This window comes from Triticum aestivum, chromosome 3D (genome assembly GCF_018294505.1).
Source record: "Triticum aestivum cultivar Chinese Spring chromosome 3D, IWGSC CS RefSeq v2.1, whole genome shotgun sequence".
In the NCBI taxonomy this organism is placed as follows: Eukaryota; Viridiplantae; Streptophyta; class Magnoliopsida; order Poales; family Poaceae; genus Triticum; species Triticum aestivum.
The window spans coordinates 451,296,142-451,368,230 of NC_057802.1; the positions used below are offsets into that span (position 1 = coordinate 451,296,142).

Below are 72,089 nucleotides of genomic sequence, written 5' to 3' on the forward strand. Positions count from 1 at the left end.
GTGAGGAGCGGAGTCCACTCCTCTTGAGAATAACTCGCCTAACATAGAAGATACAGACAGCCCTAGTTGATACATGAGCTATTCGAGCATACAAAACAGAATTTCATTTGAAGGTTTAGAGTTTGGCACATACAAATTTACATGGAACGGCAGGTAGATACCGCATATAGGAAGGTATGGTGGACTCATATGGAATAACTTTGGGGTTTAAGGGATTGGATGCACAAGCAGTATTCCCGCTTAGTACAAGTGAAGGCTAGCAAATGACTGGGAAGCGACCAACTAGAGAGCAAAAACTGTCATGAACATGCATTAAAGTTAATGAACATTGAGTGCAAGCATGAGTAGGATATAATCCACCATGAACATAAATATCGTGAAGGCTATGTTGATTTGTTTCAACTACATGTGTGAACATGTGCCAAGTCAAGTCACTTAAATCATTCAAAGGAGGATACCACCCCATCATACCACATCACAACCATTTTAATAGCATGTTGGCACGCAAGGTAAACCATTATAAACTCCTAGCTAATTAAGCATGGCATAAGTAACTATAATCTCTAATTGTCATTGCAAACATGTTTATTCATAATAGGCAAAATCAGGAACGATGAACTAATCATATTTACAAAAACAAGAGAGGTCGAGTTCATACCAGCTTCTCTCATCTCAATCAGTCCATCATATATCGTCATAATTGCCTTTCACTTGCATGACCGAACGATGTGAATAATAATAATAGTGCACGTGCATTGGACTAAGCTGGAATCTGTGAAAATTCAATAAACAGGAGAAGACAAGGCAATATGGGCTCTTGGTTAAATCAACAATAATGCATATAAGAGCCGCTTCAACATTTTCATTATGGTCTTCTCCTATCGACCCCCAAAGAAAAGAAAAGAAAATAAAACTATTTACATGGGAAAGCTCCCAACAAGCAAAATAAGAACAGGAAATATTTTTGGGTTTTCTTTTTAATTATTACCACTACAGCAAGAAAATAAACTAGCTAAAAGCTACTACTAATTTTTTTGGTTTTCTTAAGGTTTTTCAAACTCACAAGAAGAAATCATAAAAAGGAAAATAAACTAGCATGGATAGTACAATAAAAGAGTATGAGCACCGACATCTAGCAATGAGTGTGTAAACATAAATGTAATGTCGGTGAGAAATACGTACTCCCCCAAGCTTAGGCTTTTGGCCTAAGTTGGTCTATTGCCACGGCTGGCCTGGCAGATATCCAAAGTCATAGTTGGGGTCGTACTAAGATGCAGCAGTTATTGCATCGTGGGCTGCAGCTTGGAGGCGAGCTATCTCAGCCCTCCTCTCGTACTCGTTCGCCTCCTCCCTGGTTATGAAATATCTTCCCTTCGCCTGAAAGTCAAAGAAAGTAGGAGCAGGGAGAGCGACGTGATAGGTGCATCGTGTGTCAAAGATTAGTCGGTACTGGAGGAACTGATCGTTCCTCTCAACAAAACGTTGACGAACCATAGCCTCATAATCTAAATAAACAGGAGGCAACTCAATATCATACTCACGTATGGGTATATTAAGAAAATTAGCTAAACGGATTGCATAAATTCCACCAAAGAAATCTCCATTAAATCTATTATTGTGCAACCTACGTGCAACAATGGCTCCCAAATTATAATGTTTATCTCCTAATACAGCACTCCTGAGAACACTGAGGTCAGGGACACACATGTGACATGCTTCATCCTTACCATTTATACACCTACCTATGAAGAAAGAAAAATAATGTATAGCAGGGAAATGAATGCTCCCTATGGTAGCTTGTGCTATGTATCTAGATTCCCCCACAGTTATACTAGCAAGGAAATCTCTAAATTCAGACTTGCGAGGTTCACTAGGACTACCCCATTGTGGAAGTTTGCAAGCAGTATTAAAATCCTCTAAGTACATAGTATAAGAATTTTCATAAAGATCAAACAGGACAGTTTGAGAATTGCGTGACGATGAAAATTCAAACCTCCTCACAAAGGAATTGGTGAGATAGTGGTACTGACGGCATTTCTCTGCCTCGAAGCTCACAAGATCAGCGTTACGCACATATGCATTAAATTATTCCTTGATTCCTGCTCGATCCATGAAGTCCTCTGAAGGCCATTCACAAGCCCGCACTTGAGCGTCCCTTGGTGGTTCATCGTCGGCATCGCACATTGCGAGCCTGGGTCCTTGCTTCCTTGAAGGGCCACCTTGGTACATTTTCCTAAACATGTTTCTTCCTCTGAAAAATTTCTGAAAATTTTAGTAACTTCAAATAAAAGTGAACCAAGCTCAACAAAATTGATAGCAACTACTCCCACAAGTGCCTAGAGACTATATCATGCATTAGAACTACTTGGAACCATATAAATTTGACATGCAAGCTCAAGAACATGGTCACCTAGGCAGCACAAATTTGCAATGAATAAAGCAGTAGAACAAAAACTAATTGGACCATTGGAGGAGTCACATACCAAGGAACAATCCCCCAAAGCAGTTTTGTGAGAGGTGCTTTGAGCAAGGAGATCGAAAATCGCAGCAAAATGAGCTACAACTCGTGCTTGAGCGGGTTGATGATTTTTTTTTGGGAGGAAGAAGGAGTGTATGGGTGCATGAATAAGTGGAGGGGAGCCACCATGGGCCCACGAGGCAGGGGGCGCGCCCAGGGGGGTGGGCGCGCCCTGGACCCTCGTGGCTAGGTGCTTGCTCCCCCTGATGTGTTCTCAGTGCCAGATATTCTCAAATATTCCAGAAAAAATCATATTTCAATTTCGGGGCATTTGGAGAACTTTTATTTTCGGGGTATTTTTTATTGCACAGATAATTCAGAAAATAGACAGAAAATACTATTTTTGCTTTATTTCAACTAAATAACAGAAAGTAAAAGGAGGGTACAGAAGGTTGTGCCTTCTTACTTCATCCATCTCATGCTCATCAAAAGGAATCCACTAACAAGGTTGATCAGGTCTTGTTAACAAACTCATTCCAAATCGCATGAAACCGGAGAAATTTCGTATAACACTATGTTACCTCAACGGGGATATGCACATCCCCAATAATAAGAATATCATATTTGTTCTTGACAGTAGGTAGAGGAAATTCAAAACCTCCAAAAATAATCGATGGAATTTTTCCAATAGAATTGATACTGCGGACTTGAGGTTGTTTCCTCGGAAAGTGTACCGTATGCTCATTACCATTAACATGAAAAGTGACATTGCCTTTGTTGCAATCAATAACAGCCCCTACAGTATTCAAAAAAGGTCTTCCAAGAATAATATACATACTATCGTCCTCGGGAATATCAAGAATAACAAAGTCCGTTAAAATAGTAACGTTTGCAACCACAACAGGCACATCCTCACAAATACCGACAGGTATAGCTGTTGATTTATCAGCCATTTGCAAAGATATTTCAGTAGGTGTCAACTTATTCAAATCAAGTCTACGATATAAAGAGAGAGGCATAACACTAACACCGGCTCCAAGATTACATAAAGCAGTTCTAACATAATTTATTTTAATGGAGCATGGTATAGTAGGTACTCCTGGATCTCCAAGTTTCTTTGGTATTCCACCCTTAAAAGTATAATTAGCAAGCATGGTGGAAATTTCAGCTTCCGGTATCTTTCTCTTATTAGTTACAATTTCTTTCATGTACTTAGCATAAGGATTCATTTTGAGCATATCAGTTAAACGCATACGCAAAAAGATAGGTCTAATCATTTCAGCAAAGCGCTCAAAATCCTCATCATCCTTTTTTAGATGGTTTGGGAGGAAAAGGCATGGGTTTCTGAACCCATGGTTCTCTTTCTTTACCGTGCTTCCTAGCAACAAAGTCTCTCTTATCATAACGTTGATTCTTTGATTCTGGGTTATCAAGATCAACATCAGGTTCAATTTCTACATCGTTGTTATTACTAGGTTGAGTGTCAACATGAACATCTTCATTAACATTATCACTAGGTTCATGTTCATTACCAGATTGTGTTTCGGCATCAGAAATAGAAATATCATTGGGATTCTCAGGTGTGTCAACAACGGGTTCACTAGAAGCATGCAAAGTCCTATCATTTTCCTTTTTCTTCTTTTTAGAAGGACTAGGTGTATCTAAATTATTTCTCTGAGAATCCTGCTCAATTCTCTTAGGGTGGCCCTCAGGATACAAAGGTTCCTAAGTCACTTTACCCCCTCTAGTTGCAACTCTAACAGCATAGTCATTATTCTTACTATTCAATACATTGAGCAAATCATTCTGAGCTTTAAGTACTTGTTCTACTTGAGTGGTAACCATGGAAGCATGTTTACTAATGAGTTTAAGTTCACCATTAACTCTAGACATATAATCACTCAAGTGTTCCATCATATAAGCATTATGTTTTAATTCCCTACCAAAATAAGCATTGAAGTTTTCTTGCTTAACCATAAAATTATCAAACTCATCTAAGCATTGTCTAGCAAACTTAGTAGGAGGGATTTTAGCTTTATCATATCTATAGAGAGAATTTACCTTTACTACCTGTGTCAGGTTATCAAGATCATGTGTTTCTTCAACAGGCGGTAAATTAAGACTATCTATTTGTTCAATAGGAGGTAAATTCTTAACATCTTCAGCTTTAATACCTTTTTCCTACATAGATTTCTTTGCCTCTTGCATATCTTCAGGAGACTGAGAAATAGAACACCCCTTTTCTTCAGAGTTGGCTTAGGAGTTGGTTCAGGAAGTGTCCAATTATTTTCATTAGTCAACATATTATTCAATAGAATTTTAGCTTGATCAACAGTTCTTTCCCTGAAAACACAACCAGCACAACTATCCAGGTGGTCTCTGGAAGCATCGGTTAGTCCATTATAGAAGATATCAAGTATTTTATTTTTCTTGAGGGGATGATCTGGCAAAGCAGTAAGTAACTGGAGAAGCCTCCCCCAAGCTTGTGGGAGACTCTCTTCTTCAATTTGCACAAAATTATATATTTCCCTTAAAGCAGCTTGTTTCTTATGAGCAGGGAAATATTTACCAGAGAAACAATAAATCATATCCTGGGGACTACGCACACAACCAGGATCAAGAGAATTAAACCATAACTTAGCATCACCCTTTAATGAGAACGGAAATATTTTAAGGATATAATAGTAGCGAGTTTTCTCATCATCAGTGAACAGGGTGGCTATATCATTTAATTTAGTAAGATGTGCCACAACAGTTTCATATTCATAGCCATAAAAAGGATCAGATTCAACCAAAGTAATTATATCAAGGTTGACAGAGAATTCATAATCCTTATCAGTAACAAAGATAGGTGAAGTAGCATAAGCAGGATCATTTTCATTCTAGCATTCAGAGTTTTTTGTTTCGGCTTAGCTAATAATTTCTTAAGATCACTTCTATCATTGCAAGCAAGAAAGTCTCTAGCAGTTTCTTCATCCATAACATAGCCCTCAGGCACAAGAGGCAATTCATATTTAGGGGGAGAATCTTCATCATCACTTTCATCAATATTATCAGTTTCAATAATTTCATTCTCTCTAGCCCTAGCAAGTTGTTCATCAAGAAATTCACCAAGTGGCACAGTAGTATCAAGCATAGAAGTAGTTTCATCATAAGTATCATGCATAGCAGAAGTGGCATCATCAATAACATGTGACATATCAGAATTAATAGCAGAAGCAGGTTTAGGTGTCGCAAGCTTACTCAAAACAGAAGGTGAATCAAGTGCAGAGCTAGATGGCAGTTCCTTACCTCCCCTCGTAGTTGAGGGATAAATTTTTGTTTTCGCGCCTTTCAAGTTCTTCGTAGTGACCAGCAGATATAAATCCCAAGTGACTCAAAGAATAGAGCTATGCTCCCCGGCAACGGCGCCAGAAAATAGTCTTGATAACCCACAAGTATAGGGGATCGCAACAGTTTTCGAGGGTAGAGTATTCAACCCAAATTTATTGATTCGACACAAGGGGAGCCAAAGAATATTCACAAGTATTAGCAGTTGAGTTGTCAATTCAACCACACCTGGATAACTTAGTATCTGCAGCAAAGTATTTAGTAGCAAAGTAGTATGATAGTAACGGTAACGGTAGCAAAAGTAATATTTTTGGGTTTTGTAGTAATTCTAACAGTAGCAACGGTAAAGTAAATAAGCGAAGAACAATATGTGAAAAGCTCGTAGGCATTGGATCGGTGATGGAGAATTATGCCGGATGCGGTTCATCATGTAACGGTCATAACATAGGGTGACACAGAACTAGCTCCAAACCATCAATGTAATGTAGGCATGTATTCCGAATATAGTCATACGTGCTTATGGGAAAAAACTTGCATGACATCTTTTGTCCTACCATCCCGTGGCAGCGGGGTCCTAGCGGAAACTAAGGGATATTAAGGCCTCCTTTTAATAGAGTATCGGACCAAAGCATTAACACATAGTGAATACATGGACTCCTCAAACTATGGTCATCACCGGGAGTGGTCCCGATTATTGTCACTTCGGGGTTGCCGGATCATAACACATAGTAGGTGACTATAGACTTGCAAGATAGGATCAAGAACTCACATATATTCATGAAAACATAATAGGTTCAGATCTGAAATCATGGCACTCGGGCCCTAGTGACAAGCATTAAGCATAGCAAAGTCATAGCAACATCAATCTCAGAACATAGTGGATACTAGGGATCAAACCCTAACAAATCTAACTCGATTACATGATAAATCTCATCCAACCCATCACCATCCAACAAGCCTACAATGGAATTACTCACGCACGGCGGTGAGCATCATGAAATTGGTGATGGAGGATGGTTGATGATGACGATGGCGATGGATTCCCCTCTCCGGAGCCCCGAACGGACTCCAGATCAGCCCTCCCGAGAGAGTTTAGGGCTTGGCGGCGGCTCCTTATCGTAAAACGCGATGAATCTTTCTCTCTGATTTTTTCTCCCCGAACACGAATATATAGAGTTGGAGTTGAGGTCGGTGGAGCTCTAGGGGGCCCACGAGGCAGGGGGCGCCCCCCCACCCTCGTGGAAAGTGTGTGGGGCCCCTGGCCTTGATTCTTTCGCCAGTATTTTTCATTATTTCCAAAAATAATCTCCGTGAAGTTTCAGGTCATTCCAAGAACTTTTGTTTCTGCACAAAGATAACACCATGGCAATTCTGCTGAAAACAACGTCAGTCCGGGTTAGTTCCATTCAAATCATGCAAGTTAGAGTCCTAAACAAAGGCAAAAGTGTTTGGAAAAGTAGATATGACGGAGACGTATCAGTAGTTACCACAAGATAGTTTTGAGGTCAACGGTAGTATCTCTCCATTAAGCGGAAGTAAAACTTTACTGCTGCTCTAGCCGCGGTAGTACCTCGCCGGGATGGCACGGTAGTACCGCGATTAAAGCGGAAGTAAAATTTTACTTCCGCGCCCCGAGCGGTAGTACCGCACGAGGCGGATGCAGCGAGGGTGGTAGTACCGCACGGGAGCTCCCATTCGGTACTATCGCTTGGAATCAAATCAGGCACGAATGGATCTAGGCACATCCGCAACTTTGGATCGGTACTACGGTTGATCAAAAATACTGTGTGGCAACATACCAAATAGCATCTCTACTGCACTACTGCTCTCCAACATCCTTCTCTTGCAAAGATTTGGCCTAAAATCTCAAGAACAACATGCATCTCCCCAAAACCTAGAAACAAAACAATGAGGCAAACAGAGAGGGATTTGGGGAGAAACCTTGTTCCATGGCAAGAGGGTGAGGTGGGGATCGATCCCACCGGTCGTAATACGAGGAGAGCGGCCGGAGACGGAGATCCGGCGAGGTCCTCCGGCGCCGTTCTTGGGCAGGAGAGAGAGAGAGACAAAGTGGAGAAACAGAGTTGAATGGGTATGGGGGAGTTGGAACTCCCTCTGCCCGCCCTTGACCCCCACCCGCTCGCGACGGCGCGGTAGTACCGCGGGTCATCGCGGTAGTACCGCCCGGGCGGAAGTACCGCACGCTGGGCGGTAGTACCGCCCTTCCAGCGGCTGTAAAAAATTACTACCGCGATGGAAGCAGTAGTACCGTGCCTGGGATGCATCTGTGCACGCACAGGGCAACCCACCTGCTGTAGTAGTACCGTGGCTTGCCACGGTAGTACCGTAACCCAAGAAAGTGCAAATTTCGACAAAAACAAAGCAACACGTCCTTCACAAAGCAACCTTCAAGCAACCGGACGCACAAAAGAGCACACACACAAGGCACCTAAAACACAAACGCGGCTCAAAGGAAGGCAAAAGACAACGAGGACTAAACACAAAACACAACCTCTCCAAAGAGAGGGCGGTGGCCGGAGCCACCTATGTTTGAGTCAATTGGTATGGCACCGCGAAGAATTATCCTTGGGCCCATGACCAAAACTCGTCTTTGAAGCACAAGTACCATCAAAAATGGCTAATGTGCAAGAGTTGATCAATTTATGCATAATGGGGGGAGGGAGAGTTCATTAAGAGAACAACACTCCCCCTATGTCCATGCCCACACCTAAACAAGACATCAAGATGAGTATGGTGGGGTGTGCAAGGGTTCAAGCCACATTGCTCGAATCAATGATATTTAGCTCATGCCTTAACTCATGAAATCTTGCTTCATCCAAGGGCTTCATGAAGATATCTGCAAGGTTATCATGAGTGTTGACATAGTTGAGCTCGATCTCCCCTCGCCTAATGTGATCCCGGATGAAGTGATACTGAATCTCAATATGCTTCATCTTGAAGTGTTGAACCGGGTTGAGAGAAATCTTGATGGCACTTTCATTGTCACACCAAAGAGGCACTTTGTCACAAATGACACCGTAATCCTTCAAAGTTTGCCTCATCCATAGAAGTTGTGCACAACAACTACCGGCCGCCACATACTCCGCTTCGGTGGACGAGACAGACACACAACTTTGCTTCTTAGAATACCAACTCACCAAAGAGCAACCAAGGAATTGGCACCCTCCGGAAGTTGACTTCCTATCCACTTTGTCGCCCACCGAGTCTGAGTCCGAAAAGCCCACAAGGTTGAAGTTAGCTCCTCTTGGGTTCCATAAGCCAAAGTTTGGGGTATGAGCCAAATATCGAAAGATTCGCTTCACCACCACAAAGTGGCTTTCCTTAGGTGTGTCTTGAAACCGTGCACAAGTTCCCACACTCAACATGATATCCGGTCTAGATGCACAAAGGTAAAGCAAGGAGCCAATCATGGAGCAATATACCTTTTGATCCACCGCTTTACCATTGGGATCAATGTCAAGTTGGCATTTGATGGGCATTGGAGTGGAAGCCGGCTTGACATCACTTAGCTTGAATCTCTTGAGCATGTCTTGAGTGTATTTGGCTTGATTGATGATGGTTCCTTCTCTTCTTTGCTTGACTTCAAACCCGAGAAAGAACTTCAACTCTCCCATCATGGACATCTTGAACTTTGAGGTCATGAGAGCGGCAAATACCTCATTGAAAGCTTTGTTAGGAGAACCAAAGATAATATCATCAACATATAGTTGGCACACAAACAACTCCCCATTGACCTTCTTAGTAAAAAGAGTGGGGTCGATTTTCCCAATTTCAAACCCGCGATCTTGCACAACTCGGTAAGGTGGTCATACCACGCACGTGGGGCTTGTTTAAGGCCATAAAGTGCCTTATCGAGTTGGTACACATGATCGGGGAAATAGGGATCCTCGAACCCGGGGGGTTGCTTGACATACACCAACTCATTAATAGGACCATTAAGAAAAGCACTCTTCACATCCATCTGTTGCAACTTGAAGTTATGATGAGAAGCATAAGCAATCAACAAACAAATAGATTCAAGGCGAGCAATGGGAGCAAAGGTTTCACCGTAGTCGATACCCTCGACTTGGGAGTAGCCTTGTGCTACCAAACGAGCCTTGTTGAGAACGATAATTCCATGGGCATCTTGCTTGTTCTTGAATATCCACTTGGTTCCAATGACATTATGGTTCCCCGCTGGCCTTGGCACCAATCTCCACACCTTGTTGTGCTCGAAGTTGTTGAGTTCTTCATGCATGGCATTAAGCCAATCCGGATCCTCGAGCGCCTCATAGACCTTTTGGGGTTCAACACAAGAGACAAACATGTGATTCTCACAATAGTTTGCTAATTGTCTATGAGTGCTTACCCCCTTTTGTATGCTTCCAAGCACATTCGTCATGAGATGACCCTTGGTAGTGAGCTTGGATGCAATCTTGGTGGCACGACGCTCCAATTCCACCTCAGGAGTAAGTTAAGGAGCGGTAACTTGATCATCTTGAGCGTCGTCTTGAGCTTGTTCTTGATCTTGGGCTTGCTCTTGATCTTGAACTTGCTCGGAGGAGAGAACTTGACCTTGGGCATCACTTGGTGGTTCAACACCATCTTGAGGTTGATCTTGCCCTTGATCTTGTTCATGAGGTTGAGGGCCTTCACTTTGTTCTTCGGAAGCGTGTGGGTCTTGGGTTGGTGATGGTTCCACTTGAGTGGAACATTGTACTTCTCCTTCGGCCATAAGGGGTTCCTCAACGGGTAGGATAAAACCAACACCCATTCTTCTTATGGCTTGGGGAGGAATTTCATCACCTACATCACAAGTACCACTTTGCTTCACATGGGAGCCGTTATTCTCATCAAACTCCACATTACACGTCTCCTCAATAAGTCCCGTGGACTTACTGAGGACATGGTAAGCATGAGACTTTGTAGCATAACCAACAAATATGCCCTCATGAGCTCTAGCCTCAAATTTAGACAAACGAACACCTTTCTTGAGAATAAAACACTTACACCCGAACACCCGAAAGTACTTGAGGTTGGGCTTGTTACCGGTGAGTATCTCATATGGAGTTTTGTTCAAGCCTTTGCGGAGATAGAGCCGATTGGATGCATGACACGCGGTGTTGATGGCTTCGGCCCAAAAGTTGTATGGAGACTTGAACTCCGCCATCATGGTCCTTGCCGCATCCATCAACGTCCGGTTCTTCCTCTCCGCTACACCATTTTGTTGAGGGGTATGTCGGTGTTCTGGGAACGGGGATCCCCAGACTTGCCTGCCTGCGGCCCACGGCGTGGCTCCACCAGCGGCCCCGTACGGCCCATCTTCACCAACAAACACTCAAGACCCTCACGAGGGGCCGAGCCTCGTCAGGCGGATGACACAAGACCTCCTCAGGGGCAGCCTCGCTAGGCTGGCTCGCGAGGAGCAGAGAGATCAAGGCAAGGAGCACCTCGCGAGGTCCACGTGACATGAGCCATGACGACCAAGGCCAGGTGGGCGCCAGCGGGTGCGGAGTACCAGTTTCCTCTTTGGTGCTAAGGGAGCGAGCACAGGCGAGGAGTCCCGAGGCATCAGGCAAAGGTTTCCATATCGGTGCAACGAGACCAAGACCAACAGGACGGCATGATGGAGGTCACCATGGAGCCCACGACGGCGTCACCACCAGAGCCTTTGGCAGGCGAAGACTACTTTTGTCTGGATAGCTCGTACTAGTTGTCTCCCTTCAAATTCGGCCGTTGTGGGATCCCTTCCCGCCTAATATTTGGGAAGAGGACCCGCGCCCCTATAAATAGGACTAGCCACCACCGCAGAAGAAAAAACGAACGGACCGGGAACAAACTGACCGGGGGACGAACTTTGGATTAGATCCATTCCACCCTAACACGCACAAGCTCACCGAGCTCAAGAACACCTCTCCTCAGGAGGATGTTCTTCCCTTGTACTTGTTCATCCCCAACCTACAAGGCAATCCACCTCACCACACTGGAGTAGGGTATTACACCACAACGGTGGCCCGAACCAGTATAAACCCTCATGTCTCTTGTTCGTCGAGTTAGGCATTGAGATCGTGGCGAGAGCGAGCTAGAGAGTGAGGGAGATCTTCATGCGCACCCCCAGTGTTCAAACCTTAAGGGTTTGCCGGAACCCGCAATCCGACATTTGGCGCGCCAGGCAGGGGGTGCGCCGAAGCCTATCTTCTGCCAGCTGATCCGCTGACGCTCCACGGTCCCGATGTCTGGCGACCCAAGAACCAACGCCGACCGTTGGGCAGCTTAGACCGTCCTGGCAGCACCGTCCGCCCAAGAGGACCTCAACTCCGCGCTCCAGGCGGCCCGCGCACTGCCGAACGCCGCGGGACGCGGGCGGCACGGACCAGCACCCCCCACCCTCACACCGAGGCACGTGCGGGCCGCCGCAAGGGCCTCAAGCTACGCTGCGGCGATAGCACCGCACACCCGGCGGGAGCTGGCGAACATGCAGGCCGCGCTCATCGTGGCGCGGGAGCTGTTGCAGTGCAGGCTGGCCGAGAGCGGCCGCGACGCGCTGCTGGAACGCGTCACCGAACTGTTGGACTGTGCTTGTAGGGGCGCGCCGCCCTTCTGCTCCTTGTCCACGCTTCAGGTTGTGGCTGAGGCGCGCGCAAGGCCCTGGCGAGCTCGAGCACCCCCCGGGGCGATGGAGGAGCCTGATGACACTAACATGGGCGCTGATGCCATCCGTCCTACCGTAGCAACTTCATCACGGGCGGGAACGAGCGCTGGAGGCCCGCCACGAGGGCACGCTGGAGTGCAACCCAGCGACCGCCAGGGCCCAGTGCCGCAGCCAGGAGCTCGAGATGCGGGGCACTCAGGTGGAGGCCCTGGGAGGGCAATCGTCGACGCCTATGTGCCCCGCATGGTGAACCTGGAGTACATGCTCGGGGAGGGCCCCAATACGCTCCTCGGGCCAGCATGGGACGGTGGAACGCTGGAAGCAGGAGTTTTCCACGAGTCTCCCGAAGGCTCCGCCGGCCCCTTCGGCGACAACGACGGGGTACATCAGGTATCGCAGGAGCAGGCGTGTGCTAACCATGGGCTGCAGGTGGACCAGTCCGCGACGATGGTCGAGGACCCAGGGGCGGAGGTTCCGTCCCCAACCGGAGCAGAGCACTGGGGGCTGCGCGTGGGGGGCTTGGAGCCATGGCCCCCCACGTGACGCGTGGAGCAAGGCGCCGTACGGAGGTAGGCCCTCTGCCAGGGGAGCGCTGGTGAGCCCTCCCCCCTCCCCGGGCAGAGGGCCCGTGGCCGCCGGGGGCGCCGTTGGCGTCCCCCTTGCCCCTTGGTCTTGTCCTGGTTTTCGGACGCCCCAACGGTGGTCGGGGGCGGCGCAAGGCGGGGCCCTCGTCTGGCGATATGAAGTAAGGCTCACGCCTGTGAAGGTCTCCGCGTGTGACACTTTCACGTAATAATGAGTGGGGTTGTACAAGCCCCGGAGTCTCCGGAGTGCCGCCCTCAGGCCTCGGGGGCTCCTGCCCACGTCCTAGTGGAAGCACCATGGTCCGCGCTGGCCGTCGACACTGTCCCCCAATGAGTATGCCCACGACCAGTGGTAGCACTTAGCTCCGCGCTGGTGGAAGACAAGAAGACTAGCTAGGTGCCGGACGCGGCTATTTGCTTTCCTCTCCCTTTTCCTTTGTAACTTGGTTCGTCGCCCTTTCAGCTTGGATTTGAAGTCTTTCTCGTTGTCAAAAAGTGGAAGGAGTTTTCCTTTGATTTCTGTTGGCTCTATCGCTTTCTGGTCGTGTACCTCGTTCTTAAGGCTCGCGCCACGGGCCCTTTGGCTCGGGGGCTGGACAGCCGATCCCACCAGGCGGGTCTACTCCACCTCGGCAGGACCCCCTCGGGGCTAGAGCGTATGCGCCGCAAAATTGCCGCGTACGCATCCTGTCGCGGTCAGCAGGACGCCCCTGGCCGGGCTCCCTGCAGCGGGGCCGCATGCTGCTCAGGAGGCTCAGGGTCGTGGACCCCTAGCGGTTTACCTCAGGAGAAAGGCGTGCCAACAGCCCCACAACCTACACAAGACCAGGTAGGTCAGGATGAGTCACGGTGGCAACCGTGCTCAGGAGCCTGCAACTCGCGGAAGCACGCCCCAGGTTCGGCTTTAAGACGGGAAAAGAAGAGTAAAACATCAATTTATACACATAGGGGGCTCCCCCCGTCAAACGCCCTCACACCCCGCAGGGCCATCTCCAAGTCTTTGCGTGCAGGGTCAAAACAGAGGAGCGCGAGCTCAGTCGGACATGTCACTCGCGGCATTGTCCGAGTCACTCTCGTGCACGCTGTTGTCGCTGTCACTGGAGTCGTCTCCATCATTGTCAACCGCGCCGCCTTCGTCCGCCATGACCACGGCTTCGTCGTTCTCGGTAGCAAAGGCCCTGACCAAAGCGTCCATGTTATCATCCACCCAGCATGCCAGGTTGTCCCGGATAACTCCGGGCACTGGGGCGATGGCGGCGTCGAAGTCGAAGTTGGGGTTAGCATTCTGAAGATGGCTGAAGACGCAGGAGAACGCGCGTCCAAGGAGGCCCCGGTTCCTTTCCTCGACGAGCTCGCGAGCCCTCTCGGCCCAGTCCTCCAGCCGCATCACGACGTCAGTGAAGAAGCGAAGATGGCCGGCGTAGTCCTCGGCGTGAGGATGAGGGGTGTGCTCGTCGCAGATGGCGCCCAGCGCCCAGCTGGCCCTCATCTTGAGGTCCCGGAGCATGGGGGTGTGCTCGCGCAGTAATTTCAGTCGGCAGAGCGCCTCTTCCCTGCTCTGCTGCACGAAGGACTCGGCATTTGCAACTCGCCGCTGGAGCGGGAGCAGCTTGGCACGGGCGGAGGCCAACTCGGCCTGAACGGAGATCAGGGCCGCAGCGGCAGCCTTCTCGCGCTGCTTCACTTCATTCAGCTTCGACCGGAGGGCAGCAGTTCTACCCTCAGCTTCGGCCTCCAAGAACTTCAGCTTCAGGGCGTGCTCATTAGCGAGACCCTCGCGAGCCTCCGCCACCCTGCGGTCGACATCCTCCTGGATTCTGGCCTCGCGCGCGCTGGCAGCATCTTCCGCCAGGGCGACCTGGCGCTCCCTCATCTCCAACCGCTCGAGCTCAAGGCTGTGCTCCGTGGCCTCGAACATCAGTGCTTCCTCACGCCTCAAGATCTCCTCCTCATCGGACGGCGCCCCCTTCATCGACGCCAAGGCAGCCCTATGCGCCTTCGCTTGCTGCTCCAAGGAGGCATTCAGGGCCTGGAGCTCCTACCTGCGCTTCTCGGTGACCTCGCGGCGGTGGTCTACTTCCCTGGCCTCCTCCAAGGCTCGGGCGCTGGCCTCGCACGAGGTCACGAGGGATGCCTTGGCCTTCACGTTGGCGTGCTCATGCTGGAGGCGCCCGAGGTTGATGGCCACCTTCAGTTGATGCCACTCGTCCACCAGCCGAAGGCCCTCATCTTCGAGGCGGGCGTCGACGTCCACAAGCTCCTCCCCAAGCCGGCTCAGCGCACCCATCGCCTCCCGGAGAAGCTCATGACGGACAACGCCCCTCCTGTGCGCCCCCTCGAACGAACGCCCAGGTCCGTCCTCCGCGCCGGAAGTCGCTGAAGAAGTCCAAAGAGGCACGCCCCCTCCCGGTAGGGGGCTGGAGGCCGCCCCCTTTCCAGTCACCCTTCGGGTCACGGCGGGGGCCCGGAGGGGCGGAGGTTCGTTGCGTGAAGAAGACGCCAGGGCCAAGTCCACCCAGCTGTAGTCGACCACCAGGAGAGGAGCCCTTAGCACACCTCCCGCATCACGGGCAAAGCCACAAAGCAGGGACAACAAGAACGCCGGGTCGGGGCGCCAGGTCGGCGTGTGTCGCCTCTCCGTCTAACCTCGCGCCAGGTACGAAAGGCTGGTTCGGGGCGCCCAATGTCAGCAGGGGACCCGCGACAGAAGGAGGTTGCTTCTCGGGAGATTTCGCCGCCTTAGCAGAAGGGACCCTGAGGAATCATGGTCAGAAGGGGAAGCAGCACTCGAGAAATTACAAAGATAAGGTGCTCGCTCGTCTATGGCGATATACTTCCTCTGTTTCAATGGCCGGAAGGCATCACCGCCACAGCTTGGAGATCCCATCCTCTTTCGGAGCGCGGCGAAGTTTGGTCGGAGCCGGCCGAAGCCCTGAGTGCGGTCACCAGCGTCGGGCGCGGCTGGAGTGGCTCCTGAGGAGGCGACCTCAGGGGTGCAGGACTGCGTGGAGACCTCGACCTCCGCCTCGCGGCGACCCGCCGGGGCCTCGAGGGCTTCATCCTCGGGAGTGTCCGGCGGCACCGCCCTCCAGCCGCTTCCTCAGGACGGCTCTCTAGGGGCCCGTGAGACAACCCCTCAGGAGCCTCGAGCGGCGCCGGCCCCGCGGCGGCCGCATCTCCAGCGCTTGACAGTGCTCGCCTCCCTGCGCCCACTTCTGGGGTGAGCTCCGCGCTGGCGGCAGGCAAGGGAGCCACGGAGACAGGGAGCTCGCGAGGCCCTTCAAGACCGGTCGGACATAGTCCCCACTCATCGAAAGGGGGCATCTGCCTCGCGAAATCCACCTTGTTCGAGCAGCAGTACAAGAGACAACCCTTCTCCGGCATGTTGGCTGGCGACGGGTCGCCCGTCAGGATCTCGAGCACAGTTTGTTGCGCCTCAAGAGGAAGCCAGGACTCATGAAGCCTCATGTGATCCTTGCTGCCGGACAAGGTCCACATTGGTCGGGAATGGCGCTGGAGCTGGGCAACACGGCGCCGGATGAACTCCTTCACCACCATGGGCGCAGTTACGCCAAGATCCTTCAACCTCTTCAACCGGAGCCAGACGTCGGCAAGACGCGGGTCAGCAAGCCTCTCGTGGCCCCAGCTAGAGCTGGGAATGGCGGGTGCCGATGGAAGTGAGAGCAGGGGGCTGAGCACGCCGACGTCCACGAATACCCACTGCTTCCGGAACCCGCTCGTGGATGGCGGGAGCTCGAAGTCAATCCCTGAGCCGGCCGTCGCAGCCATGGCCTGGAAGCTCAGGCATCCCGAGCACCGCCGAGGGTCGGTCAGGTGCAGCGAGAAGAAATGGCGAAGTATGTCCACGGAAGGGACAATGCCCACCATGGCCTCCCAGACGAAGGCGAAGACAGCAAGAAGGACAATGGATTGGGGATCTAGGTGCAGCATATGGATCTGGTAATGAGAAAGCACGGCGTTGAAGAAGGTGGAGAAAGGGGGAATCAGGCTGGCCCATAGGGCGTCAAGGAAAATATGGACCTCGGTGACTGTCCTATCAACGGAGGCGCGGGATGCGGGCCAGGCCACTGTCTTCCCCCATTTGTTGAAGTCGGCGGCGAGCGTTGGGCGGACCTTGTCCATGGCCACCTGGTTGAGCACCACCGACCGCTCGACGGCCGGCTCGAAGGCCAGAGGTGGTTCAGCTGAGGACTGGGGCTTCGTCTTCCCCTTCTTCGTTCGGCTCGGCGCGATGGTGACGAAGAGGGCAGAGCACAGGTCAGATTGAAGGAGGAGGTTGTTGTCTTGGGAAGGCGGAAGAGTTGGGGGAGTGCGTCGCCAGCAACCGAGGAGTAACTGTGTGGGTCGAGGTGGCCGCCTAGCCAGGCGGGTATCAAGGCTGCGTGGGGAAGCGGGGCTGCCCACGTCCCATCAGTCGCCACGCGTCAATCAAGGCTGCAGGCGGTTGGGGCCCGTGGCACTTCGCACTTGCCCCTTGGCTTTGCCTCGAAGCCAAGCCCGAGCGTGCCTTGGGCCCGGGGGCTACTGTCGGTGTTCTAGGAACGGGGGTCCCGAGACTTGCCTGCCTGCGGCCCACGGCGCGGCTCCACCAGCGGCCCCGTACAGCCCATCTTCACCAGCAAACACTCAAGACCCTTGCGAGGGGCCGAGCCTCGCGAGGCGGACGACACAAGACCTCCTCAGGGGCAGCCTCGCTAGGCTGGCTCGCGAGGACCAGAGAGATCAAGGCAAGGAGCACCTCGCGAGGTCCGCGTGACGTGAGCCATGACGACCAAGGCCAGGCGGGCGCCAGCGGGCGCAGAGTACCAGTTTCCTCTTTGGTGCTAAGGGAGCAAGCGCAGGCGAGGAGTCCCGAGGCATCAGGCAAAGGTTTCCATATCGGTGCAACGAGACCAAGACCAACAGGACTGAAGGACGGAGGTCACCTCGGAGCCCACGACGGCGTCACCACCAGAGCCTTTGGCAGGCGAAGACTACTTTTGTCAGGATAGCTCGTACTAGTTGTCTCCCTTCAAATCTGGCCGTTGTGGGATCCCTTCCCGCCTAATATTTGGGAAGAGGACCCGGGCCCCTATAAATAGGACTAGCCACCACCGCAGAAGAAAAATGAACGTACCGGGAAAACGAACTGACCGGGGGGACGAACTTTGGATCAGATCCATTCCACCCTCACATGCACAAGCTCACCGAGCTCAAGAACACCTCTCCTCAGGAGGTTGTTCTTCCCTTGTACTTGTTCATCCCCAGCCTACAAGGCAATCCACCTCACCACACTGGAGTAGGGTATTACACCACAACGGTGGCCCGAACCAGTATAAACCCTCGTGTCTCTTGTTCATCGAGTTCGTTGAATTAGGCCTTGAGATCGTGGTGAGAGCGAGCTAGAGAGTGAGGGAGATCTTTGTGTGCACCCCCAGTGTTCGAACCTCAAGGGTTTGCCGGAACCCGCAATCTGACATTTGGCGCGCCAGGTAGGGGGTGCGCTGAAGCCTCTCCTCCGCCAGCTGATCTGCCGACGCTCCATGGACCCGATGTCCGGCAACCCAAGAACCAATGCCGACCGTTGGGCAGCTTGGCCCGTCCTGGCAGCACCGTCCGCCCAAGACGACCTCAACTTCGTAAGAGGACCTCCTTGGACACAACTTCCTTTTGATTGCTCAAAAGGTCGTTGAGGTTCTTCTCACCTTGTATGCACGACACAAGGCCTTTCTCAAGTTGCACCTTCAACTTTGCATTCTCCTCAACAAGATGCACATGCTCACAACAACGGTTAGTAGCATTTGCATTATCAATTAAAACCATATGAGGAAAAGTGGCTTTCTCCTTGGTTAGCTTCACTTGGAGTTGATCATGAGACTCTTTAAGGCTAGAATGAGTACCCTTCAAGGCCTTGTGAGCCTTGTCAAGTATATCAAACTCCTCCTTGAGTCTAGCAAGATCAACCTCAAGTTTGGCCTTCTCAGAATTTAGCACACGAGATACAACAAGAGCATGATCAAGATCTTTCTTCAATTTAGCATGGTCATCATTGTGTGACTCCTCAAGAGCCAAACAATGACCGCCCTCTTCCTCAAGCACATTAGAGAGATCTGATATCTCATCGGCATAGTCACGACTATGCCCCTCCATCTTAGAGATGGTTTCTTCGTGAGCCTCGATCATGTCATTGGCTTCACCAAATTGTTCCAAGAGAGCAACAAAGTGCTTCTTGGATTTACCCTTGAGTTTACTCATAAAAGACTCAAATTCATTGTGCTCCTCATTAGACCCCTCACTTTCATCAATGCAATCCGTCAAAGAAGGATTAGTAATGATGGTAGTTTTGATGTTGGGGGTTACCTTGTTGGTGGCTTTAGCCATGAGGCACTTGGCAGTGATGTTCTCATTGGGTGAGTCGAAGAGGGACACCCGTGGAGTTGTCGCAATGGCAACGAAGGCCATGGCAACTGACTCACCGTCATCATCATCATCCTCATTGTATTCTTCTTGTGCCACCAACCCTTGGGAGGAGTCTTCTTGGTGAAGTTGCTCTTGTTGGGGAAGGACTTGGCCTTGTCTTTTCGGATGAGCTTGCCACCATTGTCTTCCCTCTTCTCATATGGGCCCTCCGCAACAAAATGGCTCGCATTGCCACAATTATAGCAAGTCCTCACACATTGCTTGCCTTCGCACCACTTGAGTTGTTCTTGTTGAAGTTGGGCCTTGTGTTCTTCTTGCTCCAAAATTGCCTTGAGGCGAGAGCCATGTGCTCATGATAAGCATATTTCGTATCTTCAGGGTTGCTCTCCTCTTATTCCTCTTCGTCCTCTTCTTCACACTAGCCTTGGCCTTCAAGGCAAGGTTGGGCTTCTTTGTTCTTTGAGAACGCAACACCGCATTGTCGACGGTCTTGTCCAAGATCCTCATTGCCACAAACTCATCCAACACTTCAGTTGAGGACAAGGTGTGGAAGTCCGGCCTTTGACGGATGACGGAGGACATGGCCTTGTGGTAAGGCATCATGGCCTTGAGGAACTTGCGCTTGATCCAATTGTCGTTCATATCCTTGCTCCCATGATCTCGGAGTGAGACCGTGAGAGTGGTTAATCTCCGATAAAGCTCACGAGGATCTTCATCTTCATTCACTGCAAACTCATCGGCTTCATCTTGCACCACTTCATAGTTGGAGCGTTGAATGCTTGTGCTTCCCTTGTAAAGGGAAACAACATGGTGCCATGCTTCCTTGGCCACGGTGAAAGGTCGGAGATGTGCAATATCTTTGGATGGAATTGCATCTTGGATGATGAAGAGAGCATTCTCGTTGAATTGATGATCCGCGGCTTCTCTAGGGGTGAAGTTGCTTGGGTCATGCGGATAGAAACCTTGCTCAATGATTCTCCAAAGATCAGTATTAACATGATTTAAATGACGTTTAAAGCGATAGACCCAAGCATCAAAATCCTCATTTTTCAGAATCTTAGGAGGAGAACCGGCATGATTTAAATGAGTGGAGGGAATCGATCCTCCATAAGTAAGTGGAGGTTCCACATGGGCAAAGATGCCACTACCATTTCTACCACTAGATAAAGGAAATTTGTCACTAGTAGCTTCCCCCTTGTCGGAGTTAGCATTCGTCACCTTGTTAGCGGGATCACCCACTTTCATTGGTGCGGTGGAAAGTTTAAGGCCTTCTAAGAATTTGTTAAACATGCTTTCAACCTCGGTTGTCATGGAGGTTTTCAATGTGTCCAAGGCCACATTGAATTCCACGAGAGATCGCGGTTCCCCCATCGGCCGTAGACGAGAACGGATTCACACCGGAGTGCTCCTCCCCACTGTCTACGGTGTCAACCATACTCTTCGGATGGCAAAGTCCTTAATAAAGAGACGAGGCTCTGATACCAATTGAAAGGATCGATATAGTTGACTAGAGGGGGGTGAATAGGGAACTAACAATGTTTAGCTTTTCTTTACCAATTTAAACTTTGCATCAAAGTAGGTTGTCTAGATATGCAACTAGGTGAGCAACCTATATGATGCAACAACAACAAGCACACAAGCAAGCAAGAGATGCAACACAATATAAGCTTGCACAAGTAAAGGTACGAGATAACCAAGAGTGGAGCTGGTGAAGACGAGGATGTCTTACCGAAGTTCCTTCCTTTTGAGGGGAAGTACGTCTCCGTTGGAGCGGTGTGGAGGCACAGTGCTCCCCAAGAAGCCACTAGGGCCACCGTATTATCCTCACGCCCTCACACAATGCGAGATGCCGTGATTCCACTATTGGTGCCCTTGGAGATGGCGACCGGACCTTTACAAACAAGGTTGGGGCAATCTCAACAACTTAATTGGAGGCTCCCAATGACACCACGAAGCTTCACCACAATGGAATATGGCTCCGCGATGACCTCAATCGTCTAGGGTGCTCAAAAACCCAAGAGTAACAAGATCCGCAAGGGATTGGTGGGGGGAATCAAATTTCTCTTGGTGGAATTATAGATCGGGGACTTCTCAACCAATCCCTAGAGAATCAACAAGTTTGATTGGCTAGGGAGAGAGATCGGGCGAAAATGGAGCTTAGAGCAACAATGGAGCTTAGGGATGGAAGAGGTAGTCAACTCGGAGAAGAAGACTCCCCTTTTATAGTGGTAGGACAAATCCAACCGTTATCCACTTACTCAGCCCGCGACGTGCGGTACTACCGCACCGGACATGCGGTACTACCGCAAGGGCCTGCGGTACTACCGCGGGGCGCTGCGGTACTACCGCTTGCGCGGCAGGAGCTAGACCAGCCCTGATGCGTTGAAGCAAAGAGCGGTAGAAGCGCCGAAGCGGTACTACCGCTCACCCTTGCGGTACTACCGCAAGGCAGGGTTTGTCTGGGCTAGGAAGGCAGGACGAATAAAAATACATCCGGGGCTACTTCCGCTGAGAAACGATCTGTGCAAAAATCCGACGCGGTACTACCGCAAACCTGGAGCGGTACTACCGCGTAGGGCACGGATGTAAAAAATTACATCCACCCGTACTTCCGCTCGTGCTGCTGTGCTCGGCCTGAGACCATGGTACTACCGCGCCCGTGGAGCGGTACTACCGCAAGGGCCTGCGGTACTACCGCGTCCCTGGTCGGTACTACCGTGGGCCTCTGCGGTACAACCGCTCCCATGAGCAGTACTACCGCATGCCCAGCACAACCAACACTAGCAGTCCTTCATTTTGCAGAGACACGGATAAACGGAGGATGCTCCAAAGAGCCAAAGGAAAGGTGGTGCAAAAGGAACAGACTGTACGTGATGATTCCATCCAAACCTTTCCAAAGCGGACCCCCTCTTAATAGTACGGCTTTCCTATGACTCAAATCCACCGAAAAGAAACGTAGGGAAAACTCCGTCTTCACTAGACTCCGAGGGGCAACGAATCATCTTGTGCCTAAACATGAGATATATGAAATGCTCAATGCACACGATTAGTCCGCAAATGCATTGTCATCAATCACCAAAAGCACTTAGGGATAAATATGCCCTTACAATAGTCTTCTTCATAAAAGAGCCAGTACAAGAGGTATCGAGCATGGATTGATCATTACGAGAAAGCCGAGCATAAAAGTTCTGAATAATAATTTCTCTCGAGAGCTCATGGTTGGGGCATGAATATAACATTGACTTAAGCCTCCCCCAAGCTTGAGCGATACTTTCTCCTTCATGAGGCCAAAAATTATATATATATATATATATATATATATATATATATATATAATTCCGATCACGATGAACTAGATGCATAGGATAAAACTTCTGATGAAATTCCAATTTCAATCGGTTGTATTTCCAAGGTCCAATATCATCACATAGCCTATACCATGTCAATGCCTTTCCCTTCAAAGATAAAGGGAAGACCTTCCTCTTGACTTCATCTCCGGGCAAACCTACAAGCTTAAATAATCCACAAAGATTAGATGCATATCAGGATGTAGTGTTCCATCTCCTGCATAGGGATTAGCTAGCAGTTTCTCTATCATACCCGAAGGAATTTTATAATAAATATTTTCAGTTGGTTCGGTAGTTTGAGGAGCAACTCTTTGTTCTTTTGGTCGAGGTGAAGATACCCCGAATAAGCCCCTCAAAGGATTATTTTCCATAGTGACAAGTGACAGTAAATTTCAGCATGTAATATAAATTTTTCCTTACCAAATTCCACTCACCAAAGGCGCTTCACTCCCCGGCAATGGCACCAGAAAAGAGTCTTGATGACCCACAAGTATAGGGGATCTATCATAGTCCTTTTTATAAGTAAGAGTGTCGAACCCATTGAGGAGCAGAAGGAAATGACAAGCGGTTTTCAGCAAGGTATTTTCTGTAGGCACTGAAATTATCGGTAACAGATAGTTTTGTGATAAGATAATTCGTAGTGAGTAACAAGTGTAAAAAAAGGTGCAACAAGGTGGACCAATCTTTTTTATAGCAAAGGACAAGCCTAGAAAAACTCTTATATAAAGCAAGCCGCTCCCGAGGACACATGGGAATTATTGTCAGGTTAGTTTTCATCATGCTCATATGATTCGCGTTCGCTACTTTGATAATTTGATATGTGGGTGGACCGGTGCCTGGGTGCTGTCCTTACTTGGACAAGCCTCCCACATATGATTAACCCCTGTCTCAAGCATTCACAACTACAAAAGAAGAATTAATATAAATCTAACCATAGCATGAAACATGTGGATCCAAATCAGCCCCTTACGAAGCAACGCATAAACTAGGGTTTAAGCTTTTGTCACTCTAGCAACTCATCATATACTTATTACTTTCCAGTGCCTTCCCCTAGGCCAAATCATGGTGAAGTGTCATGTATTCGACGTTCACATAACACCACTAGAGGAAAGACAACATACATCTCATCAAAATATCGAACGAATACCAAATTCACATGATTACTTATAACAAGACTTCTCCCATGTCCTCAGGAACAAACGTAACTACTCACAAAGCATGTTCATATTCAAGATCAAAGGGGTATTGAATATCATTAAGGATATGAACATATGATATGAACATATGATCCTCCACCAAATAAACTAACTAGCATCAACTACAAGGAGTAATCAACACTACTAGCAACCTACAGGTACCAATCTGAGGTTTTGGGACAAAGATTGAATACAAGAGATGAACTAGGGTTTGAGAGGAGATGATGTTGGTGAAGATGTTGATGGAGATTGCCCCTCCCTCAATGAGAGGATCGTTGGTGATGATGATGGCTTTGATTTCCCCCTCCCGGAGGGAAGTTTCCCCGACAGAATCGCTCTGCCGGAGCTCTAGATTGCTCCTGCCCAGATTCTGCCTCGAAACGGCGACGCTTCGTCCCAAAAGCACTCCTCTTATATTTTCTAGGTCAAAACCCTCCATATAGCATAAGATGGGCACCGGAGACCTGCCAGGGGGCCCACAAGCCCTTGGGGCGCGTCCTGGGGGTAGGGTGCGCCCTCAGGCTTGTGGCCACCTGGTGGGTCCCCTCTGGTAGTTTCTTCGCCCAATAATTTTTATATATTCCAAAATAACTCTCCGTAAATTTTCAGGACTTTTGGAGTTGTGCAGAATAGGTATCTCAGATTTGCTCCTTTCCGGTCCAGAATTCTAGCTGACGGCATTCTCCCTCTTCATGTAAATCTTGTAAAATAAAAGAGAAAAGACATAAGTATTGTACCATAATGTGAAATAAGAGTCCATAATGCAATAAATATTGATATAAAAATATGATGCAAAATGGACGTATCATCCCGCGACTTCAACGGTTGTTGTGCCTCATGCAGCTCCGACAGCCGTCTGGCACCGCCTAGGCCAGTACCTTGTCAATGACAATTTTGGTGCAAAGGTAGAAGCCATATGTTGTCTTGTGTAAGCGCCATCCTTCCCAGTCCTAAGCTGGACAAGAAACGGTGGTGAGGTAAAAAAATACACCATTTTACTTTCATTCGGTTTTTGTTCGATTGAATATGAGGTGATCCCTGAAGAACATCTAAATGTACATTTTTTATGATTTAGCGATGGCTCTATGATTTAGCGATGGCTCTATGATTTTGGGATATCAACGATAAACGACGAATCATTTCTCAAGAGTATGATGGGTGACACATGTGAGACAAATGATTTCGATTTCTGATCAATTGGATGCGGCCGACCAAGGTACGGAATTTGATCAATTTCAAGCATTCGGCTCGTCGAGGAAGAAAGCAACTCGGGGATCAAAATTCAACCTAAATGAAGATATTGCTCTTTTTAGGGGATGGCAAGATATCTCTCCTTATGTGGTCACTAGTCGCCAAGGGTCACGTGACCGTACAATATTGAAAGTGAATCGAGGGCCTATTTCAAACATCATCTTGGGCATAAAACAAATGGTCAAGTCGAAGGGTAAATCGTTTGGCCTTCAACATTGTTGGAATTTATTGGAAGGCCATGAGAAGTGGAAGTCGAGGAATGATGATGGTAGTCCAAAACCTGAGAAGGGCAACAATTCCTCTCCCGAGATGAATGATGGTGAAGCTGATGATGGTGATGGGGACCAAAGGCAAAGGGTGCCTAGAAGTCCCACTCAAGCGTCTAGCATGGGTTGGCCTCACAGGAGAGGAAAGGAGAAGTTCAAGAGAAAAGGAGATGTGGAAGAGATGAAAAACATAAATATCGATGAATTCATGAAGACAAAGAAGGAGTATGCGGATAAGGGGAAGCAAGAAAAGATGGAAATAAAGGAGAAGAAGATCCAAGAGAAGAGGGCGAGATAAGATGCTATGCAAGGGAGCAGAGCACATGAGGATGAGATGGAGGCGCGTCGACTCCAAATTCAGAACCGTTGCTTGGCAACTGAACGCATAGTTGGGTAGAACCGGTTCATCATGTTGGATATGGGCATCATGGGTTGAGTGGAGAGATAATTTTGCGAGACAGATTGAATGGTGATTACATGTTTCAGGAACATTGGGGGACAGGACAGTGCACATGCCAGAGAAGGATGGGTTGGGGCACATACCGAAAGAGAAGGGGTGGTGCACACGCGAGAGAAGGGGGCGGTGCACATATCAACAACATGTGATTTGTACATATCGCAAGTTAAATGCTTTTGTTCACGCAACTTGTTTAAAACTATGTGCATGTTTGCTTAATGTGCTAAACGTTCAAATTTGAAGGTAATCAAAGTGTTTGAATGAGAAAAAAAACTAAGGTGTGGTGACTCTGACTTGGCGTGTCGTCTAGGTAACTTCAAATATACATTAAACAATGCTTCATATGCATTATAACTATGACAGATACGACATACTCTACTTAAGTTGCTCTAAGAGTAACTCTAGCAGACAACATAAACAGCTATAGAGGAGTAAAATTTTGGTTTTAATCCTCAAACCAGCACCTAGATGATCCCCTAAACCAAATAGAGGAGTAAGTTTTTTACTCCGCCGACAACGACCGGGCGGAGTAAAAATTATGCCTCTCTCGCACCTCCCACCCCCATTGCCTCTTCGCTGGCGCACCTCCCGGCGACCGTCCGCCGGCCCCGCCGCTACCTCATCGCGCCCCTTGGCCCTCGCCACCCTTTTGCCCGACTCTGAGCCCTTTGTCGTCCACTGCCATCGCCTTAACCGACTCGTCGAATTGCTCTCGAATCTCCTTCCTCATTGGCGGTCGCCGCATCTGATCTTACTTGCGCACCATTGTGGATCATTCCCACGCGCCGATGCCCGCTGGTTTGGCCTAAACATCGTCGACCGGCCGGTGCACCACCACCACCTTGCAAGTGTTCGATCGTTTGCCTAGGTGTTTTTTTTTATTTTTTCCTTCGTTTCGTTTTATTTTGTACGATTGAAATGAACCGAGTTGTTTGAATGAAGTTAAAGAGGTTGAGAGAGATGATCTTCGAGGACTTGTCGTCATCCAAAGAGGAAGAAGACGATGAAGACTTTGAAACTGTTCTTGGCATGATTTTCAATGATGATATTCAGAGGCCGAGGAGAGAATCACAGTTTGGCCGCATACAACTCAACTGTGATAGAGCGGATGGCCATGCCAAGATCATGAGAGATTACTTTGATCCAAATCCAACCTATCCGGAGAAGTACTTTCGTCGGCGCTTTCGGATGCACACAAGTCTTTTTCTCACCATTGCAAAAGTCGTTAGAGAAGTATGATGATTGGTTCAAGCTTAGAAGGGATGCATGACTTGTTGCATCATATTGCATAACATGATCATTGAAGATGAGAGAGATATGCCTGAAAACTTTCGGTACATCTCCAACGGGGGTCCTGTTGAGCCAGAGTACAATCCAAATAGGATCCAGGCATTCCTTGAAGCGCATCGTATGATCGAAAACCAACAAGTTCATACTCAGCTCCAAGAAGATCTTATTGAGCATCATTGGCAACTTCATAGAACATCCTAGTTGTGCTTTTACATGTTATTTGCTACGTTTGAACAATTCGATGTGTTTAAGTTTGAATAATTCAGTTTGTAAATTATATTCGTGATTTGCTTGAACCTTCATATTTATGTTTAATTTCTATACATGTGCTAATATGTAGTTGCGGTGTAAACTAGAATTGCATAAGTTAGAAAAAAATAATTATATTCCATTATATTTAGGGGATCGGCTGGTCCTGCCGATACTTAGTTGAGTAAGTATACTCCATTAGGATTTACTTTGCTGTTTACTCTTCTATTTTATAGAGAATCGGCTAGAATTGCTCTAATTAAGATACTACCCAGCTATTAGAGCAACTCTTCTTATCCCGGCTAGAGTACAATGGATTTGAGGTGAGAAGGGGAAATACCCCGATATTATAAGAGGTGCAGGACAACGCAAAACCGAAACGCTTGATGGCGGGAGAAGGACCGAAGGAAGAAGAATCATGGCGTTTTGCTGTCTCGCTGATGGTGCTCCCCGCAGGCGGCTTGTGTTGATGTTCCCTTTCATAATGCAGTATCAATTAACCTTTCTGCACAAGTCACCTTCCGAGATCCAGAGCCACATGCCGATGCCTGTACGAGCTCTTTTCCAGGCAATCATATTTGAGATTAGTATAGTCTGCCACCCTTGGTTTAAACAAATGCATGGCATTGGTAGTGTTACCAGAAGATTTTCTATCGATTGACTTTACAGATCGCTCAGAGCAGCTGTCTTCTGTGAGCATGTGCATGTACAAATTTGTTTGGCACTTTGTTAGCCCGAACTGTTAAAACTTTTGCTCAAATTTTGGTGGATTTAGTCGGCAAACCTTTCAGAAATCATGTTTCTGAAAGAGAAACTGCTACAGTACCATCTTTTGGTTTGTGGTTCTCACAAAGAATTCAACCCAAGGTACGTCAAGAAGCTATGCATAGTTTGCAATTTGTTTCAGAGAGTATACTAATACGAGTACACTGATTGCAGAAATAAAATACTCCATCCGACAGTAGGCAGGAGAGGTAGCTAGCAGGGATAAGAAGAGCAACAACTAATTTTGGATCATTGCAAGAATCTGGAGTACATCCAAGAAAGATATATTATCTGGTTGTGTTGTTGTTATTCTTCTGTTTTTAGGTTGATTTGCTTAGTCTCAGGGAGGATCACTGTATTCCTACCACTTGAACTTCAAGGCCCAAAAATCCCTTTCTTGGCACATGGTTTACCTGCCCCAAAGTACCTCTTCACAACATACAACGATTTCTACTAACTTAGACAGCAAAAAGCCTATCCGTTCCTGCCAGTCTTACCATGGATTGAAGCAGATCACAACACAAGCTCACCTGGCAATGCTTTGATCATCGTGACAGATTTGCACGCCTGGTGGTCTTCTTTCCTCAGCAAAGCAAGATCATCACTGAAGGAATTCTAACACTCAGAAGCATCTCACACGAGAAGGTCAAGCACCTTGTCCTTGCAAGAAGACAGGAAAACTAAACATCTAAAATATTACACCCAATTAAACTGTCAAAACGTCTTACATTTACGAATAGAGGTACTTCCTCCGATCCAAAGTAAGTGTTGTGGTTTTAGTTCAAATTTGAACTAAATCTACGACACTTATTTTGGATTGGAGGGAGGAGTAGGTATGAGCATCAGTCTAGCACCTTTCCAATTCATACTGCAGAATTAATGCTAGGTATAGTACATTTGACAATTGTGAACACAACTTCAAACAGCCTGACTGGGCAGTGAACTACAAGCCAAATGGCAATGAGCATGTAGAATAATAACTGAGCTAACAACTGTACATTCTATTGTTTAGTGAAGAAAGAACATGCTGGCCACAAGAAGACTACCTACTACATATAATACAGACGTTCCAGGACCATGCCCTTTATCTCAGATTCTCTAAATGTTCCATGGTTCCATACTTTCCACTAGGTGGCAAAAACATGTACTAACAGTAAGTGCGCGAAAATGTCGAGAGAGAAAAACAAAATGTCCTACAGCAATCGGTGGTCGAAGAATTATCTGTGGTGAGTGAAATTTACAGACATTGCACACATCATGAAAGGAGAGCACACTTGTCTTCTTTTTACTCAAAGGAGAACACAATTGTTAGTGGCAGCAAAATTCTTCGATAGAGAAATAAATTTCAAACTGATGTGATGGAACTCTAGGAGTGTTACGTCTGAATTGAACATCGTAGTATGCACAATGAGTACAGAATGGAGCGACAAAATCCATCTACATAAATACTAGTACCAATTTTAGTCAATTGTTTCGACACTTCGGTATGACTGACATGCGTAAAAAGGCAAGACACAGGGTGTGTGGCACTACAGATAACACTGGCAATGCACAAACCTATTTCATGCCAACAAATCTTGACCCACATGAAACTAGCAAAAAGCCCAGCAGCAAGACGATAGCCGATAGGGGCCGGAAGGAATCATGCAAAGGGGAAACAGACATAAAGGAAAAAGGGAAAAGGAATGTGTGGGCCTGTCGTGACCAACAACAGCAGTAGGGCCAGCATTGTTTCACCTCACCTCACCTCTCACATCTCAACTCTCAAGTGACCGTATCATCATGCAGACTCTCAAAAGGCTTTATCGAGCACATGGGGATCGGGGAGGGAACACATCCACAACGCAGAATCATAAGAGTAGCGTACCAACGCAGTAACCTGAACGAAGAAAAAAACAGTAGTGAATTCCACGCTGTGATGATGTGCTTCATAGGTCAAAGTCCAGCCACTGATGAGAGATCTGGTATTCCGCTTTGTCCTAAGACTTGTTTGGCGTAATGCCTCAAGGAGAGGATCATGAACCTTGCCATCTGGAGTTCAGGAGCTCATCAAAGATGAATTTCGTTATGCAAAACTTCGAATGCACTTGCCATCAAGCAACTGCGCTGGGGTATTAACTGGCTGCGATTAAGAAACATCTTTAACCGCATCGGTTTGAAGCAAAAGTAAAAGTGTATATCACATGGTGACAGCAGCATATAGAAACTTCCAGGGTATCATTTCACATTGTCAGGCCAGTCCTAACCCAACTTTACAGAGTATTACTGCAACTTAATCACCCCGACCATGGTTGCTGCTATTACTGAAATGTTGTGGAAAGACCATTTACATTAAACTCTGAGCAGGTCTTTTTTTTTTGTTTGGTGATCTTGATTCTGGATACTACTTCATCATCCCTGTATGTAGGTTGTAGCCATCAGATCTGTCCTCCCATTTGCAACAGGTCCACACAGCCTCAACAAAAGCACAGTGAAAACATAGTCAGCATATATTGGCTTAGCCGTGCCCCAGGACCTGCTGAAATGTTGTTTCCAGTCTGAAAATTGTTGCACAGCGTGTAGGACATCCCTGCCCTCACCACTTAACATACATACAGTCATACAGATACAGTACATAACTCCCCAAGTATATTTATTGCTCAATTGTAGCTTCACTTGGCGATAGACATTACAGAGCCAAAACAAAATCAGTATGACTATGCTAATTAAAAGATATATACGGCAACTTAAGAAACAAAAACAAGTATCCAGAGTAAGAATCTACCAAATGAATATGGCAGCAAACAAGAACCAAATTAAACTGTAATACTAGACGTGCATCGGTCAACTGGAAGGGGCATGCAAATCTGCACTTCTACTACAGGAAGTATATTAACAGGGTGAGCCGGAAGAGTAAATGGTGACACCCAACTTCCTAATCATTTGCATGCTTAAATATCACCTTATCTCCATCAACCTAACTTATATGATATCCAGTTCTGACAGCTCACTGTTTTCTTGGATGCTATTTCAAACAGCTTGCAGCTTAGCTCTGACGTTCGTAGGACAAAACATGAAGTCGAACACTAAAGCCCCATTGAAGGGGGCATGGATGAAGCGAGTTTCAGAAAGTGAACATGTCCTTCCAAATGGTTGACACAATCCACAAAAATCCAAAAGCCTACATATAAGAATATAACTTTCTATATGAATGAAAAAGGGAGAATATGTCCCATTCTCGATATTCATCTCTCATCCAATATGCCCTAAAATAAATTCTTCCTGGGTCGATGCCCGAGTGGTTAATGGGGACGGACTGTAAATTCGTTGACAATGTCTACGCTGGTTCAAATCCAGCTCGGCCCAAACCTCAAATCTACAATTGAAGTATCTGAAGCCGCATCAATCGAGGATACACGACGGAAGGAATTGTTAGTTTTTTTTAGTTGTATCGACCCAGTCGCTCACTAATTGATCTTTACGGTGCTTTCTCTTGCGGTGTCAATTTGGAATCATAATGCCCACGTGCAGCTTCAGATAGTGATATCTATCCTTGTAAGAAACATAGTTGATTTATAGATGTGAAAGTGAAACCATCCTTTGCTTCAGACTGGAGAGTAAACAGCAGCAGTAACTGGTTGGTGTTCCAGGGTCACACCATAGAGCAATTCAATAGAAACTTCTAGAATAGCCGGTTTCCTGCTATATCCTGTGCAGAAGTGTGAGTAGATTGTGCACTTCTGTCAACAGTTTAACATTAGGGCTGACAGGTCGGTTCATGAAACTCGACGTGGCATCAATGCCAGCGGAAATGTGTCGATCTACTCATTGGTCGCCGGCGTCGCAATCTCCGAGTCCGGGCGCTCCTTCACCTTCGGACTCCTTACGGCAAGCGGCGGCTTGCCTGGCTCCTGCAGTCAGCAGCAATCTATGCCAGGTATCAGATAATCTGCAAGGAAAAAGAGTCAGGTTTCAGATATTTAGACTGAATGAAATTCTTGACAGCTCGTAGAGTTCTGCGGAGGGAGATCTTCTCCCTCCTTTTTTGGTTACGAATTCTCTGGGCGACAATATCAAAACGTGTGTAGATCACATTGACTTGCACTTCGAGCCAGGTAAATTTTATTCCCATTTTTTGGATTCACATTAACCGTGCAGTTAAGTCAGTAGAAGAATTTCCATATCCCGCGTCAGGTAAAACAGCTAAGAAAGCTCGGACACGATGCCTGTCCCGCTCCCCACGTCAAGCTCCGGCTTTTTGAACATAAACAGTTGTGTTAAAGCACATCAGCCAAGCCGCGCCATGGTCACCGCGTGCCCAGACAGGCCAGGACACGACCATCTCCCCTTGAGCGCGTGTAACAAACTCACGATCACCAGCAATGCCGGTGCAACAACACAGCAGCAGCCTCGCCACGGAGCGAGGGCTCCGCGCCGCGCTAAGCCTCGACCAGCGATCACCGGCGGCAATGCCGCTGGAGCCGGCGCAGCAACACCGGCGCAGCGTCAGCAGCAGCCTGGCGACGGAGCTGGGCGTCTGCGCCGCGCTGAGCCGCCTCGACCCGATCGGCGGCGGCATGGCGCCGGTGCTCCCCACCACGCTGCTCGACGAGTACGAGCGGCTGACAATCGAGGCCCAGCTCAGCCGGGCCGTCCTGCGCCGGAGCTACTCCGAGCCGAGCCCGTCCCGGGTCGTCGCGCTGGTGCGGGAGGAGACGGCCGCTCGTGGTGTCGAGAGCGTCGAGGAGGGGCCGCGGCGGGCGCCGTGCGAGCCGAGGCCGCGGAGGCCCTGGCTGCTGGAGGCGCTGAAGCGGGTCCTCTGCTGGCTGGGCGGCGCGTGGGGCGGACACGGCCGGAGCGAGGAACGGCAGGCGACGCCGAAGCCGCCCGCGCCGCCGGCGCCGGAGCCGCCACGGATGCGCGGCCTGCTCGACTACCTTCGCTAGATGATGCGCGTTAATTTGTTGTGCCTTTTGTGATAATGTGTAACCATCCAGATCGGATTTGTGTAATGAGAATGAGAGCATGCGTGAGCACCGTGGATTCGACAGCTGGGGTTTTGCTTGCCGAGCCCAGCATCCGCGATGCGCACCTCCGCCACGCAAGCGGGCTTGGCGCGTGCGTACGGTGGGCCGCTGGTCGGCGTCGGAGCTTACGTTTTGGCGAAGGACACGACGCTGCATGCACGTCTGCAAAACCATGTGCATGGATGCTATACTCCTTAGACTATGACACTGCGACATCACGTTGACATGAGACCATGACTACATGATACGACTTGATTCCGGCCGTCTGATACCGGCTTTACCGTGTGCATGGATCAACCAGCCCACTACGCGACGAGCGAGCGGCAGACGGCAGCGCACGCGCGTGCCTCCCCGCCTGCCGTTGTGAAGGTTTTTTCTTGCTCTCTTTTTTGAACGGCGAAAGGCAGGCGCCAATTATATTCAGCTCAAATGCAGTTTACCGCATGGATAACTGCATGCAGCAGCTTGGGCCAGAGTGGTTTATAATATCATCTGGGAAGGAAGTGGCATGAGGAAATGGGAGGTCCATTCTGTTTTGGAAAGATATTTGGTTTGGCAACTCTCCTCTAGCTACTCAATTCTGGGATTTGTATTGCATAGTTAATGATAAAAAACAAAACTATTGCGGAAACCCGGGATGGGATATGTTGGCACGCGAAATCGCCGCGCAACACCAGGATATTTGTCGTGCTTTCGTGACGATGAACGATTGCTTTCCAAGCAAAGCAACAAAGATCCCCTCGCTTTCGTAGAGGAGAGACGACCGCTTTTCAGCGCAAAATGGCAAAGTTGAACCAAACCCTAGGGCCGCTAGGGCTCAGCAGGAAAAGAACGATAGATAAAACATATGTAAAAAAAAGTAGTGTTTGTATTGATAGATCGATTGTTCCCTTTTTTCTCAATCGGACGTGGCCTATTTAAAGGCACGCAGGACTTGGCGTATATGGCAGACTTGCCATACAAGAATAAAACTTTAAAGCTAAACCAAACCTGACTTGCCCTTCCTAATTCGGTTACCATGGTTTACTATGTATGAGTCGATGCCTACATAATCTATTTGCTGGCCGGTACTTAACAAATCCAAACAAGGCGACGTACAAATCCCTCTTGGCCCACAAGGAAAGGAATAAAATATCCGGCCACAATGTAATTATATCAGCTAATGGAGATCTCATACGCCTGATGCATCACCGTGCAGATATAATTTTACTTTTTGTTGTATCCTTGCGTGATAGCCTTTGCAAACCTGAAACTTCAGCTTGGCATCTGAGACCGGTTAGGACTTGTCCTTGGAAGTAGTAGCTTACTAGCTCGACGTAAACCAGGATCTGGGCAGGACTTGCCCCATGTAAACTGCCGGTCCATGTAAAACACCTGTTACAACACTTGAAATATATTAGCTGATTAACTTGATCAATAACCTATATAATTTGACAGATCATATTCTCCAGCCAAATTACACCATCAACAGGATAACGCTCAAAGTCTCCTTTAGAAGGAACTTTGATGATGAGCTTATGCTACAATGGTTTGATCTAGAAACTATTGCCAAGTCTATAGTTTTTTCTGAACAGGAGGAGGATAACCTGATGTGGCAGTATGAATCTAAAGGCATTTACTCTTCAAAATCTCGGTATGCCATTATTAATTCTAGAGGTGTGCAGCCTATTTAAACTCATGTGGTGTGGAGTTTGAAAATCCCACCTAGAATACAAGGTGTCTTTGGTTGTTCTCTCAGAATAAAATAATGACTTGTGATAAACCTGAGGAAAAGAGGAATTCCAAAACCCCCGGAATGCGTGCACTGTACTAAGATAGGATCTGTACATCATCTTTTCTTTGATTGTGTGCTTGCTAAGATAATTTGGAAGGAGTTGGAAGTAATTTTTGGTAGGAGTTTCCATTCCTTCTTGGAGTTAGCTGCCTGTTGGCTCTGTAACAAGAAAATTATGTAATTGAATGTAGTCTCTTCTGCTGTCCTGTGAGGACTGTGAAATACTAGGAACTAACTTGTGTTTAATAGAAATAAATGGACTTCTGTCAAACAGGTTTGGCAGAAAATAAGCCACTACTTGGGAGATTGGGTGAAACCTAACAAGGAGCTAAGGGGGGACAGATGACACAATCCAGAGATCATTTGCTGGTGAAACTGTCGGATTACGGGTTTCGCAGACCCTTGAGAGGTTCGAACTCTGGAGTGCGCACGAAGAACACTCTCTCCCCAGCGTGCACGCTCAACAATCCCACGGCCTAGCTCGATGAACCCAACGGACAAGAGACACAGGGGTTTATACTGGTTCGGGCCACCTCACGGTGTAATACCCTACTCCAGTGTGGTGGTGGATTGCCTCAAGGGGCTGAGGATGAACTAGTACAGTGGATGAATAGCCTCAGGATGAGAGGTGTTCTTGAGCTCGATGAGCCGGTGAGTGTAAGGATGATCTCAATGATTCGTCCGTCCGATCCCCCTCTATGGTGGTGGCTAGGTCCTATTTATAGAGGCACTGGTCCTCTTCCCAAATGTAGGCGGGAAGGGATCCCACAACGGCCAATTTTGAAGGGAGACAACTAGTACAAGCTACCCTAACAAAAGTAGTCTTCGTCTGCCAAAGGCTCTGGTGGTGACGCTGCAGTGGGCTCCGCGATGACCTCCGTCCTGCCGTCCTGGCGGTCTTGGTCTTGTTGCACCAATAAGGAAACCTTTGCTTGATTCCTCGGGACTCCTCGCCCGCACTTGCCTCCTTAGCACCAAAGAGGAAACTGGTACACTGCGCCCGCTGGCGCCCGCCTGGCCTTGGTCGTCATGGCTCACGTCATGCGAACCTCGCGAGGTGCCCCTTGCATAGATATCTCCGCTCCTCGGGAGCCAGCCTAGTGAGGCCGCCCCAGGGAGGTCTTGGTGTCATCTGCCCTCGCAAGGGTCTTGAGTTGTTGGTGCTGAAGCTGGGCCGTACCGGGCCGTTGATGGAGCCACGCCACGGGCCGCAGGCAGGCAAGTCTGGGTACCCACGTTCTCAGGATGCGACAGTAGCCCCTGGGGCCCAAGGCGCGCTCGGACTTGGCTTCGAGGCGAAGCCAAGGGGCAAGTGCGGAGCGCCACGGGCCCCAACCGCCTGTGGCCTCGGTCGACACGTGGCTATTGATGGTACGTGGGCGCCTCCACTTCCCCACGCTGCCTTGGCAAACCGTTCGACTTGACGAGACCCTGCTGCATGCAGAGAAAAGATCATCATTACGTGCAATTGTGGAGGCCGGCGGTTAGCCTCCTTCTGGCTATAAATGAGGAGAGGGGCGAAGCCCACGTTGCTCATCTCCTTCTTCTCGCCGCCTGATCCTTCTTCTTCTTCCTCGCCTCGCCGCCTTGCCGCGACACTCATGGCGCCGATAAGGAGATTCTCCGCTGCTGAAAAGGGGAAAAAACCCCCGCGAGGAGCAGGGGCCACTTCCGCCGAAGAAGAGGTTCGGCTGCTCCCGCGACGTCGGCGTGAGGCTGGAGGTGACGAGGCCTTGGTACGAGTGGCCTCCTCCTGGCTACCCGCTGCCCTTGTACGCACAAGCGCAAGGCTTCGGAGGAGGAGGCAGCGCCCTGCGCCGCTCGTGCCACGGCCGTGGTGGCCATGTTGTGGTTGCATGAGCCGCCAGCCCACGAACCCATGCCGAGGGCTCCTCGCGCGAGTTCGTGGTATGGGCGGCGATGCCACCGCGCACGTGGATCAAGCTTCCGTGGTTCTTTGCCGAAGAGATGCCGCCGGGAGGGCCGCTCGAGCTGTGGTTGCAGCACGCCGAGTGCAGCACTCCGGCAACGGGGGCGGAGGTCGAGGTCGTCTCCCCGGGCAAGATCTTCATGACCCGTGGATGGGGCGAGGTCGCCCGCGCTTGCCGCGTGGAGGGGGCCCTCACCATCCACTTCGAGTACGACGGCACCTCCACGTTGTTCTTCAAGGCCTTTGACGAGGAAGGCCGCCGCCTGGAGTGTTGCCCTGGAGGGGGCCGCCAGGATGGCGCAGCAGCAGGTGCCGAACCCGCCCCCGGCCCTGCCGACAGCTCCTCCAGCAGCAGCGACGGCTCCTGGGAGTCCAGCGACTCTCCCGAGCCTTATGAGTCTCCGGAGACGAGCGACGACAGCTACGTGCCACCGAGCTCTCGCCGTGCCCGGAGCGCGGCAGCGGCATCTGCTCATCGTCATCGATGATCTGGATGGGGTTGGCGTTGGCCCCTCGTGGCCCACTGTTGATGATGGCGTCGGCGGTGATGCCAGTAGTTAGGACCCCTTGAAGTTTTTCTTCTTTTGTTCCCTGCGAGGAATCGGGACGAACCCCGTGGGGGTGTGTAAAGAACCTATAATGCTTTTGCCCCAATGCTTATTATCCCTATTATAAAGTTGTGATCGCATGTCTTGCTTCGGCATTGTTCCCCCTTTTCATCCTCACGGTAACTTAGCGCTCTACGCCGGCAGGTCCCAGTCCCCGGGCGGGCTTCAGCCGTCCTGGTATGCCAGGTCGCGATGCCGTGGTTAAGGGCAGGAGGTGAGTGGCCCGAGGTCCGGTAAGAGCTCCTGAGGCGCGATGCTCAAGAGGTCCCCCTTGGCGTGCAAGCAGCTACCTGAAGGCTGAAAAGGAAGGCGGCATTGTCGGAGCAAGGCTGCGAAAGTCGAAAAGTCCGGATTGTGGCGTCGCGCCAATCATGAACGTGTGACTTATCTTAACGAGCCGGAGGTGATTCCTTGCGCGGTGCACCCGATCTGTGCTTCAGTAGTAGTGTAGCTGGGTTAGGCTCGTGCTGGCCCTCCCCTTTTCTCGCTCTTCTAGATGCTCTGCGTCCTCGGGTCCCGACCCTCGAGCGATGCTCAGCCGCCGCCGGTATGCCAGGTGGCGATGCCGTGGTCAAGGCCAGGGGGTGAGGGCTAGAGAGTCAGTAAGAGCTACTGAGGCGCGATGCTCAGGAGCCCCCCTTTAACGCGCAAGCAAATCGCGTGAGGAAGGGAGCAGCCGGCAGGGCCACCCATGGCTAAGCTCCGGAGATCCCTGCGAATTAGTTCGAGGGGAGAATATAGTCCATAATAGCGTTTGCTGTCCTCCGCTGATCTTTCCAAAAGAAGATGAAGGCACTGAGGATCTGGTGAGGTGACATGCGCGAGGCGGGCCGCGAGCCAGAGCTCGATCTCTCCGGTTTGTCAGCGTTGCAGGGACGGGCCCAAGCACAAGCGTCGTGCCAGCATGTGTAGCCCCCGTTGCGGGATGAGCAGGAGGCCGGTCAGCAACACGGGAGGCTGCGAAGGGCAACATGCAAGCAGGTGATAATGATTAGGTAACTAATGGAAGGAGACAAGCTAGTTCAGGTAGATGCAAGAACGATACATGCCACAGGGACGGACCCATGCGGCCTGGGGATGATGCAGCCCGAGGGGCGCCCCCAACTGAATAAACCAGAAAATGTCACCCGGTACCGTTGCTCAAGAGATGTTGAAGTAGCTGAAGATGCGTGCTGAAGGAGTCGCTCCTCACGAGTCGTTCGGCGGCCGGTCCCCGGGGGCCCCGGAGGTTCTGGATCCTCCTCCCTCAGAACTGCCTGGCGCCTGGCCTCGCGAGCCACCAGGGCGCCCTGCATGAGCCGATGGAAGGTGACAGCCGCGTTCGGCAGGCCAAAGGGCATGCGAACGTAGCTGTGAGGGGGACCCTCGCACCGACCAACGCACGAAGGCCGGAAGCGCTCCTGAGACGCGGCTATGCTGAGCCCTGGAATGTTGACGCAGACGCGCAGCTCGTCATCCTCGCCGGGACAAGGAGCTGCGCCAGGAGGTGGGCGGTGGTCGCCGCACATGGCTCTTGCCTCTTGAAGCTCCTCGGTTGCCTTGGTGATGAACTCCTGAGCACCAGGCACTCCATGCCGTGTGCCCTCATGACGAAAGCATACGGTGAAGCATGCCTCCACGTGGTGCCCGAGCGTCTCCCTCGTGACGCTGGCTAGGTCTGAGGCCCTCCAGAGGAGAGCCCCCGAGTCCAGCCCGAGGAGGGCGCCGGGTGCGCCTTCCTATGCGAGGGAGGGAGGCGCCCCATCCATGGGCGCAGGTCCTGAGGTGGTGCCGCTGGAGACACCGCTCTCCTGAAGCTCTTGACGGAGCTGCTGCTTCTTCTTCTTGGGGACAACCTCGGGAGGGTAGACGGCGCCTTCATTGTCCGGGTCTTCGGCCGCCGCAACTTGGTAGGCGCGCTCAAGAGAGCACACCGCGTCCTTCTCCTCGCAGGCGACCGTGATGATGCCGCAGCTCCCTGGCATCTTGAGGACATTGTAACCATGATGGGTCACCGCCATGAACTTGGCCATGGCCGGATACCCAAGAATGGCGTTGTATGAAAGGCGAATGTGGGCGACGTCGAAGTCGATGAGCTCGGTGCGGTAGTTGTCGCGCTTGCCGAAGGTGATAGGGAGGCGGATCTGCCCTATCGAAGTTGTGGAGCTGTCGGTCACTCCTGAGAAGGGCTTGGTGGGCTGCAGCTGGTCATATGGCACTTGGAGACGGTCGAACGTGTCGATGGAAAGGACATTGAGCCCAACACCGCCATCGATGAGGGTCTTGGTGACAAGTACGTTCCTAATGATGGGTGAGCAGAGCATCGGGAGGGCACTGGCAGTTGCCGCGCACTTGAGCTGGTCGGACGAGTTGAAGGTAATGGTGCACTTGGACCACCTGAGCGGGCGCGTGGCCTCGAGCCTGCGGAGGGCCGCATTCACCTCACGGGCGAACTGTTTGAAGATGCGCTGGGAGGCTGGGGACTGAGCGCCGCCCAAGATGCAGGCAATGGCGCGCGGCTCCTGGAAGCCCCCAGCCCCCTCGTCTTGGTCGTCGTTCCTCCTTGAAAGTGCAACTATCCCTGGGTGGTTTTGATAATTACTAACAACATATAGCTCATTGAGCTAATGCTATCTCAAGATAAATATTTCAGGAAAGCTCAATGATTGGCATGGCATGGATTAGGAATGTGGACCCCTCAAAATGCTAAGGACACGTGTTGGCTCAAGCTCAAGACTCTACATTTTACTTTTAGTGATCCAAGATCACATTGAGTCCATAGGAAAGCCAATACTATTAAAAGGGGATGAGGTGTTGCTTAATGAGGTTCTTGCTCAAAATGCTTAGTGATATGCTCCAAATCCTCAACCACTTTCTCATATCCACGTATGTCCCAAACCAAAAGTCAAACTCGGCCCTACTGAAACTTTCTATCCGGCGCCACCGAGTTCTGTTGACATAGCTATTGCCACAAACCCTAGTCACTTCGGCCTCAACGATAGGGATCTCGGTCTCACCGAGATGGGATTGCAAACTCTCTGTTTCCCTTCGTAACGTTTCGGTCTAACCGAGATGAGCGATCGGTCCCACCGAGTTCGCAATGCAAACTCTCTGTTTCCCCTTCGTAACGTTTCGGTCCAACCGAAATGAGCGAATCGGTCCCACCGAGTTTGCCTGACCAACTCTCTGTTTGCTTATTACCAAAATCGGTCCCACCGAGTTTGTGTAATCGGTCTCACCGAGATTACGTTATGCCCTAACCCTAATGAAATCGGTCCCACCGAGTTGACATGTCGGTCCCACCGAAATGCCTAACGGTCACATTATGAACTAAATCGGTCTGACCGAGTTTTCTGATTCGGTCCCACCGAGTTTGGTAAATTGTGTGTAACGGTTAGATTTTGTATGGAGGCTATATATACCCCTCCACCCACTCTTCATTCGTGGTGAGAGCCATCAGAACATGCCTACACTTCCAACATACATTTTCTAAGAGAGAATCACCTACACTTGTGTTGAGGTCAAGATATTCCATTCCAACCACATAAATCTTGATCTCTAGCCTTCCCAAGTTGCTTTCCACTCAAATCATCTTTCCACCAAATCCAATCCTATGAGAGAGAGTTGAGTGTTGGGGAGACTATCATTTGAAGCACAAGAGCAAGGAGTTCATCATCAACACACCGTCTATTACCTTTTGGAGAGTGGTGTCTCCTAGATTGGTTAGGTGTCACTTGGGAGCCTCCGTCAAGATTGTGGAGTTGAACCAAGGAGTTTGTACGGGCAAGGAGATCGCCTACTTCATGAAGATCTACCCTAGTGAGGCAAGTCCTTCGTGGGCGATGGCCATGGTGGGATAGACAAGGTTGCTTCTTCGTGGACCCTTTGTGGGTGGAGCCCTCCATGGACTCGTGCAACCGTTACCCTTCGTGGGTTGAAGTCTCCATCAACGTGGATGTACGATAGCACCACCTATCGGAACCACGCCAAAAATCTCCGTGTCTACATTGCGTTTGCTCCCTCAAACTCCTTCCTTTACCTTCATATGCAATTGTTTTACATTCCACTGCTATACTCTTAGAATTGCATGTGTAGGTTGCTTACTTGACTTGTGCTAAGTTGTTAAAATCTGCCAAGACTTAAAACTGGGAAAAGGCTAGTTTTTTATTTGGTCAAGTAGTCTAATCACCCCCCCCTCTAGACATACTTCCGATCCTACACTCCTTGGTGGTGGTGGCAGCGAAGGGAGTCCAGCTTTGCCCTGAGGACGGTCCTCCCAAGGCTGGTCCCTCCAGGCGCCCTCACGAGTCTGGTCCTGCCAGCGATCCTCGCGAGGCTGGTCGCACCACTCCTGACGGGGGTCGCGGTCGTCCCAATGTCCTCCACTTCGGCCTCCTCCACGGCCATAGCCTCGGCCGTTGCGCTCGGGGCGTCGACCGAAGCGCCCGTCGCGGATGGCCCTGAGCTCCTGGCAGTCATTGGTGTTGTGGTTGTGTACGTTGTGGAAGGCGCAGAACGGGTGACTGCCCTTGGACGACTTCGGGTGGTCACGGCCGCGCTTCATCTCCGGTTCAGCCGCGAGCACGGCCACTCCCTTGCGCTTCACGTCCTTGGCCTTGGCCTTCTTGTCTTCTGGGTCGGCAGCTGGGAGCTCGAGGAGGGAGAGGCGCCCTTCCTCAGCTCTCGCGCACTTGGTCGCCATGTTGAACATCTCCAGGGCCGTGCACAGATCCTCGTGTATGGCGAGCTCCTCTTTCATCTTGACGTCGTGGATGCCATCAGAGAATGCTGAGATGATGGCCTCGTCCGTCACCTTGGGAATCTTGAGGCGAACGTTGTTAAAGCGCTGGATGTACTTTTGCAGGATTTCCCCTGGCTGCTGCTTGATGCACCACAGGTCACCCGCGGCAGGCGGGCGGGGTCGCGAGTGCCCTAGAAGTTGGCGATGAAATGCTCGCGCATCTCCCCCCAGGAGGAGACCGATCCCGCGGGCAGGTTCAGGAGCCACGAGCGTGCGCCGTCCTTGAGGGCCATGGGAAACCAGTTCGCCATAACCTTCTCGTCGCCGTTGGCCGCCTCGATGCTCAGCTCATAGAGCTGCAGGAACTCAGCAGGGTTGTGGGTGCCATCGTAGCGCGGAGGCAGGTCGGGCTTGAACTTGCCGGGCCAGACGACGCTACGCAGCTCGGGAGTGAGGGCGCGGCAGCCTGCTGTGGCCACTGGAGCCCGTCGCGGAGGCGGAGCTTGGTCCTGGTACCCACGTGCCGCCACCACAGGCGGCGCGGTCTTGATGTGGCGGTGGTGGGAGCGCATGAGCACCTTCTTGCGGCCGCTGGACCTCCTGGCAGCTTTCTTCTTCGCGCGCGGGCGCCCTGCGCGGTGGGACGCGCCGTGGGACCGCGCGCCTTGGTGCGAGGGCTACGTCTTGACGCAGAGGTGGTGGAGGTGCTTCATGGGCTACGTCGCCCGCAGCGGGAGGCGAGCGAGGTAGCAAGAGGGACGGTGCAGGAGAGCCCCCGGCGGCGCTGACGAGCTCGGCGATGCGGTCCATCCAGTCCTCGTAGAGGTCGTCGACGGGACGGTGACGCAGGAGCTCGCGCGTCATGAGCAGCGCAGCCTACGCATCCGCGGGCCTGCGGCGAGCGTGGGACGACGAGCCGGCCGGAGTCAGCGACGGGGTGGCAGTGCGGCCGTCCCGCCGCACGGAGGGGTGCGGCGACGAAGCCTGCTGCTTGTTCCCCGCCGAGCCGGTGGCGGCGTTGGCAGCGGGTGATGGAGAGCGACGGGGAGGCCCGCCGACGAGCGCCGTCTGGGCGACGCGAGCGTTGAGAGCGGCCCGACGCTCAGCGTGGGCTCGACGAGCATCAGCCATAGAAGTAGTGGAGCAGTGGTGCGTCGATCGATGGAAGAGAGGTTTCGGCGCACCCCTACCTGGCGCGCCAAATGTTGGATTACGGGTTCCGCAGACCCTTGAGAGGTTCGAACTCTGGGGTGCGCACGAAGAACACTCTCTCCCCAGCGTGCACACTCAACAATCCCACGGCCTAGCTCGGTGAACCCAAAGGACAAGAGACACAGGGGTTTATACTGGTTCGGGCCACCTCGCGGTGTAATACCCTACTCCAGTGTGGTGGTGGATTGCCTCAAGGGGCTGAGGATGAACTAGTACAGTGGATGAACAGCCTCAGGAGGGGAGGTGTTCTTGAGCTCGATGAGCTGGTGAGTGTAAGGATGATCTCAATGATCCGTCCGTCTGATCCCCCTCTATGGTGGTGGCTAGGTCCTATTTATAGAGGCCCTGGTCCTCTTCCCAAATTTAGGCGGGAAGGGATCCCACAACGATCAATTTTGAAGGGAGACAACTAGTACAAGCTACCCTGACAAAAGTAGTCTTCGTCTGCCAAAGGCTCTGGTGGTGACGCTGCAGTGGGCTCCGCGATGACCTCCGTCCTGTCGTCCTGGTGGTCTTGGTCTTGTTGCACCGATAAGGAAACCTTTGCTTGATTCCTCGGGACTCCTCGCCCGCACTTGCCTCCTTAGCACCAAAGAGAAAACTGATACACTGCGCCCGCTGGCGCCCGCCTGGCCTTGGTCGTCATGGCTCACGTCACGCGAACCTCACGAAGTGCCCCTTGCATAGATATCTCCGCTTCTCGGGAGCCAGCCTGGTGAGGCCGCCCCCAGGGAGGTCTTGGTGTCGTCCGCCTCGCAAGACTTGGCCTCTCGCGAGGGTCTTGAGTTGTTGGTGCTGAAGCTGGGCCGTACCGGGCCGTTGATGGAGCCACGCCACGGGCCGCAGGCAGGCAAGTCTGGGTACCCCCGTTTCCAGAATGCCGACAGAAACTAAGATCACCTCTGGAGCTGGAACCAGACTGAGATGTCAAGAAACCTTGGGTCATCTTTCCTCGGCAAGAACCATTCAAAGAATGTCAAGAAACCAGACTGAGTATGCTGTAACGCGGCACCGTCGGCAGCGGTGCTCGGTTGAAGTGGAGCCTGGTAAACACTGTCACGCCTGGTCTGTCTACCCGATCAATCAAACTACTACCTCACGCTAGATCTGGTTAGGTAGGTGCGGACCTTCTCATGCTGTCGCTCCCTTTACAGCCCGCGCAAAAAGTAACACGACAGAGGGCGCTGCACTTAGGTGAGCCCGATCAAACTGTGCAAGATTTCGGGTTGAAAATCCAAGCCATCTTTCCGCAGCCGGTACTCTGGATTAACCCGTTTTTTCCTGCTCAATCGCAGTCTGGTTGTGGCCGTCACGCCCCAATCCGTAACCAAACCAGTCAAAAGGAGTAACATCATCCACCAGCTCAGCTCAGGGGCGGCGACCGACGAACAGGAAGCACAAGAGAAAGGCGTTCGCTAGAAGAAACATAGCTATGGCTGAACAAAACAGTTCGCTAGTGTTTCAGATGTCAGAAACATTCCGACCGCCAAAGAAAAGATGAAGAAAATGGAATTCCAAGGCTTTTGTGGCTCATACTCCTTCGTGTAGCCTCCACCGTGGACGTGACAATGAGGTGTAGAGCTAGCAAAACCAAATATTTTCACCACTGATGACACATCATCACCTCTTCTTGGCATTATATTACTGTGCCAGTCCAATCTACAAAACGCTAACACATCACCCTAATCAAGCACATCATGACTATACAGATTAAAAAGCAAGTAGGCTGGTCATGGTCAACAATTGCAACGGAGAAATCAACATTCCACAGAACGGAATTCAACATCGCTAACCGGCTGCTGCAGCATGATATCAACGTGTGGACAGCAGAACATTCAGTAGACCGCTATTATTCCACGGCTAGCAGCAACAAAACTTAGCATTCAAGAGAAGAAGAAACAGCTGAAATGTTTGACGGCGAGCAAATACCGACCGACCAACCAACCCACGTTTATTGCATAGTGGGGTTACAAGCCCCACTCAACACACACTTCTTCCATGACCCCCATCCAATCAGAGAACGACAAGTATCTACAAGCTGGTTCTACTATCTACACTTCACTCTGCCCTTTTTCACATGTCCTTGCAACATATATCCCATAGCACTGAGATCACTCGCTAGGCTAACCAAAACAACAAATAAATCAAGGCAAAGAGAAGAAATCCGGCACTATATGGACAATCAAAAACCCTCGACGCCAGGTCTCCGCATGATGTTGGGGGGCGATTTCTTGACCGAGCTTACCCTGGGGTAGTCCAGGGTGATGATGGAAGAGCAGTTCCTTGGGGGAAGTAACGCGGACGTTGATGATCTCGGTGACACCAGGTGTTGGTTGCGCGAAGGAGGCGACGGCGAGAAGGTCATGACAGGATGCTGAGGAACAATGCCGTTGAGACTCGTGGATTTTAGCATCACTTTCCTCGGTGCGGCGGACGGTACTTGAAGAGGATACCGGCAGGGGACCTTTATGTCCTGGACGCTTGCTAGAGACTCCACGACGGCCCTCATCGTAGGCCTTTCGGATGGATCCCTATGAAGGCACTTCAGAATGATGTCTGCCACAGTCCTAGCAGCCTTGGGAGGAAAGCGTCCTTTTATACGGGGATCCATGATGAGGGATAGACGACTGTCGTCGGTGAGGAAAGGCCTACCCCACTTGACAATATTACGTTCTTCTTTGGTGGAACGTACATCAAGGTTCTTCCTTCCTGTTATTAGCTCGAGCAAGACGACTCCAAAGCTCCATACGTTGCTCTTGGGAGTCAATACGCCTTTCTCCAAGGTTTCCTCTGAGAGGTTTGTAGCAGTCTGCCCAAGAATAACATCTCCCGTAAGCGTTGGGATGTTGACGAGTAAATGAACATAATGCGATGTATTAATATTATTTCCATCTTTTTTACTGCAGTAAAAGCATGCAAGCCAGAACCAATGTAAACTGTGGAGGAACATGCTGTGTAAACCTATAATATATAAGGCAGTTTGTGATTCCACGACAAAGAACTTCTACCATGTTTTCAAATTTCAAAAGGAACTTACCACAGATGCCTTAGATCTTTCCTCCTCAGAATTGAAGCCAACACAACCATATCCCAACAGCTTTGCAGTGAAATCTTTCTCTATTTGGATGTTTGAGGTTGAGAAGTCATCATACATTGCCTGTAAATAGAAATGCATGTTAAAATATATAAGAAATAATTATCAAACAAAGTGCAAGAGAACATGGTAAATTTAAACCATAACTTCTTGGTCATGTCAAAGGGTTTGGATCAAGTTACCTGAAAGGGTCCTTCATCGTGTAGGAAAGCTAGACCTTTAGCAGCACCAAGGGCAACCTTCAAACGTGTAGACCAGTCCATTAAACGACCTTCCGGTCTTCCAAAGAGTAACCTGTCTAAACTGCCATGATGGAGCCGCTCATAGACCAACATCCTTTCATTAGATTCTTCTCTTGCATGATAGCCGATGAGTTTACATATATTGGGATGTTGAAGTGATGCCAACGTATTTACTTGCGCCTTAAATTCTTTGAAACTCTGCAGTGGTGAAAAATATATTGCATCAGTGCCTCATTAGTCAAATTTTCAATATTACAACAGGATGATCCAAGAAACATAGTAGCCATGGCACGCAGGTGGCAATTTCTCTAAAATGGTGAAAGGTGTCCGGTTATCTAGAAGGTCTAACCAACAATCTCGACTAATAGTTTTTTTTGGAGATTCCTTAAATGTCGACATCCAGTAAAGCTGGACGGGACATTACCAAGGATCATTAGGCAAAGTCATTCGCGTTGGCGTCTGTGCTTTATTATGGGCAGTCTGGAACTGCAGAAATGATTTGGTTTTTAACAGATCAACGAACATTCATTTTTTGCAGGTTATCTTCAGGGCCACAGCGTTGATCCGTATGTGGTCGCTACTCACTCCGACGGAGGCCAGGGAGCGTTTGGTTACTGCGTCTACCCGATGGGAGATGGTAGCTCGGGATATTTTCAACCGGTTTGGATGGCGGTCATGTAATAGGATAGGCATGTAGTGCTCCTATTTTTTTTTGCCAGCCGGTTGTGGCTTTTCTGTTTAGCTCTTATGAGCGTTTTGTTTTTTTTCATACTTCGAGACTTGGAGACTTGTTGCAGGTTTTTATTAATAATATGAGCCGTATGCGTCTTTCTGATGCAGAGGCTGGGGTAAAACCCCTTTTCGAAAAAAAAACCTTGGAGAAAGTAAATCTCCACTAAATCGCTTGCAAGAGAAAGCATGAAACACCCCCTCCCAAAAGAACATTGCTAGTGAACGAACAGCTCACAAGTGATAAAGCGAAGATTGATCATGAAGGGGTACAAATATCACATAGTGAAGAGAACAAGGACTATCAAACACATTGTCTGCCTTCAAAGCGTGCTATGTTATGGTCCTAAGTTGTATTTGCAAAATTAAAATCAGCCTATTTCTACAGGGGGCAGAGTTGCATCAATAAGCATAGATCACATGCCTAGATGTAAACAGAAGGCCACTCTAGCCTAAGTTCAGCTTTGTAAACAGAACAGATACTGCAAACGTAATACATTCATGGTGGATAGGAAAATTTCTCCAAGTTATCACATGGAAAGAAAAAAAAATAGTAGGTGTGCCAGAAAATGTGTTGGCGAACAGGCGGACTAGCAAAACTGTGAGGGAAATCTCCATGACCGTAACATCCAAAATAAGAAGGGTAAGTATTACCATGAAACTTGATAGAAAACAGTACCTGGTTGGACGGGAGTAATCGGGCAACTATTGCTTCCATCTTCTTTGGTTCAACAAAATCATCCCTGAACGATGCCTTGTATGATGTCAAAGTCTGGGTTTCCGAGACACACTGATCACTAGAAAACCACTGGCAAGCAGTGGAAATCTCATCATACGAGAAGTTCTTAAGCCCATCAGACCTCTTCGGAGGCAGTGGGAGAGGACCTGAAACCTCAAGTGGCCCGCTTGCATTGATAGCCTTGAAGCTACCAAAGTTCCTCAAAGAACTGCCTTCTGGTGAGGGAAGAGGAAGGGGCAATGGATTTGAAAATCGATGCGCCTTAATAGCTCCTCCCTTGGTCCTAGAGTCATCCTGATCGTCAAATTCGGCATACGGAAGGCCATCCTGATCAACCAGAATCAGGCTGGAGGGAGCAGACAGCACACGTGCTCTGCTGTAAGAGACTTTATTGGCCGACTGGCAGATCTTTGGCCTGTTCCTGAAACTAGGAGGCGCTGACTGCAAAGATGGCACATGAGCCTCCGGCTCCGGGAGCCTCAGGGATGTGTCCCTTGCATCGCCATGCTTCTTGCTTGCAACAAGAGGGCTCTTCTTCTTCTTGGACCTCAGGCCAGTGAAGCAGCCCATCATATGCACGCCGACGAAAAGCTGCTGCAGAATTTGAAATAAGTTGCTGAATTAGCATATAGTAGCAAAAGTAACTGGTCCTGCATTGCATTACAGCGGTTAGCAGTTGGCAACACACACACAAGAAAAAGCTGTGGTGTACCGCATCTGCGTTGCTTACAGATTAATCCAGTACACCTAAGCTACAAAAAGGCACCAAGGCCTCGCACGAGCGGCCAACCCAGCTATGATTTTTTCCGATGAAGTACAACGACTATGAACTGATCTGTTTATATTTCACTTTTGTGAACGAGTAAATTCCTCAGCTGAAATGAAGCCTCCGAAAATCATTGCCGGAGGAGCAGAAATTACTTCTACCGTCCCAAGAACTGATCTACCCCCGGACACCAGCTAGGACCAAAGATACTACGTGGCCTGGCTGGTTCGACGCATTGGTCCACAGGCGCCACATTCAATTTCCAAACACCGTCCATTATTAATTTCGTCTACGATGCAGCTTCGCAGAAATTGCGCATGCCCACGGCAACTACAACTACTATCTATCAAGCAACCAACTCGGCAGGAACGGAGTTGAATGGTCAGAGCCCTCACCTAATCTGGCCAAATAACAAACTGGGTCAAGAGACCAGCTAAAATAAGCAACCATGCTCAACTGGGTAATTGACCCCACCAAACCCAGCCAAGAACCGGCCGTCCCCGGATTAACCGGAACATTTGACCAGCACGCGGTCGTAATGAGCCGCAGCTCATGGCCGGCAAGCCGAGAAGGGGGGGGGGGGGGGGGGGGGGGGGGGGGGGGGGGGGGGGGGGGGGGGGGGGGGGGGTCGCCGAAACGCTCAAGGCATCGCGTATCTCGCTCAAGAACCAGCATGCACGCCGAATCCTAAGCCTCCGTCCCCCGAAATCTACAATGCGAGGGGCGCGGGCGAGGAAACCGTCAAACGTCCCAGCGGCGCCTTTGAGCCGGCCCAAATGGAGAGAGATCCAGGCCGAGCAGCTCCCGAACTCGCGGCATGAACAGCAGACAAGGGGCTGAAGAAGCGCCCGTACAAACGGCGAACAGAACAAAGATGGACCAAGATCGCACCTGGAACCAAACGCTCCGGCGCCTGAGAATGGGAGGAGACTCGCGCGCTCCTCGGGCGGAGGCTGGCGTCTGGGGCGTCGGGGGAGGAGGACGGCGGGGGGCGAGACGAGGAGAGCGAATGGCGGGGCGAGGCAGGATATAGCAGCAGGAGGAGCTGCGGAGAGGGGGGAGAAAAGTAAAGAATGGAGGTGAGAGAGAGAGGAGGGAAGGGGATGGAGTAAGAAGAAGCGGCAGCAGGGGGTGGGCACTGGTCAAAGCCGGAGATGTTGCGATAGCAACTCCGAGGCCAGGCGGATTTTTATATTCCACCCTGTTACCGCCGCATTTTTCCAAACCGCCCTCTTCATTCGCGGCCGCAGAAATGTTTGGGGGCGTTTTCTAGGAGTAGCTTGAATGCTTGATGGATCCTTATTTTGTATTTTACCCCTCGGTGGTTTTGGAGCTGGTGAAAGCGTGAAGGCTTAGGTTAACTACCGGAAGAAAATACACCGGAGAAAAGGCTGTTTTGAATCCCGGATCCCATGGGAGCCGGTATTTGGGATTAGAGGCTAAAAAATATGTTTTCTTTTGCATATATAGATGTATGTAAACCATGCATTTAAACTATTTTATTGGTGTACAAAATATATGTGTGCCGAAATTTTTATTGACGCATTTTTTCCCCTTTAGCTATACTATCTTCCTAAGATGAGGTGTAGGAGGGGTTACGGCTGATGAACGGAAAGATAAAAGACCCCTTAGGGCACATAATCGGCTTCATGAAAAAAAGAAAATACCATAAATTTGGATACAGGAATGAAGAGCAAAACCCAGCAAAAGAAGGAACAGAAACGAAAATTTCGCAAATGGAGAAGACGTTCTAGTGGAAGCAAAAACGAAAACGAGAAATTTGTGAATGGATAAACGCTATAGTGGAAACGGAACATGTTTTCATGTTGAACACCCGGCGGAAACAGAAACGAAAATGAGAAATTTGTGAATGGATAAAACGCTATAGTGGAAACGGAACACGTTTTCATGCTGAACACCTGGCGGAAACATAAACGAAAATGAGAAATTTGTGAATGGATAAAACGCTATAGTGGAAAGGAACATGTTTTCATGCTGAACACCAGGCGGAAATAGAAACGAAAATGAGAAATTCGTCAATGGATAAAACGCTATAGTGGAAACGAAACATGTTTTCATGCTGAACACCTGTTGGAAACAAAAACAAAAATTAGAAATTCGTGAATGGATGAAACACTATAGTGAAAACGGAGCATGTTTTCATGCTGAACACCAGGCAGAAATAGAAACGAAAATGAGAAATTCGTCAATGGATAAAACGCTATAGTGGAAACGAAACATGTTTTCATGCTGAACACCTGTTGGAAACAAAAACAAAAATTAGAAATTCGTGAATGGATAAAACACTATAGTGAAAACGGAACATGTTTTCATGCTGAACACCTGGCGAAAAGAGAAAAGAAAAGTAGAAATTCGTTAATGGATTAAACGCTATAGTGGAAACGGAACATATTTTCATACTGAACACCCCGGCGAAAACAGAAACGGTAATGAGAAATTTGTGAATGGATAAAATGTCCAAGTGGGAACAACACATGTTTTAATGTTGAACAACATCAGGAGGAAATAGAAATGAAACGAAAATGTCATGAATGGAAAATATGTTCTAGTGAAAAACGGAACATGTTTTCATGCGAGCAGTCCACGAAAACCTAAACGGAAACAAAAAAAATCGTGAATTGTAAAAATGTTCCAGTGAAAACGGAACATGTTTTCATACTATAGAGCCGGCGGTTACATGAAAAAGTGAACCTTCGCGAATGGATAAACGCTCTAGTGGAAACGAAACATGTTTTCATGTTGAACACCCTGCGAAAACAGAACTGAAACAAAAAAGTTGCGAATGGACAAAATGTTCTAGTGGACCCCGCAAAAAAAGAATGTTCTAGTGGAAACGGAACTGTTTTTCATGCTGAACTCCTAGCGGAAACGAAAACGGAAACAAAAATTTCGCGAATGGAGAAAATGTTATAGTAGAAAAGGAACATGATTTCATGTTGGATACCCGGCGTAAACATAAACGAAAACAAGAAAATTCGAGGAGTGAAAACAAACTATTTATTGTGAAAAGATAAATAGATCGGAAAGGTTAGTAGGCTGAAGACTGCAAAAATGGAATGAATTGTCACAGATGTCATGAAAATTTCATGAAACGGAAAAATTCTACTAAGAGATAACATGGCATGTTTTCGAACTAAACACCTATGGAATGGTGTTTTTCTATTCATACACGCAAAAAAATAAAATTGTCCATGTTATCATATATATTTAAGAGAGTCGTCTCCACTGACTTGTTTATCTTAACATGCAAGCATATTATACCATCATACAATTATGGATGGGATAAGGCTCACCTCAATATGCAACTATGCATGAAAATAGACCCATCACCACATTCAAGCATGCATGGGAAAATATTTTTTATTCTAGTATCCTACTTATATTCAATAATCATTTTTCAACTATACATAATCAATATGCTAAGTCGTATGTTTTTTTCATTTTGGTTCATGTGTTATTAATCTAAATATTTATATTCTAAACAACCAAATTTCATCATAGTACAATTGATTCCGGCAATCATCTGCGGGGTATCATCTAGTTATTGTAGGTGAGCAATTTTAACATGGTCCTCATTGTAGATAGCCCACTCCAATAAACCATAAAACTTTAGCCCAACCACGGCGTGGGTATATTATTGGCTCCATTGCTTTGGTCGTAGCTATTGCTTTCATAAATACATTTTTCTTACTGTTATTTAGCGCAGACGTTACACATCCGGGGCCCAAGAAGCTAATTTAGTAAGATTTCGAGTTATCCCTAGACTGGATGATTGATTAGTACCTGCAATTCTCTCTTGTACAAGTGGGGCGTATGAATCTATTTGTAGTCGTATTATAAAACTGGATGATTTTGTAAGCTGTAAAGTTGAAAGAACCACGGAAATATTTACAGCCAATTCTCCGGTTGTAAAATGCTACTACCTCCGTAACCAAATACAATTCATTTTTGTAGTTCACTTGCAATAAGCTAGTCTACTATGTGTAGATTTTCCACGACTTTTAACCCTAGAACATGTTTACAGAACCCTATGGCAAAACTACCTTCTCCGCTTCTAATATGATTAGTACAAGAGAATTGTACAAGTGATATTGACGACTATAAGAGAATCGCAAAAATGTTTTCATGCGACATCAATACATCAATATTTAGTCATTTTCACCCTAGAGTAGATCAGTAGAAGTGCTGCGTAGATACCTTTTTAACAAGAGTCTTGGTGAATTTCAGAAAGAAAAAAAGAGTCTTGGTACTCCTTACTATAAACAGAAAATCATACGAGTAAAAGTGAAGCAATATATTCGGCACATATAGAGCCACAAGGGGTGGGCGTGTGAGCGGGGAGCACACGCCTCGGGAGAGGTCTACCGAGGAGCTTATTGCGTTTGGTGGGATCATGGATCTGGTATCGGCTAGCAGACGGGTCAGCAACCGGATCTAGGAGCAATCAGATGCAGACGACCTGCAGTTGGGGCGTGCCATGAGGGCGGCCAAGCTTCGAGATGTCGAGGCAACTACAGGTATGTCTTTTAATAAGAGTTGTTCAATTATGCATTACTCTGAACATGAAATCATCGATAAGGCACATAATTTAGGAGTTTCGTTGGGATCGAATGAGAAGGAAGTTGCGAAATCGGTGAATGATATGTTAGACTTAGAAGCAGAGCGGGAATCTGAAATTATTCGTAACCTCGCGGCCGTTAGACCTATGAATGACGATGATATGAAAAAATTAGGGATTTCAGCCCTTGACAGCTTATGTAGTAATCTCATGCCTAGTTCGGAGGCCGAAGGTGAAGAGGGGTCGGAGACTGAGGACAATGTAGAGCCTTTAGTGATGGAAGGTATTGCCTCGAGTGTGTCCGGGAATAAGGATACAAAGGTCGATGGGGATAAGCCCAAGAGACCTTGGAAAAGGAAAGTGTATCCTACTTCGGCTGTCCGCAGAAGTGCTAGGGTTAAGCTTAAGAAAAAAATTCATAATGATCTATGAAAGGAATCTTTTGGAATAGCAGAGGTCTAGCTGACTTGGCTAAAAGAAGGTTCCTAGCAGAGACATCGATTGAGCAAAAACTAGATTTTATTGCACTTCTCCAAACAGGACGAGATAATTTCACCTCACAATTCCTTGGAACTTTATCCGGCGGAATTGATTTTGATTGGCATTTTTTACCCCCTAGAGAAAGATCTGGTGGGATATTACTGGGGGTGAGAGGCGAAACGTTAGAGGTGATTAATCTGGTGCGGGGGGATTTGCGGTCGAGTTTCGGGTGAGATCGAAGTTGGACGGTTTCCGATGGTCTCTGGTAGTTGTATATGGAGCAGCCCAACCTGAACTTAAACCGGATTTCCTAGCGGACTTGGTGCGGATTTGTGGGGATGAAACTCTTCCAATCCTAGTCGGCGGGGATTTCAATATTATCCGTTGGAGAGATGAAAAGAACAATGATAATTTTGATGGACGTTTGTTCCATGATGTTCAACATGATTATCGAGAGTCTCAGTCTCAGGGAGATTGAACTCACAAGTAGACAGTTTACATGGGCCAATTCGTTGCCCACTCCAACGTACGAGAAGTTGGATAGGGTGCTTGCTAGTGTGGAATGGGAACAAAAGTACCCTTTAGTGTCGGTGCATGCGATGCATAGGGCGATATCAGACCACACACCTTTGCTAGTAGACTCGGGGGACGCAAAACACATTGGAAACAAGAACGCTTTCTCTTTCGAACTAAGTTGGTTCGAGAAAGAGAATTTCGTGGACATCGTAGCACGTGAATGGGCGAAGCCCGTCAGTGGACGATCAAGTGTAGAGAGATGACAAAACAAGATTAGACATCAGAGACAATTCTTATGGGGTTGGGCCAGAAATGAGAGTGGGATTTACAAACAAGAAAAAGAGCGACTCACCCAGTTAATAGATGCGCTAGACCTAAAAGCAGAGTTCAACCTACTCGATGTGGCGGAACAGACCACAAAATCCGAAGCTGAGCAGCGTTTACGAGCTCTTCTTAGAGAAGAGGAGCTCAAATGGGCATTGCGTGCTAAGGTTCTCAAGGTTGTCCAAGGGGATGACAATACACAATTCTTTCACATGATTGCGAATGGAAAGCATAGGAAGAAGAAAATAATCCAGCTTGAACAGGATGAAGGGACTGTAGTGGGTCATGAAAATCTAAAAGCGTGTATCATCAATTATTATAAACAATTATTCGGGCCTCCGGTAGAATGCACGGTATCCCTGAATGAGTCTGTTATTGGAGATATCCACTACAAAAAAATACACTTCCGTGATGATACGTGTTTGTCACAGTAGGTCGCGTTTTTTTGTCATGTATGTACATCCATGACGATTTTATGACAGAATCAAGATAGTCATACATGTGCTGTCGTAGAAGTGTTCCATGACATTACCAAAATTATCATCACGGAAGTGTGCACTTCCATGACGATAAATCGCGCGTCACAGAAGTGCTTTCGTTAAGGGTGACCGACACGTGGCATCCACCGTAACGGAACGCCGTTAAGCTATCGGGTCGGGTTTTGGATCCGATAACCCGTTAACAGCCCCGACCAATGGGGATTTTCCACGTGTAAAATCATCATTGGCTGGAGGAAACACGTGTCGGCTCATCGTTGGGACAGATGTCATCCACTCATTGAACAGAAGGCGCCTATGATACATCGACACGTGGCACGGCCCAACAGAGGCCCATTCCTGTGAAAAGGCCGGCCCGTTTGACTTGGTCAAAAGGTGGCAGGCCGGCCCATGGAAAGCCTGTTAACGGCGTGTTCGCATATAGCCCATTTACAGCCCGCTAACCCAAGGCCCGTTACGCCCTATCCGAATTAGGCCCAGTAGCGTCATCTGGGTCATCCAATATGATTCCAGCCCGTTTTCACTTCTGGCCCATGTATGGCCCATGACGTCTTTCGGCCCATATGAGGCCCTATGTAACTCTTGGCCTATTAACGGCCCGTGGTGAAACTGGCCCGTAATGAACAGTGTATCACTTTACACCCATTAACGGCCCGTGGTGAAACTGGCCCGTAATGAACAGTGTAATCACTTTATACCCATTAACGGCCCGTTATTCCGTTGGGCCGTTTCCAGCCCATGTTATCTTTCGGCCTTCTCAGAGCCCATTTATTCTTGGGCTCATTTCCAGCATTCGCTTACTTACGGCCTGTTACTGTCATTTTCTGCTTGTGGGCCAAATTCAGCCCGTGGTTACAGTCGGCCCGTTTGTGGTCCGTTAATACGTTGGGCCGTTTTCATAGCGTCATCAAATACGGCCTATTAACGATGGCCCGTTATGGTCGGCCCATGAACGGACAATTCCAACTCTAGCCCGTTTACGGCCATAATGCGGCTTGTTATTGGCCCATGTTTGGCCAATCGATCATACGGCCCGTATAAGGCCCATTGATGATACGGCCCGTAGAAGGCCCATTGTTTCTACGGCCCGTAGAAGGCCTATTGTTTCTACGGCCCGTAGAAGGCCCACTGTTTCTACGGCCCGTAGGAGGCCCAGTGTCACTATAGTAAATATTAGCCCATGGTTATTGTGGCCTAGTTTTAAAAAATAGGTTATTGTAGCCACTAGCAAACCGCGGAAAAAGAACTGCACTGACTACAAGCAAAAAAATAAACAAGACAACAAGGAAATAAATAAGCAAGCAACTTATGCTAGGCTATCACGGCTATTACACATATTACATCCACTGGGCATCAAAGTTCGCCACCAGTGCAAACATAGGGAACAAAGCAGAATATAAACGCCGCAGCAAAACAAGTCCAGAACTGAAACCACTTCAGAAGAGTTCAAGAAACAATATCTTGGGTACCCATAATGCTGGCAAGATGCTTAGCAAGCTTATTAACTTTCTCTTGTTTGGCGCTTAAATCCTCCAGCGCTTGCTGTTGCACAAGAAAGTACGCATCTGAATTCTGCAGGGACTTCCTCAGTCCTTTGCCTTCTTGCCGCAGCACAGCTGACTGATGCCTTTCAGCTTGTAGCTGAGACTGAAGAAGCCGAAGTGATTCAGGCAGCGAGTTCGAAGAGCTTGTGCCAGCGGTACTGGCCAGTAACTCGAACACTACATCAATGCAGGGCTGTGGGGTTTTCTCACTGTCTACAAGATCGTTTTTATCACCTTTCTTGGAGACCAACAGGGTTGTCTCACTATCTTGAACCTTATCTGCATTACTTTCTCTACCATTGCATAGTGGGGTGCTCTTCTCCAATATTCTGTTTGCATACTACAAGAGAAACAAGCAGACACATCACAGTTTTAGCTTGTAGTATACGAAACTCATTTTGGTAAACCGGTTCAGTAGTAAGGTGGACAGGATAACATCATGAAACAAACATATATCTATGTACTCCCATATACTCCCTCTGTTCCTAAATATTTGTCTTTTTAGATATTTCAAATGGACTACCACATACGGATGTATATAGACATATTTTAGAGTGTAGATTCACTCATTTTGTTCCGTATGTAGTCACTTGTTGAAATCTCTAAAAAGACAAATATTTAGGAATGGTGGGAGTATGATATAGAAACCCAACAGGTGGCATTCACACAAAGCAAATCTAAACTAAGTTGATGACATATAAGATGTATAATGTAAGCAATGCAAGGCGCCATATGCATGATATGACCAACATCAGCATGCCAGGTTAGAGCAAACACCTCAGGTGGTAAACAGGCGTGGTCGGCTCCTTCTGAATCTCCATCTGAACAGTTATCTTCCTCTGGAATACAATCTGGAAATGCAGGAGGGGGGGGGGGGCACTTCGCCCACCATGGAGCGGCGTCTGCATGACATTATATTCGCACGCAACGGACTTCTCTTTTTCTCTACATGTTCAGTACGATTGTGTACAATATCTGACATGCATAATAAAAAAATAGTTAGATTTTGTAAGGCCTCAGGGGTGCATGCAAAAATCAAGACTGATGGTAGCAAACGAGTGGATGGATCCAAAACTAATGATAGCAGGTAGATTATAGCTTCAGTTTAAAAAGATAGGCAATGGATCATGTATTGTTTATTGCCCACCCAACATGAACCACATAGAAGACCCTAGATGAACCAGATAGTAGACAGATACTATTTGTTGCTGGCTCAATATGAGACCCATGGGCAATTCAAAACTCAAGATTGAACGATAAAGTAGCAGGTAATAATAACCGATGTATAACGTAAGCAAACACGAAAGACTGCGACCTCTCTTCCGGAACTGTGTAGTCCTCAGGTTCATCTGCTCAGTCGATGATGGTAATGCAGTTGGCGTGGCTGCCGGCAACGGGGAAGATGATCTGAGGCGGCGAAAGGAAGTCTGCAGGGGGGATCTCTGCTGCAGTGAACGCTTCTGTCGATGGTGCACCTCAGGTGGGGTGGATGACGGCACGGCAGGAGCAGGACATAACACACAGAGTTTTCTTTGACGCCTATCTGAAAATGAAGTAAATCTGTAAGGGCTCCTTAGAATTGGAGGATTCTATAAACGCAGGGACAGGAAAAACACAGGAATAGGATAGGAATGCACGTGCAAAACAGAGCATTTGGAAACATAGGATTTCAGTCAACCTGGGTGTTTGGCTCACATGAATTGGAAGAACAGAGGAATGGAGAAACAAAGTGATGCGACGAGTGTACAACCTCTTTGGCATAGCCTTGTGGACCTCAGCATCATTGGGTTGGACGTGGAGGATGGTGATGATGCTGGTGTGACTGTCGGAGGTGGGGAAGAAGATCCGAGGCCTCTAGAAACGGCGCCGAGGGTACTGCTCCGCTATGATGGACGGTTCCGTCGTTGGAGCAGCTCCGCTAAGGTGTACGGCGACGAGGCTGAAGCATGACAAGACAGACAACGTTAATCTGAAGTGGGACCCTAATATCATCTGCAATAGATGATGTAAAATACATCACCAAAAAGTGCTAGATGTAAAACGCATCAGCCGCGCCACGGCCGCTCCAACAGATGCTGTAAGTACTGTTCACTCTGAACCTAACTGAAGAAAATGAACTTCACAGTTGAAACTGAATTTTACTGTTGAAACTGATTGAACTAGTAACAGAGCATTGCAATAGATGTTTAGGGCATTCGAGCACTAGTAGCAGAGAAGCAGTGATCTAAATCAGTAGACGCTCGAGCAGGGAACGCACTAGCAGAGAGCAAGTTGTGCAGTAGCACCACGAGCGAGTGCTAAAGCGGCAACTCCTGTAGCTGCCGGAGGTCGTGCAGCAGCAGCACAAGCGAGAGCAAGAGCAGAGCAGCAGCACGAACGAAAGCAGGAGCAGTGCAGCAGCGCGACCAACAGCAAGAACGGAGCCGCAGCGTGAGCGAGAGCCGGAGCAGCTGCAGCTAGTGCCGTTGTGGAAGTCGCCACCAAGGAAGCAACGACATGGGGGAGAGACGCCATGGATGATGTGGCCGGCGACGGCGCCGTCGATGGAGACACGCCATGTCTGCTCGGTATCGAGCACTGGCAGCCCCGTGAGATCGAATAAAAGATAAAATGCAGCGGTGAGTGCAGAACCTCCTTGGTGGCGCTGAGTTGGCCTCGGCTTCATCGGAGGAATTGGAGAGGGTGCTGCGGTTCCGGTGGGGCAGGTCAAGACAACGCTGTGGGGATTGAGGTGGCGCGATAGACGAGGCGAACGTCGGGGCAGCTCCTTGGAGGTGGAGGACGGGGTGGCTGATCCGGCGAGACGACGAGATCGACAATGGATCCTCATCCGGTGCGGTGGATGAGGGACGGCAAGCTGTTGCGGTGGACGACGTAGTCGGGGAAGAGTCTCCGGCTGGGCGGCGGTCGGGAGGCCGACGGAGGAGCGTGGGGTTTCACGGGTTTTGGCGGGTTTTGGCGGCCTCGGTGTACGAATGGGGGGCGAAGGGGGAGAGGGGAGCCAAGCTTAGGGACGCGCTTGTCCGAAATGTAGGGTAAGTTACCAGCGTACCCCACCGGTTTTGACACCGCGACGTGGAGCTTCATTTCCGGCTGAGGGGTAGAAGGGGGATTTCGCGTGTCTGGGCTGCGGGAGCGATTTCGGATGAGGAGGGAGTTCTCGCGCGCGTCCAAATTTTGGGATAACAAGGCGCGGCGCGGGTTGAAGAAGCGGGAGTTTCAAAGCAGGTGAGATAAAAGATACTCGAGCTTGAAAATTTCGGGATAACAAGGTGCGGATTCCTTGTTCGGCAGAACAAACTTAACGTGTAAAAAAACAATTCATACAAGACACAAGAGAGTCATGTCCCCTTTTACTATATTGCTATAGATGCCATTGAAAAAACTACAAGAAAAATGTAAAAAAATCGGGAGAACAAGATTACCCTGCACAGTACCAAATCGATTCGCACTTCCCTCAACAACAACAAAAAACAAATCAATTCCCACCAAAGAAAGAGTAATGTCCCTTTTTATATGATTACAGATGCCATGATCTCGAATTTCAATTTTTGAATCAACGTTATGTTGAATTCGAATATATCGTTAGGTGACCTTGCGGTTTATAATTGATGTAGTCGTACATTTTGATCTTCCATCATATATGAACATTTTACTCCACCATGTGAAATATATATTGTCGTCTACCATATGGACTAAATTTGAATCAATTTTCCTTATTTGAATACGATTGTTGTCAAGTTATACAATAATTTAAATATTATCTTGATAACAAAAAACATACATATAGCAGTAATCATATTTCACTATGAACTACATGTACCATACGCTCTCCAATTCAAATATTTGTATCCATTTTATGTTGAATTCAAATCATAGTACATTATTGGTCTAGGTAGCGAGATGTTTGGGATAATCTAAACCCTATTTTCATCCGTATAATTTTTGGCTAAATTGGGACAAGTTTTGGTATAAGCCTCTTGCAAAACCGGAGATTCTCTCAACAAGCCTCGTGGTTCCAAGAGGGAACGTGTCACCTTTGTGTGCGAAACGATATACGCTGCCTCCCCCCTGATTTTATTTACAGAGGCAACATAGAACTATATGAGTGCCCTGTTAAATTTTGGAATTATTTCAGGTTCATTTGGCCTTTTTATACATTAGTTGATTTTCTGGACTTTTAATGTGCATAATCTAAATATGAATTGCATGCACATGCTCCGGTGCACCAAAGTGGGTTGAAAAATCACATGTGTGTCCTTGGTTGAATTTCTAGGTCCCATGGAAGAAATGAGAATGAAATTCAAACATCTGGGCGTCATGACTCGGCCGAGAACATCGAGAAACTTTAATTTTAAATTCATGTAAATCCAAAACTCGCCTGAAATCATGAAACTTGGCATGGTGTCATGTCATGGCACTAACATGTTGTGGTAAAAAATTGGGCCGATTTGGAAGCTCGTGGTTCTAAGAGGGAACGTGCCACCTTTGAGTGTGAAACGATATACGCTGCCCCCCCCCCTTGAGTTTCTTAACAAAGGCAACATAGAACTACATTAGTGCCCTGTTAAATTTTGGAATTATTCCGGGTTCGTTTGTCGTTTTTTATACATTAATTGAGTTTCTGGTCATTTAATGTGCATAAGTCAAATTTGAACTACAAGCACATGCTCTCGTGCACCAAAGTTGGTTGAAAAATCACATTTGTGTCCTCGGGTGAATTTCTAGGTCCCATGCAAGAAATGAGAATAAAATTAAAACATCTGGGCATCGTGGCTCGGCCGAGAACATTGAGAAACTTGGTTTTAAAATTCTTGTAAATCCAAAATACGTCTGAAAATCATGAAACTTGGCATGGATGTAATGTCATGGTACTACCATGTTGTGGTAAAAAAATTGGCCGAATAGGAACATATTTTGGTATAAGCTTCTTGCAAACCGAAGCTTCTCTCAAGAAGGCTCGTGGTTCTGAGAGGGAACGTGCCACCTTTGAGTGCGAAACGATATACGTTGTCCCCCTTGAGTTTATTTACAAAGGCAACATAGAACTACATGAGTGCCCTGTTAAATTTTGGAATTATTCCGGCTTCGTTTGGCCTTATTTACACATTAATTGAGTTTTTGGTCATTTAATGTGCATAATACAAATTTGAACTACAAGCACATGCTCCCGTGCACCAAAGTTGGTTGAAAAATCACATTTGTGTCCTCGGGTGAATTTCTACTCCCTCCTTCCATCTATATAGGTCCTAATGCGTTTTTTGAGGCTAACTTTGACCAAACGTTAGAGCAATAATATATGACATGCAACTTACACAAAGCATACCTTCAAATTTGTATGTCAAAGGAGCTTCCAATAATATAATTTTCATAGTATACATCTCATGTGCTATTAATCTTGTCAATAGTCAAAGGCTGTCTTGGAAAACACATTAGGCCCTATATAGATGGAAGGAGGGAGTAGGTCCCATGCAAAAAATGAGAATAAAATTCAAACATCCGGGCATCGTGGCTCGGTCGAGAACATTGAGAAACTTGGTTTTAAAATCATGAAACTTGGCATGGTGTCATGTCATGGTAGTACCATGCCGTGGTAAAAAAATTGGCCGAATAGGAACAAATTTCGGTATAAGCTTCTTGCAAATTGGAGCTTCTCTCAAGAAGGCTCGTGGTTCTGGGAGGGAACGTGTCACCTTTGTGTGCATAATTCAAATTTGAAATACAAGCACATGTTCCAGTGCACCAAAGTTGGTTGAAAAATCACATGTGTGTCCTCGGGTAAATTTCTAGGTTCCATGCAAGAAATGGGAATGAAATTCAAAATTCTGGGCGTCGTGGCTGGGTTGGAAACATTGAGAAACTTAGTTTTTTAATTCCTGTAAATCCAAAACATGCATGAAAATAATGAAACTTGGCTTGGTGCCATGACATGGCACCAACATGCTGTGATAAATTTGCAGTCCGATTTGCGAAGGCGCACACATTAACAATCAACAAAGTCATTTTGGAACAAGTGCTGTCACGTTACAATCGGAAACACAAGTATTTATTGAAACCGTGGGCTTTCTACTTACTAGTACCATTTACGTGCCGCCACGCGTCCCCATTTTTTATTAGCTAGGAGGCGCCGTGCAGGGTAGCTATTTGAGTACGAGAGGCGTGCGATCAGACCCCTGCGCGTGCTTATCGGGAGGAGAGCCCTTTGACCTCCATCTGCCGTCCACCTCTCTCCCAAGGTCTCCATTAATGGCGCCCGAGCCTCTGTTTAATCGCATTAAATCAACACATGCAAGTATCAAAAGGAGAGTCACGGCATGCATGCATGCTTTGTAATTAATGCATCGGTAAACGCAAATTATTGAAATATATCGAGTGTAGTGCTTTGATGTGTCGCGTCAACTCGCACATCAACGAGAAGTTTGATTATCCTCTCCCTCGCGGACTTAACTGCACCTGCCTTTGGCTGTATGACAGGTTGGCCACACACCTGTCGGGCCCACCTGTCATACACGCAAAGGCAGGAGCGTCCCTCCCTCGCCCATGAGCGTGGTGGCTGGCAAGGCTAGGAGAAGCTTTCGCTACACGCTCTCCCTCCCGCACGGTGTCATATGGACAGAAGCGTACTGTAGTACTCCTCCAGTGCAGTAGTACTCCATCATTGTTCGACTTCCCGAAGAGGCGAAGAGCCAAGCGCAGCCCGGACGCTCGTGTGGCAGTTTCATGTGTAGAGTAGTCTAGGATAGCGTGTACTGTGCCTGTAAGCTTAAAATCGTTGGGGTCGGCTCCATGCTATGTGGCCGTCTCGAAGTTTCAAAAAAATTAAAATAGTCTTCTGGCCCTACCTGACACCCTGGTGATTGTAGTTTGCACGCTCATCTGGTCAAGACAGGAATATATATTTTAATTTGTTTTTTTCGAAAAGGGGGGACTCCCCGGCCTCTGCATCAGAACGATGCATACGGCCACATATATTTTAATTTGTGGTGGGTAAATGTTAGAGGTTGCAGCAAATATATTATACACTGCGGGTCTTTCAGCCAAGTTTAGAGGCAAGCATGTGGGGCCAGTGCTATGATGTGTCGCGTCAACTCGTACAACGAGGAGAAGCTTGATTTTACTACACGCCTTCTCCCTCACCCATGCGCGCGGTTGCTCGCAAACGAGGACAGACTTTTTCTTAGTAGTACTTCTACAACAAGCTATCCATCCCACTCGCGGTGGACGGACATGCAGCAGTGGATTCGACACTGTAGAAGCAGTAGTAGTAACATCATTGTTCGTCTTCTCGAAGAGGCGAAGAGCCAAGTGCAAACCGAACGTTGCAGTTGCGAACATTGGAGCACGCATATAACCAGGCTCTTGCATGAGACAAAATTGCTATGTGAGCCCACTATTGTACTAGTACGTACAACTACTTGCTAGTATAGCCCTGTAAACCAGAAAGGAGTATTTGCCCTTCTAGAGGCGCAGCGTTTCCAGACGGTGCTGGCGACCGCAGGCATCATAGCCCTCGCCGACGCCGGCTTCGCCTCTCGCATGGACGACATGATGGTCAACTCCATCCACAAGTTCACCGCCGTCAAGAAGCGCGCGGACGACCTTGCCGTACTGCTCCAGCCCGCGCGCCCAGGATCCTCATTGCCTGCCACCCTCATCTGCCTCCATGGTGACGAACTCTTTCAAGCCCTGGTGGCCCTGCAGGTGCCGGAGGTCGCGACGAAGAATGTGCACCTCGAGGCCGCGCCCGCCGCGCAACGCCTCGCCATGCAAGAAACCGTCGACCTGCACATCCACGTCTACGAGGAAATCGTCTACATAGGCCACTACAAGGCAAGCGAGGACAGAAAGACGTTGGCCTTCTTCCAGCGGCTGGAATCTTTGGACGCCATTGTTCAGAAGCACGTCGACCTGGCCACGAAAGCCGCTGCTACTTAGGCGCCGTTCGGTGGGCCGGCGCCCTGAGACGAGGAGGTGGACGTCGTCGATGGATGCATCTCTTCTTGCCTCCTGTAACCAGCACTGCATCGCCTCGTGGCCTTAATGTTTTATTAGTATAGTACTCCCTCCGTTCCCAAATATAAGTCTTTCTAAAGATTCCAGCAAGTGACTACTACATACGGAGCAAAATGAGTGAATCTACACTCTAAACTATGTCTACATACATCTGTATGCTGTATTTCATTTGAAATAGTATCTAAAAAGGCTTATATTTATGAACGGAGGGAGTAATATGGCATTTTTATTCCAGTCGTAACGTTTTCACTGTGAGGTGGGGCTGCAGTTGAGCAAACCCACCCCGCCCACCGAGCGTCGGCCGAGTTTAGAATTACTAGAAGAGAGAAACGAGGGAGGAGAGCTAGCTGTAGCACGGACGCTGTTGTCAGATGGGACTCGTGTTTATAGAATAGGAGTACTGAGCACTCGTGCCTCTTTTTTTTAGGGAAAAATTAGTCGTATGTCTAGTACCACTAGTTGGGTGCGTGCGACCTATAGCTGTCATCACTTTAGGTCTCCTTTTCGAACCGCGGCTACGCTTCACAGTACATATTATTTCACGCATTTATCCTCCTATATGTACTCCTAGGCTATTTCCACGTGCTCCCATTCGCCGACATGTGGGACATAGAGCATCTGGGTCGTAGTGCATGCACGACTCGGAGCATATGCCGGGGTACTTTACATTTCAGACCTCACGAATTACATGCAAACCCCCCGCAGAAGAATAAATAAATGAATGAATTACTACATGAAACCGGATTATTTTCGTGGAAACCGGAGCACGTTCATTAAATTTTGGACATAACACGTTTATAAAAAATGACCGGACCGAAACCAGTCTAAGGGCCTCTTTGATTTTTCCCGCAAAAAAAGGGCCTCTTTGATTCGCAGGATACTGAAAACACAGGAATGGGGAAAGTATGATGGCGATGAACCGAGACGAGGAGAACTCTAACTCAGTTAGAGGTTAGAGTTAGATTCTAACCCTGAACTAACTCTAAACCAAAGAGGTGTATGGATGGCAGGGTTAGATTGACAATAAATGCTCTATCTCAATCATTTGACTACTTTGGACCCTATTTCCTGCCGGATTTGGAGGGTGCTTGGATACGTTTTAGTTCCATGACTAAAAGTAGTGGGACTAAAACTTGCTAGCCTCACCCATGCTTGGATCCAAATACTAAAGAGACTAAAATCAAGTTAATGAGCATTTATTATCCTCCAAACCCTCCAATCCAGAACTCGCCTGTGTTAAAGGAGAGGAGTTAAATGAGGAGAGAGAGGACTAATCCACATTTTAGTAGGGGTACCCCTGACTAAAATTTTTAGTCTCAAGACTAGTTTTAGCCCCTCTTTAGTCAGGGGTGCTTGGAACTTTAGCCTCTTAAAGAGACTATTTTTAGTCAGACTAAAATAAGTCCCTTGGATCCAAGCACCCTCTTGGTGTGGCCGGCTCTTCTGTGGCCTCCTCCCGCTCACAATTGACATAAACGAACCATCTATACAAATCAAGCATGCAAAACATGATAATTTTTACTTTGTCCATACAAATGAGATATCCCACTTAAACATACAAGTCGTCAATCAAGCTTCACAAAATAAAAAAACACTTCATGAAACAAAGAATGAGCTAACTCATCACGGAAGTCATTCACGATAGGGAGGGAGCCCGGAGCCCCTCACGCACCGAGGGAGGAGCTCGCCATCGTCGCTCTGGAGGAAGGCTCTGTAGAGCCCAAGCCCCGGGAACCCCTCCGACGCCGGCCCTTGCGAGTTGAGGTCGACACCGGCATGGGTAGCAGGGCCGCTTGCCGCCGACTGGGAACTTAATCTTTGGGCCTCTAGAAATAATGCAAGCCTGTAACTAAAATACCTAGAAAGGTGAACTGAATCTTTGGGCCTCTAGAAATAATGCAAGCCTGAAACTGAAATACCTAGAAAGGTGAACTGAATCTTTGGGCCTCTAGAAATAATGCAAGCCTGAAAGTGAAATACCTAGAAAGGTGAACTGAATCTTTGGGCCTCTAGAAATAATGCAAGCCTGAAACTGAAATACCTAGAAAGGTGAACTGAATCTTTGGGCCTCTAGAAATAATGCAAGCCTGAAATTGAAATACCTAGAAAGGTGAACTGAATCTTTGGGCCTCTAGAAATAATGCAAGCCTGAAATTGAAATACCTAGAAAGGTGACCTGAATCTTTGGGCCTCTAGAAAGATTTATTACCTCCTCAAGCAGCATCAAACAATTCCATGCGTGCACCACAAATCTATACCAAGTTTGATCAGGATCTACTTTTCCAAATCAGAATTAGCGCTAGAGCAAGCAAGATCAATGATATGGCCGTGAGACAGAGAAGGAACGAACAAACTCACCCCTCTCGCGACCTCCCTGGTAGATGCGCCGCCGCCGCGCACGACAGAGGGAGAAAAACGACTGGTGAAGGGGGAGCGGGGCGACCTTCGAAGGCCGGAGGGAGAGGGCGGCCGGAGTAGGGCGGCGGAGGCCGGAAGGAGAGGGCGGCCGGAGGAGAGAGAGGGCGAGCGGCCCTATGGGGAACAGAGAGGAGTCGTGCGAGAGGGGGGAGCGATCTGGTGCGGGCAGGGGAGATTTTTTTAGTTCTCTTTTAGTGGGCCCGAGGATAACTAACCCAATTAGAACCTCTCCACCGGGCTAGTTTTTTTAGCTGGGTTAGAGCAAACTAGCTCAAACTAACCCCTCTTGTTTCGATAATTTGAGGCTATTTCAACCCAAACTAGCTCTAACTCAGGGATCCAAACAAAGAGGAGTGTTACTGTACATGCTACAGTGTGGACCGTAGCACATTGTTTTTTATGGCCATATCACCACATTGTTTTCTACTGCTGGTTCACTGGGCTACCGTGGTTCGCACTGCTGGTTCACTGGGCTGCCGTGGTTCGCACTCCTCCGACCTGAGTAGTACTGTAGTATAGTACTAGTATATACCGCATCATTCTTTGCTCCTTCTTACTACTCCGACATGTGGGAGAGCCAGCATCCGGGTCGACGTGTCATGCACCAGATTAGAGCGCGGAACGGAAGGGGGGCATCACCCCGGTCGGAGCGCCAGTAATTCATGACTATAGTGAGTGGTCATATCACAAGTCTTTCCAGCAGTAACGCGCCGTCAAATCGCACAGCCCCACTCGCTCACCCTCCTCGCCTCTCTGTCAAACCGCCTACCCGAAAACTGCCGCGCGTACTGCCCGGGAAAAGCCCCGCCCTCAACTTTTAACTACGCGAAAATAGTTCGAGCTTGTTCGTTCTATATAAATACAGTACTTACTGTATGTTTATTCACCCGTGGGGTTGTTCAATGAATGGAGGGGCGGGGAGCACAAGTGAACAATACTGTAGTACTACTAGTAGTAAGTAGGAGTCGTACAGTAGTCACCTTAAATAGAGAGTTTCTTTTCTTTAATGCCACGTACACAAATTGAAACGCTTGTTGTGGAGAGAAAAAAGATAATCACTCCACTATATATGGACGCAGGGGCCTGAGCGCTTGCTTTACTAGGGTTGCTCTCTTCATTCTCTCATCCTCTCCAGATATAAACAAGACAGCGGTAGCGACATTTTCTCTCTGCTCACCGCTGGTCACAGATCCGGCCGGATCCCTTCGGCCGGTGTGTGTAGAGGACTAAAAGGTGCATCGTTCACGCGGTCATCGCCGCCGAGGGAGGAAACCCACAGCTGCCGGAGGGGCCCGATCCTCTGCCCGTGCCGTTCTCTCCGACACAGCGCCGGCTCGGGAGGTCCTCCGACCCTTCTTCCTCCCTGCCGTATTGTCCGCAGATCCGACCTGCCGCCGCCGACATCCCGGCGACCCTCAGGTATAAGTTCTTCGAAAGCGGCCTTGCTCTACTGCCCCAGCTCCCCACGTGTCTGCATGTGCATCTTTTTCTACTCCCATCAGCTCTTCCAAAGCCACCTAAATTTTTAGTATTATTAGAGGTAAAGCTACTTCATGCATTCGAATCTAGGGCTTTGTTCAAACAACGAAGAAAGGGGGGAAAGTTGTAGCATGAATCTAGGACTTGATTCAAAGAGGAAATAATATGGTGAAAGTAGTAGAGACCGGATACCCAACCGGTCTCTTGGTTGAAAAGGGAAATAATGGGAAAACGCAGTACAAACTGGATAAGGAACAGATCTATTATTGGTTGAAAAAAGGATAGAAAGTGGCGGCTGGTGGACAAGTCAACAGAGTATGTCCAGGATTAGATTTGCTGCCATCACATAGTAAAAGGTCTCCAGGATTAGATTTGCTGCCCTCACATAGTAAAAGGTCTCAGGATTAGATTTGCTGCCCTCACATAGTAAAAGGTCTCAGGATTAGATTTGCTGCCCTCACATAGTAAAAGGTCTCCAGGATTAGATTTGCTGCCCTCACATAGTAAAAGGTCTCCAGGATTAGATTTGCTGCCCTCACATAGTAAAAGGTCTCCAGGATTAGATTTGCTGCCCTCACATAGTACAAGGTCTCCAGGATTAGGTTTGCTGCCCTCACATAGCATGAACAAACTCGGCATCACCACTTTATGCCTCCTTGTAGGTACATTGTGCTGATGCGTCCACTGTCGCATGTCCTTATACCAACCTTTTGCTGTTGTTAATGTAAGGGCGCATGTAAAATGAAGCGATCACACTGTTACCTTAGGGACATGTCTAACCAGTGTTATTGTTAATCTAATGCCTCCAGTGATAAGATGCAATTAAACTGTGTTACAAATGGCACTCCTGCTGTTTTCCCCAGTATGATAAGTAAGTTGCTCCTTTACGCTGCTGAGTGTCCTGGTGTCCCCACGGTCCCATGCCCTTAAACCAACTCTTTAGCTGCTGTTGATTTACTGTGTCTGGTAAACAAGCAATGCCACCATTAAAGTAATCCCATATTTGAGGAATCTCATTGTTGATCGTAATGCTTCTGGTAACATGAAGCATTGCTGACGTTTTAAAATTTCTACTGTCCTTGCGTGATTGCCATGAACATAATTAAGATGCTTCTTTTCATTTTGTATATGTTTCGTATATTCTTATTGACCAGCAACTGTTTACTTTCTATCTTTTTGTGCAGATAGGGATATCCATTTCACCTTGTTGCTATTGTGACCTTTTGGTGAACTGCACAAAACACTTTTTTTGGAATGAGTGTCTTGTGCAGTTCAACTAAAATGTCACGTGGGCAACATCTCTCAATTTTGGTGGAACTGCACAAAATGGTGATTGGAGTTTCCAAAATCTCCGTCAAGTTCTGCTGGTAATCTCGTGCAACATTTTATTAGCCTTTGCAAGATGGAGCCGTCACTGTCACCACAATGGCACTTTATTTTAGTGGAACTGCACAAAAGGATAAGAAAATTATAGTTGCACCTTACATGAGCCGGACAGCCAACCTTAATGTTCCTCAATTTTAGTGCAACTACTAAAGAAGAACCTGCCAGCTCACAAGAGCAAGTACTTCTTGCTAGCTGAATGATGCAATCTTTGCTTCATTTCAGGTGAACTGCAGAAAAAGGCGCATGAATTGAATCATGGAACTCCAGGCAGACCTCATCCAAGTAGAGCTGGAGGTTGAGTTCAAGGAGGCCGCTATTAAAGCGAAATCATGCTCTCCTGTCTCCTTGTTTGTGCTGTGCAAACATGTGTGCAAACAGGAATACTCAACTACAGATGTTGTGACGGTCAAGAGCATTCGCCAAGTTCTTCGATTGTATGACATGGCTAGCCAAGATGGATTTAATCCCGATATTCACTTTATCAAAAGGCTCTAATGGGTTGGTTCTGAATCTTGCAAGCTGGGAATCAGTGAGATGTGTAGGCATCTTTGTTGTACTTATTATTTGAATCTTATTTGTTGGTTCTGAATCTTGCAAGCTGGGAATCAATGAGATGTGTAGGCATCTTTGTTGTACTTATTATTTGGATCTTATTTGTTGGTTCTGAATCTTGCAAGCTGGGAATCAATGAGATGTGTAGGCATCTTTGTTGTACTTATTATTTGGATCTTATTTGTTGGTTCTGAATCTTGCAAGCTGGGAAACACGGCATGATGATGCAGAGGACAACAACCATAACAAACAGTTCAAACTTGGTAGTATTATCTTTGTGAAAGTGCGACAAATGTGCTGATCGTGTGCGTCCTGAGAATAATAATTCTAATTGTTGTGCATGTTGATCCTGTGGCACTGATAGAACGAGCGAATGCATTGCTTGTTTTAAGTATAAATTTCTATTAAAGCTAATTAAATTTAAGTAAAGTGACCACTAACTCCTGTTATTACAGTACCAATACAGACCCGCTCGTGAACCGACGTGTGGCCGAGGGTGCATCTTCTGCCGGGCGTGCAGCGGACGAGGGAGGGGTAGTAACTGTTGTCGCCTGTACACACTCAGCTTACTGTTGAATCCAGTTCCCCAAGAGCTGAAAAACGAACTGCTGCCGCCGCCTACACACTCGTTCACTCGAAGAGACTCCAATGGCGATCCGAGGGGTGAGCCTGCTGGATATGGACTTCAGCAAGGAGTTCCCCTTTGAGTTCGCCGTTCAGTCCTATGGCTGCACCAAGTTGAATGTGATGTACACCAACGATACGGACTCGGTGAAGCTCTGCCTCGCCTCAGTCCTATGGCTGCACCAGGTTCTGGAGCATTCGCCCGTTTCATCGGCAGCGCCGACTGCACCTTCGCTACGGTGGAGAGAAGGAAGAACGCGACGATTCGGCCATCTGGTGCAACAAGCTTGTCGACATCCAGAAGCAATACAAGATCATCAGCAACGGGCAGGAGAAGGACTCCGTGGTTGACCTCGCTGAGACCATCATCGACCCCTGATACGCCAACATGAAAGAAGACGACCTGAACACGTGGGAGGTACCTCTGAATCTAGCCTACATAACCTACGCGGCCAAGGACGCATACGCATGCTACGACATGTACAGGCAGATCTTGGACATGAGGGCGTGTCTGCTTCCCGTAACCGACGAGTACACGGACAGCCGCAGCGTCATGATCAAGCGTGCCAGGAAGGTCTAGATGTTGTACTTT

General features: G+C 48.5%; 1 protein-coding gene and 1 non-coding gene across 3 annotated transcripts; one reads left to right on the forward strand and one right to left on the reverse strand.

The window, feature by feature from the left end:
- Positions 1 to 31,528: 31,528 nt before the first annotated feature.
- TRNAY-GUA (transfer RNA tyrosine (anticodon GUA)) lies at positions 31,529 to 31,610 on the forward strand. Its single transcript has one exon. It is a non-coding gene; the product is annotated as a tRNA-Tyr (tRNA).
- Positions 31,611 to 45,423: 13,813 nt separating this feature from the next.
- On the reverse strand, positions 45,424 to 50,223 carry LOC123079583 (probable serine/threonine-protein kinase PBL1). 2 transcript variants are annotated; one of them, XM_044502375.1, is made up of 5 exons: positions 49,977 to 50,223; positions 48,260 to 48,913; positions 46,792 to 47,049; positions 46,553 to 46,672; positions 45,424 to 46,324 (listed from the first exon to the last, which is right to left on the reverse strand). In XM_044502375.1, the coding sequence occupies exons 2-5, from the start codon at positions 48,890 to 48,892 to the stop codon at positions 45,698 to 45,700; spliced, it is 1,638 nt and encodes a 545-aa protein (XP_044358310.1). In that variant the 5' UTR covers positions 48,893 to 48,913; positions 49,977 to 50,223; the 3' UTR covers positions 45,424 to 45,697. The 2 variants fall into 2 exon arrangements, with proteins under 2 accessions (XP_044358310.1, XP_044358311.1); XM_044502376.1 differs by having other exon boundaries at positions 48,260 to 48,910; positions 49,977 to 50,212.
- Positions 50,224 to 72,089: the final 21,866 nt, after the last annotated feature.

Bases quoted from the DNA above. Each gene is read 5' to 3' on its own strand.
- LOC123079583 (XM_044502375.1), bottom strand. From the start codon at position 48,892: ATGATGGGCTGCTTCACTGGCCTGAGGTCCAAGAAGAAGAAGAGCCCT. The intron at 47,050-48,259 runs GTACTGTTTTCT...TCACCACTGCAG, and splicing joins GATTACTCCCGTCCAACCAG to AGTTTCAAAGAATTTAAGGC. The intron at 46,325-46,552 runs GTAAGTTCCTTT...ATTCTTGGGCAG, and splicing joins AAAGATCTAAGGCATCTGTG to ACTGCTACAAACCTCTCAGA.